This window comes from Mustela erminea, chromosome 6 (genome assembly GCF_009829155.1).
Source record: "Mustela erminea isolate mMusErm1 chromosome 6, mMusErm1.Pri, whole genome shotgun sequence".
Lineage (NCBI taxonomy): Eukaryota > Metazoa > Chordata > Mammalia > Carnivora > Mustelidae > Mustela > Mustela erminea.
In genome coordinates, this window is record NC_045619.1 from 73,002,404 (window position 1) to 73,074,492 (window position 72,089).

Genomic DNA, 72,089 nt, shown 5'->3' on the forward strand with positions numbered 1-72,089 from the left:
TCTCATAACATAATAAGCATCTGTGCTTATCTTGCCTCTTTGATGGTTTCCTATCAATAAAAGATTCAGTTAAAAAAGCAATGGTTGGGAAAACTGCCGGCACCATAGCACCAGTCAAGGCAATGTCTTCAAACTGTGGTAGTCATTATATTCATCATTGTATTTGTTAGTGCTGGAAATTCTCAGGATTTTTTTTTTTTGAAGTTTTAATGTCTGATAAAATTAAAGTTGTTAATATTAAGTCTCAACCCTTGAGTATACATCTTTTAAATATCCTAAGTGATGAAAATGCATTTCAGAAGAATTTGAAGCAGAGATGTACAAGCTATAATGGTACACTGGCCATTGAGGAAAAATGTAATTTAGGCTTGTAAATTGAACTGGTCTGGTGGGACATTATTTTTACTTGAAGAAATCATTGACATTTTTCTCAACTATGTCATCCTGACATTTCAAGGAAAATTAAAATATTTGCTGTCAATGATAAAACTTGAGCTTCCTAAAAAAAACGTGCTGAGACCAGGTTTGATAGCATCCTACTACTAGATCTCTGATGAGTTCCACGGAAATACTAATGAATGTAATTAAAAATACTTACGGAGCCTAAACTCAATCCCTGAAATCGAGAGTCATATGCTCTACCAACAGCCAGCCAGGTGCCCCTGAATGTAATTTTTTTTTTTTAAAGATTTTATTTATTTATTTATTTATTTGACAGAGAGAGAGATCACAAGTAGAGAGGCAGGCAGAGAGAGAAGGAAGCAGGCTCCCTGCTGAGCAGAGAGCCCGATGCGGGGCTCAATCCCAGGACCCTGAGCCGAAGGCAGCGGCTTAACCCACCGAGCCACCCAGGCGCCCCTGAATGTAATTATTTTTGATGTATGCTAACGTGTGTCAGTATTTGGATGATCTGCATAACTTGGTGAACCAGCATTTTCTAAAGACCAACGCAAGTTGATGAGAGATCTACTGGGAATGCCAGGTAAACCAATGGATTTTAATAGAATGCAAAAAGATCATCAAGCTTTCATGTTGCAACTAACCTTTTAGGAATCAACTGTCAGATTTTGGTGCAGTATTGAATATATGTTATCTGGAAAAGATAAGGAGCACTCTTCTCCACATAAAAAGCCATTTATATGTGTGAGATGGGATTTTCTTGATATACTCGAACTAAGGCATAGGTCAACAACAGGCTGAATGCAAAAGTAGATAAGAGATTCAACTGAGTTCGATGAAGTCAGACCTTAAAGAGATTTGCAAGAATGAAAAAAATGGTAGACTTCTCATGGATTTTTTGTTTTTGATACATATTATTTTTCATTAAAATGATATTTATGTAACTATGCAATGGGTTTACTTTTAAATGAAACACTTAAGATGTTTGAATTTAGTGGAACAAATACCGATTGAATATCTCAATTCCACAATTTTAAAAGAGTGTTTACAGTGGTGATTGAGGAACAAGCACAATTAGATGAATATATTCAGTCTTGCATCATTGCTGAAAAGTCAACATTAACTTTCAAGAGCTTTTCTTAAATAGTATAAAGCATTTAGAGTTACATATAAGTGGTTAACAGTGTTGAATTGGTTGCTGTCATTCTTTAATGTTTTCGTGTTAGGTGTGGCTTTTACAATTTCAGGCTAGAACCTTACAGGTACCAATTAATATTATTTTCTAATAATGAATTTCAAAGAGTAATTTTAGTACAAGATTGAGAGAAGCCTGCATAGACTATGAAAATTTTTAAAAAATTTAAAAATAGGGAAAACTGACAGGTTCAGTCTATAAAGTACCCAACTCTGATCTTAGCTCAGGTCTTGTCAGTGTTGCGATTTCAAGCCCCACTTTGGGCTTCATGCTGAGCATGGAGTCTTCTTAAAAAAATAGTAATAATAAAATTAGTAAAAAAAAAAATCAATCTTGGGGCGCCTGGGTGTCTCAGTGGGTTAAAAAAGCCTCTGCCTTCAGCTCAAGTCATGATCCCAGAGTCTGGGCTTTCTGCTTAACAGGGAGGCTGCTTCCTCCTCTCTTGTCTGCCTGCCTCTCTGCCTACTTGTGATCTCTGCCAAATAAATAAAATCTGTAAAAAAAATCAGTCTTTCAGGTGTTTGAGGTTCAGGGCACTATTATGTAAAATATTCCCTTATGCATGATACAACGAAAGACAACCTCAATGAAATAAAGACCAATGAATTTCCTTCAGGAAGAAGGGAATTGAAAATAGAAGTGAGATGCAAGAGTGAAAATCAAATCAGGGGAGCTTCATCTAAAAAATGACCAGGGAAAGAACACATCAATTAAACCAATTTTAAAGGAAAAAATGCAGTGGAAAATCCAACTAAATGGTAATGCTGACTAGCATGTTACATGTATCTTATTTCCTGGAGATGGAGATAAATTTGCAAATAGTAAGTACCCATACTGTATGAAGCTTTGTGGCAACTATGGTACTATTATAGAAGCTGCAAACACAAGTAAAACAAGTTATTTTATTAGGAATCTCCAATCTAGAAAAGATGCAAGTGTGCAAATACCAGTCAGTACTCATATGAGGCATAAATGTTTGGGGAGATGAAATGAGAGAGAAAAAACAATTACTATAGAAGTTTTCTTACTGACTTTGGGATGCCTTTTATTACCTTACCGTAATCCAGGTTAATGCCTTCTCTTGCCCATCTATTATCTAGATGAAAGTGGCCAAAACCAACTACTGGTCTTACCAACTAATTTTCATTTGAGTTTCTATTCAAGAGAAGGGTCCAGAGAAAGAAACATAAGTAATGTGTTATTATAATAGAACCATAAGTAATATTGATTTCCTGTTACTATTTCCATATTTAAAGGAACACAGTCAAGGTTCATTTTCTTCCAATTCTAGATATATAAAAATAGAACTTGGAAAAGTTTTGAAACTCTTACTATCTTAACTTAGACTGCAGAGCAGAGATTATGGAATATGAATCAGGATTGCAGTGATACTGTATACTTAAGTGAAGACTGTCACATCAAAACGACCATCAGGCCATCAGAACTCAAGCCTCTTAAATACTGAAGAAAGCTTGAGACTGATGATCAGATTATTATGCTCCGAGATCAGGAAAGTGCCTTGAGAAGGGTGTGAATACACCTTTAGGAAAGCATTGCAAGGGAAGGTTAAGAATGATGCAAGTTGATAGCATTTTGATAGTTTTAGAATCCTAGTAAACATGCCGTAAATATAGGTAACCAGAAAGTAAACAACAAGACTTGCTGTCCAATATGGTAGCTGTTAGCCTTATGTATATGTATTGAGCACTAGAATATAAAATGTACTAAACAGTTTGGATCTATATTTTAGAGGAAGAGCCAATGGAACTTGTTGCTGGATTGTATAAGGGAGAACAAGAGGGGGTAATCTTGTTTCTGGATTGTGCCACTGAGTGTGTAGAGAGGCCTGCCTTGCCTGTGTGAGTAGGGAGTTGGAAGTCTTTAGGCTGAGCAGGAATTGATTACTTTAAGCACATGGCCAGTTTCCATGGAGCTTTTACCTGAAGGCCAGCCTTCAAGGCAACAGTCTTAAAAAATTAATACACACCACGTAGCAGCTGAGTCAACTCAGCATAGCTTCTAGAGAGGAATGGAGTCATTCTCAGGGCACCATTTTCCCAAACATCATTACTTTCATATTTCTGATATGGAGATTTTTTATTATTGATTCAATTTATTTGCTGGTTATGGGTCTATTCAGACTTTCTAGTTCTTCCTGTTTCAGTTTTGATAGTTTATAGGTTTCTAGGAATGATCCATTTCTGCCAGTTTGCCTTATTTGTTGGCATACAATTGCTCATAATATTCTCTTATAATTGTTTGTTTTTCTGTGGAGTTGGTTGTGATCTTTCCTCTTTCATTCATGATTTTACTTATTTGGATCCTTTTTTCTTTTTGATAAGTCTGGCTAGGGTTTTATAGATTTTGTTAATTCTTTCAAAGAACCAGCTCCTAGTTTTGTTAATGTGTTCTGTTTTATTTAATTTCTATATCATTTCTGTATCATCTAATCTCCTGCTGGATTTAGGCTTTATTTGCTGTTCTTTTTCCAGCTCAGATGTAAGATTAGGTTGTTTGAGACTTTTCTTCCTTCTCAAGGAAAGCCTGTATTGCTATATACTTCCCTTTTAGGACCTCCTTTGCTGCATCCCAGAGTTTTGGACTATTGTGTTTTCATTTTCATTTGCTTCCATGTATATTTTATTTCTTCTTTAATTCCTGGTTAGCCTATTCATTCTTTAACCTCCATGTACTTGTGGTCTCCCCAAATTCATTCTTGTGGTTGAAGTTACATAGCACTGTGGTCTGAAACTATGTATAGTATGATTTCAATCTTTTTGTACTGTTGAGGCCTCTTTTGTGACCCAGTATATGATCTGTTCTGGAGAATGTCCCATGTGTACTTGAAAAGAAGGTGTATTCTGCTGCTTTAGGATAAAGTGTTACAAATATACCTGGTAGGTCCCTCTGGTGTAGTGTGTCATTCAAAGCCCTTGTTTCCTTGTTGATCTTCTGCTGAGATGATCTGTCCATTTCTGTGAGTGGAGTGTTAAAATCCCCTACTATTACTGTATTATTACTGTATTTTTATCAATAATAATTATTATTAAGTTTGTTATTAATTGGTTTATATATTTGGCTGCTCCCAAGTTAGGGGTATAAACGTATATATAGTTGTTAAATCTTCTTCTTGGATAGACTCCTTTATTATAATATAGTGTCTGTCTTCATCTCTTATTACAGTTTTTGTTGATAATCTGGTTTGATACAAGGATGGCTACTCCAGCTTTCTTTTAATGTCCATTAGCATGATAAATTGTTCTCCACCCTCTACTTTTAATCTGGAGATGTTTGGGGGTCTAAAATGAGTCTCTTGTAAGCAGCATATAGATAGGTCTTGTTTTTTATCCAAACATACCCTGTGTCTTTTGATTGGAGCATTTAGTCTATTTACTTTCAGAGTAAATATTGAAGGATGAATTTAGTTGTGGAGAGCCATGCAGCAGGAGCTAGGAGTCACGTAGACGGATATGCCTGAGGAGGAAGGGCTGTGAATGTTTAACCCAAAGAATATGGGTGCGCTCATGGGTGACGTACAATCAATGCCAGGAGTCATGAGAGAGGTACATGATTAACCAGGAGTCATGGGAAAGGCACAAGATCTGTAGAACAATAGAGTCACGTAGGCGCCCACGAGCATCTCACATGCTCACGGATAAGGTCATAGGTAGTATGTCTGATTGATGCTTAGGTGTATTGTGTGATGTGGTGATTGGGCATCTCTAACTATTGTTAACTATAATAAGGGGCTAAAATTGTGGTGCGGGGTTCCCGACTCAAGATTGTCAATAAAGAAGTTTGCCACTCAACCTCGTCTGCGGGTCGTTCTTGCGGGTCGAGAGCGACATCTGGTGCCGAAACCCGGGAACCGCGACTCTGGACGTGGACCGAGGATTGGGGTAAGAGCAACGATAAGGAAAGTGCATGCCTATTTCCTGTCTTTAGTCGGGGGAAAATTCTCTGGGGACGATCCTAAAGGACTAAAGTTTTAAGTTCCTCAGAGGGGAGAAAGTTTCCGGAATGGGAAACGAATTAGCCAGATATAGAATGGAAGGTCCATTGAGAGATATTTTGAAAGCCAATGGCACTCCTTTAAAGTCTAAGACTACTCGTGCCTTCTTAAAAGAGGCCGGCGAGATTGCCCCCTGGTTTATAGAAGAAGGACTCTTGAATGTGCCTCAATGGGAACATCTGGGGGAGGATTTAAGACAAAGCTCCACTGTCACTGCCGGAACCTTTGCCGTGTGGTCCCTTGTGAAGGTATGTTTACAGTCATCCCGGGAACGGCTAAAACAGGTAGTGCAGCAAGGAGGGGAGATTTTAGAACAGTTAAAGGAGGAATCGCACAAGGGATCCTCCCGGGGTTCCGATGTTGACAGTGAGAGTTCCGAAGGGTTTTCAGATGAGGAGACACTAGGCTTAGAAAAGGGGAAGGAGAAAAAGAACCAAAAGGTTTCAAGCTTACCTACAGGGGCGAAACCTTCAGCTGTACCGCAATCAGCAGCGAAGGTAGACCATGCACCGCTTCCTCATTCTAGCCCCACGGCGCCACCCCATGAGTGGCCCCCGCCTTATAAGCCCAGCTGCACCAAGACGTGCTATTGTTCGGGCTGCGCCGCGGAAAATTGGAGAGAGGTCCTTAGCCCGGGAAAAGGCTTTTTTCCAGTGTTAGAAGATCAGAATCAGCAGAGGTACCACCAGCCACTAGATTTTAAGTTTGTAAAGCAGCTGAAGGAGGCAGTTAGCGGCTATGGGCCCCAGGCAGCCTTTATGGTCTCCCTTGTGGAGTCGCTGGGAGCACTCTACCTCGCTCCCGAGGATTGGGCCAACTTGGCCAGGGCGGTATTAAGTGGAGGACAATATCTAGAATGGAAAATCCAAAATCAGGACAATTGTCTGGACACAGCACGGAGAAATGCAGCCGCAGGTAACCCGCAATGGAATTTGGAAATGCTGACAGGCACGGGGCCATATCTCGGGGCCCAAGTGCAGAGTACATACCCCCCTGCGGTGTATTAACAGATAGCCACGGCGGCCCTCAGGGCTTAAAAGACTCTGAAAGGGGCAAGAGACTTGCAAGGCCAATTATCCAAACCCAACCCGGTGCTTGGGTGGCACCGAGGTTCCCTTTGTGTTTTCCCACAGGATGCGCCTGCTCCACTCTGGGTGCCGGAACGCCTCACCAGGCTGGTGGCCGTGGAACCTGTGGAGGGTGCTGGTGATGGTGATGATAGCGACGATGACTGTCCTGCAGCCTGTTCCCATGAAGGCGGAGCCAGTTCAACTGTGGTTGAGACAAGAGACTGCCCAGCTTCAAGCCCTTCTTCAAATGGCTCAGCATAGAGTGCAATCTTCTCACCCTAACTCATGTTTGTTACTGACGCTTATTTTAATGCAACACGTGTTGGCAATCCAGGGCTCTTTATATTGGGCAAACTGTTGCTCAGCTTGCTAAAAACTTTGTAAGCTCTTTGTTTTCTCACTTTCCTTCCCTGACGCATGTATGGTATGTTGTGGGATCTATTATAGGTGTGCTAGTAGTCGTTATTTTTTTCATGTGCCTTTTGCCCTGTGCGGCTAAGATACTACTTGCAGAAGTTTATAAGGTGAGAGCCATCGTACGTAACCAGCAGATGGCCAATCGCGGCAAGCTCAAGGAACGGTCTTAGTCGCCACCAAGTTACTCCTTGACTCCAATATTGGCTGAACAGATTATGCAGGCTTCCTCCTCAAGCCAGACAGACATTAGAGCCTTGACGGTTCTGACTCAGACGCTCATTATGATGGCTCTGGAGGCCAGTACCTCCCCCCAAGTATGGTTTAGTATGCTGGATCGGTAGCCAAAGACGGGTAAGACTGATCCCTCACCATAGCAACCTAAGACAGGGGCTCCTCGATCTGGGGGGAGTACCTGATGACGGGTAAGCATGTGTGCTGAGGATTGGCAACCTAAGACAGGCACGATCCCTGCCATATAAATAATAAAAAAGGGGGAGCTGTGGAGAGCCATGCAGCAGGAGCTAGGAGTCACGTAGACGGATATGCCTGAGGAGGAAGGGCTGTGAATGTTTAACCCAAAGAATATGGGTGCGCTCATGGGTGACGTACAATCAATGCCAGGAGTCATGAGAGAGGTACATGATTAACCAGGAGTCATGGGAAAGGCACAAGATCTGTAGAACAATAGAGTCACGTAGGCGCCCACGAGCATCTCACATGCTCACGGATAAGGTCATAGGTAGTATGTCTGATTGATGCTTAGGTGTATTGTGTGATGTGGTGATTGGGCATCTCTAACTATTGTTAACTATAATAAGGGGCTAAAATTGTGGTGCGGGGTTCCCGACTCAAGATTGTCAATAAAGAAGTTTGCCACTCAACCTCGTCTGCGGGTCGTTCTTGCGGGTCGAGAGCGACATTTAGTGTTATAGTATGATCTGTAAAGTGACTGTTCCTGTAGATTGTCTCTTTCTTTCTAGTCTTTGTTAATTTTGGTCTCTCCTGCTCAATACATCCCCTTTAATATTCCTTGCAGAACTAGTTTAGAGTTCATGAATTCCTGTAGTTTTTGTTTCTTTAACTCTCTTTCTATTCTGAATGACAGCCTTGCTGGATGAAGTATTCTTGGCTGCATGTTTTTCCCATTTAGCACATTGAGTATTTCTTTCCACTCCTTTCTGGCCTGCCAAGTTTCAGTGGACAGGTCTGGTGCTAGCGTCATGTGTCTACCCTTGTAGATTAAGGACCTTTGTCTGTATTTGCTTTTAGAATCCTCTCTCTTTATATTTTGCATGTTTCTCCATGATATGTCATGGTATTGACCTATTTTTGTTGATTTCGACGGGAGTGCTCTGTGCCTCTTGGACTTGAATGTTTGTTTCCTTCCCCAGATTAGGGAAATTTTAAGCTATAATTTGTTCAAATAAACCATCTTTGCCTTTTTCCTGCTCTTCTTCTTCTGGGACTCCTGATACGGAGATTATTTGATTATTTTGCTTTATGGAATCACTGAGTTCCCTAAGTCTACCGTTGTGATCTAATAGTTTTCTTTCCCTCTTCTTTTCAGTTTCATTATTTTCCATAATTTTACCTATTCTCTCCTCTGCTTCTTCAGTCTTTGTGATTATATCCAGTTGGTTTTGCATCCCAGTTACAGCAGGTTTTTGTGGTTGGGGTTTTTTTTTTTTTTTTTTCCCCACCCTGACTAGTTTTTAGGTCCTTTATCTCTGCAAGGGTTTTTTTGGTGTCTTCTATACTTTCTTCAAGTCCAGCTCGTGGTCTTTTTTTTTTTTTAAGATTTTATTTATTTATTTATTTGACAGAGAGAGATCATAAGTAGGCAGAGAGACAGGCAGAGAGAGAGGAGGAAGCACGCTCCCCATTGAGCAGAGAGCCCGATGCGGGGCTCGATCCCAGGACCCTGAGATCATGACCTGAGCCGAAGGCAGAGGCTTAACCCCCTGAGCCACCCAGGCACCCCCCAGCTCGTGGTCTTATGATTACTAAATTATTGTTCTAAATTCTTGTTCAGATATATTGCTTATATTTGTTTCAAGCTTGTGCATGGCTGTGATTTCTTCCTGACCTTTCTATTCAGGAGAATTCCTCCATCTTGTCATTTTGGTTCAGTTCCTGTCTTTTGCTTGTTATGTTTCCTGCACCTGAGGGTAATGCTGTATTAAAATAGGGGTCATACACGGGCGCCTGGGTGGCTCAGTGGGTTAAGCCACTGCCTTCGGCTCAGGTCATGATCTCAGGGTCCTGGGATCGAGTCCCGCATCGGGCTCTCTGCTCAGCAGAGAGCCTGCTTCCTCCTCTCTCTCTCTCTGCCTGCCTCTCTGCCTACTTGTGATCTCTCTGTCAAATAAATAAATAAAATCTTTAAAAAAAAAAAAAAATAGGGGTCATACACTGTTCAGAGCCTGGCACTTTAGGAAGTGTTTCTGGTGTATGCTGTGTGCACTCTGTTATTGTGTTTTGGCTTCTCTTTCCCACACTGGTCAGGCCTCAGCAGAGTTCCTCCTTGCTTGCAGTGGGGAGTATTTGGACCTTTAACTTTGTGTGCCTTGATTTATTTATTAAAATCATCCCGGTTGGGGGGGCGCCTAGGTGGCTCAGTGGGTTAAGCCTCTGCCTTTGGTTCAGGTTGTGATCTCGGGGTCCTGGGATTGAGCACACACCAGGCTCTCTGCTCAGTGGGGAGCCTGCTTCCCCATCTCTCTCTGCCTGCCTCTCTGCCTGCTTGTGATCTCTCTCTCTCTCTCTGTCAAATAAATAAATAAATACTCTTTTTAAAAAAAATAAAAATAATCCTGGGGGAGAAGAAAGAAAAGGAAAAACTAATACTGATCAAAAAAAAAAGAGAGAGAGAGAGAGAGAGAAGGAAAAGGAACCAAAAAACCAAATAGACTAATCAAAAAACTATAAGCCTGATTCCAAAGAAAAAGAAAAGAAAAATAGAAGAAAAAAAGAATCTTAATCCAAAAAAAATAGACAAGGAAATGAAAAAAAAAACTAACAAAACAAAAACTATAAGCCAGATTCCAAGGGGAAAAAAGAAAAAGAAAAATACAGCCTGGTCGTATTTCCACCAGAACTGAAGGTAACACTTTGAAGCACTCTTTAGTCAGTAGACTTGGTGCATGCTGGGTGCTGCCAGTGCTGGTCTCCTGGGGGATAGGCCCACTGTGCTGGGTCAAAGTCAGCCCTGCCCTAGTAAACATGCACCTGCCAGGCACAGGGGGATGATGTTTGGTATAAGTGACTCTCACCTTCACTGGGGGATGCTCTTTTGTTCTCTGAAGTCTGATCATGTTGGTGGTGAGGGTAAAATGGTGCCCCCCCACTCCGTAACAACCCCAGCTGTTTAGGAAGCCCTCACAGAAAATTGAGGGCCCTCAGTGCTCCTGGCGCTGCAGCTCTCCTGCATTTTATCTTTAGCACACAGTTGGGGTTCAAAACGTCTTAAAGGACCTGGCACCACACAGATCTACTCTTTCCTCTGGAATAGAGCCTTCCCATCATGCTGTGTCTGGTGTCCTTTGTCCCAGAAAAACTGTCCACACCTGTGCAGTGCATGGAATCTATGTTGTAGCACTGTAAAAAGCAGTGACCAGGTTATCCATTGTATGCATATACCTCTGTCCCCTGCCAGTTGAAGACTTTTGCTGATGCCTGCAGAGTTTTGCCCTTGAAGAGGCAATATGCCTTCTTCCAAATGTAGTCCAGGAAGGGCGACATTCTTTCCCAGTCCAGTCCAGGACATCCCAACATCACTTTGTGCATTCTCTGGCCTGTGCCCTCCTTCTCCCCCAGAGTGCATGCCACAGACTCCATTCAGGCAAAAGTTGTGCATTTCCAAAACCTCAGAGTTTGAGCACCACACACTTTTTGCAAAACACTTGTGACCCTCAATTCCTATTCCACCAGTCCATGGTCCAGGGAGGTTTTCTTCTTGTGTGAACCCAACACTGTACTCTCTCAATCCCTCTTTCTTCCTCTTCCCACAGAAAGGGCTCCCTCCCCTCTATGGCATGACAGTTTTTCTCTTGCCCAATTCACTTCCACGTACCTTACTCCTGTCATGCTGTCTCCCTCCAACTGTGGAAATTCTTCTTACAATCCCCCAGTGAATTTCCTGGTGTTCCAAGTACTCTGAAGTCAATATAGCCATGTTTTAGGGGTGAGAAAGCCCAGATGATTAAGTTTTTTATATATTTTATATTTATATATTTTAGATATTAATCCTTTATCAGACATATCATTTGCAAGTATTATCTCCCATTCAATAGGTTGCCTTTTAGTTTTGTTGATGGTTTGCTTTGCTGTGCAAAAGTATTATATTTTGGTGTAGTTTCAGTCATTTATTTTTGCTTTTGTTTAAGTTGCCTGAAGAAACATATTGAGAAAAGTATTGCTAAGGCTGATGTCAAAGAAATTATTGCCTGTGTTTTCTTCTAGAAGTTTTATGGTTTCAGATCTCTGTTCCGATCTTTAATCCATTTTGAGTTTATTTTTGTGTATGGTACAAGAAAGTGGTCCTGTTTTGTTCTTCTGTAAGCAGCTGTCCAGTCTCCCTAGCAGCATTTATTGAAGGGACCATCTTTTCCCTGAGAATAACTCCTTTTTTTTTTTTTTCTTTAAGTAGGCTCCATGCCCACCATGGAACCCTATGTGAGGCTTGAAGTCATGATCCTGAGATTAAGACCTGAGCTGAGACCAAGAGTTGGATGCCTAACCAACTGAGCTCCCCAGTTACCCCCCAAAGAATAACTCTTATATATAGCCTTTGGGTTAGTATACTCCAACATCCTATAGACCATTCTTTTATGAAAAAATTCTTGGATATGATTAAATGTAAAGCAGAGAGAGAGCACTGGTTCATTCACCTGTGTAGATGTTGGCTAGTTAAAAAGAGCATCGGCTACTCCTACTTTGGAATAGAAGCACTTCGTGTAGCAGCATTGTCCCATAGTTCTGTATCTTTGTGATCTAACCATATAGCTGCTAGCTACCTATGTCTATTAAGAAACTGACTTTTTAATTTTATTTAATTTTAATTAATTTAAAGTTAAATAGCTACATGTGGCTATTTGACCACATGTCCCTTCTTGGATAGTACAGTATTAACAAGTGTATTTGTCTGTCACTAGGATCCCCATAGGTTTGTGCGAGTTATCAGTAGGACCCTGGTAGTGCCTGTCTAAGGCCTTATCTGAGATCCCTTGCGGGCTGACTCAGCACCTGGCTGTTCTCTGGCCTCCTGACCATAATTCTTTCAACCTCTATGACGTGAACATATAACAATGAATATACCTGCTCGTAGCTTAGACACCTGCCTTTGAGCATTTTCCTGTCTTTTATGGAGTGAAATTTGTCATCTTGGTATCCTGTAGAACACGGGTCCAATTCTTTGATGATATTATGCTGATTGGACCTGACAGAAAGAATAAGCATTCCAGGAGATTTAATAAAACATGCACTGCAAAGAAAGAGGCACAGTGTTTGGAGAACCTCTGCGGGGTTTGTGGGCAGCATACACCATATATGGATATGCTGCCCCAAGTAATTTATAAAGTAATTCACATAACTCCAGCTATATAGTGGCCTCAAGCAAGAGAAGGCTTTACAGCACACACAGGCTGTGGTGCAAGCTGCCTTGCCCCTCAGGCCAGAAGGCCCCAGGGGGCCCAATGGTACAGGGAATTTCTATGCTGTATGAAGCCTCTCAAAAAACTGTTTTTTTTTTAAGGAGAATCCTAGCATCATGCCCTGTTTTCCTGACAGGAATTCTCCATTTGAAAAAAATCTGCAATCACTACTGGGCCTTATTCTTAGGACACAATTTAACTATGCAGCTGAACTGTCCATCATGATGGGGTACTCTCTGATTCACAAAACTATATAATTGGGGGTGGGGAGTGCCCTGCGTAGCTCAGTTGGTTAAGCATCTGCCCTCAGCTCAGGTAGTGATCCCATAGTCCTGGGATAGAGCCCCACATCAGGTTCCTCACTCAGTGGGAAGTCTACTAGAGATTCTCTCTCTGCCCCCCACCCCTGTGCATGTGTGCACACACACTCTCTTTCAAATAAATATATCTTTAAAAACTATATACACATATATGTGTGTGTGTGTGTGTGTGTGTATAATTGGATTGGTGCAGCAGCATTTCATTGTTAAGTGAAAACATATTCATTTTAATCCAAGCAGATCTTAAGGCATAATTAAAACATAGTCAAGTTGCCCCAGTGTTCTGTCATACCTGCGGCTTTCTACTTCTCTGCTTTCCTCTGTGCACACACATATGGCTGCATGAGGAGTGAACGAAAGGAAAGTAAGGTCCTGGTTTATGAACTGGTTTGTGAGGTATGCTGAGTCCACCCAGAACTATTTGATAGCCTACTTAGAGATGATACTAAAAGATAGTGATAAAGCCAATTTCACTATGGCCACCAGGAACAGAGATTAATTCCTTTAGGTAGCTCTTGAGTTACTTATACTGAGACAGCCCACAGCCTTTATAAGAGCCAATTCTTGGATGTGATTAAATCTGGAGTTGAGACAAAGCACTAGTTCACTCACCTTTATAGCATCTATAAACTGACTAAATATGCATTAAATAATTATCAGAACACATGTACACAATGCCCTATCTGGTTTGATAAACCTATTAAGCAAGAACCAAAGTGACTAAGGAGCCTGTGCATCTAGTTATCAACTTTGGACTTAGGTGTATGGATACTCTGATGTATGAGTCAATATTGATTCATGGACAGTGGTGCTCGCTTCGGCAGCACATATACTAAAATTGATTCATGGACAGTGGCTAGTGGATTGACCTGCTGGTCAGAAACTTACAACAAGATTGACACATTGTTGTTAAGGAAGTCTGGGAGAAAAATCATGTGGAAGACCTCTCAGAATGTGCATAATGTGACAAATCTGCAGCCCGTATCATCCGAGGGCCTCCACTGTAGAGTAGGCTCTCATTATCAGATGGGCAGTATATCCAGTCCTGTGGGTCAGTCAACCTCTTTCACCAGCCACCCTGCTGTTTGGTTAATTGGCCCATTTATAAAGTGAGATGGCAGCAGGGATGGAGGCTCTCTGCATGGATTTCTCCTCACTTCTGCCCTTGCTAGGTACCCATTGCTGTGAGTCAAAGCCATGCTGAGTCCCTGACAGAGCACACCATTCTCCAAGGAACTGATGAGCTACTTGGAGGTAAATCAATACATTGGACACTTTCCATCATGGAGAGAGGAAGGACTTGTTCTCTTGGGCATAGAAACATATTTCAGATATGGCTTTACCTTTCCTACCCCAAATGCTTCTACCAGCACTAAACAGAAGGCCTCATTCATTCATGTTCCATACAAATCACCTCAGACCAAGGAACATATTTACAGTGGACGATGAAATGCAGTGGAATTACACTCACAGAATTTACCCACATTACCATAAGCCCCAACAACATCTGGCTTAACAGATAGAAGGGCCTGCTAAAAACTCAATTACTATATGAGCTAAAAGAAAATTACCTTACAGGATTAGGGTGCTGTTGTACGGGATGAATAACTAACTTAAATCAGCAGACAGTATATGGTGACATCTCCCTCATTGCCAAATACGTGAGCCCACAAACCAAGGAGTGGAGGTCCAGAGTGGTTCCATTCAGTTTTTTCCTTGTTTTTAAAAAGTTGAGCTATACATCATATATACATCTAAAGTGTACAATGCAGTGAATTTTTAAAGTATATTCATAAAGTGGTATAACCATCACCACTCTTCTGATTCCAGAACATTGTCATTATCTCAAAAAAAAAAAAAAAAAAAAAAAAAGCTGGTAGTCTTACTGGTGTACCTCAGTTTCCTCTCACTCATGCACTTTCTGCCTCTGTGGATTTATCTGTTCTGGATATTTCCTATGAATGAAATGATATAATATGTGGCCTTTATATTTGGCTCCTTTCACTTAGTAAGATGTTTTCATAGTTCATTCATGTTGTAGAATGTATTAATACTTCATTCCTTTTTATGGCTGGATAATATTCATTTCATCATATGGTCTTTTACTTTTATTTTATTATCATAATTATTATTTTTAAGTAATCTTTATATCCAAGATGGGGCTTTAACTCACAACCCTGATATCAAGAGTTTCATTTTCTGCCAAGTGAGCCAGCCAAGCACCCCATGTCCTTTTACCTTTATTTATTTTTAACTTTAATTTTTTCAAATTTTTATTTAAATTCTAGCTAATTAACACATAGTGTAATATTATTTTCAGGAGTAGAATTTAGTGATGAATCACTTACACATAATACCTAGTACTCATTATAACAAGTGCCTTCCTTAATAACCATCACTCACTTAGCCCATCCCCCACCTACCTCTCCTCAGCAACCCTCAGTTTGTTCTCTGTTGTATAGAGTCTCCTATGGTTTGTTTCCTTCTCTCTCTTTTTCCCCCCCTTCCCATACATTTATGGATTTTCTTAAAGTCCACATATGAGTGAAATCATATGGTATTTGTCCTTCTCTGACTTATTTTGCTCAGCATAATACCCTCTAGCTCCATCTACATCATTGCAAATGGAAATATTTCATTCCTTTTGATGACTGATTAATATTACTATATATATATATATATATATATATATATATATATATATATATATACCCCCACACCTTTATCCATTCATTTGTCAGTGGACATTTGGGCTCTTTCCATAGTTTGGCTCTTGTTGACAGGCCTTTTATTTTTAAACATAATAATCCAATTAAGGAAGATTTTCTTCCCAATCTATAATCACTGGACTCAGTGAGTTTGGAGGTTCCAATGTCCAGTGAAAGAATGGTCCACTAGTGAACACTGACATAGTTCTGCTATACTGGTAGCTGTAAGGTTTTGCAGGCAAGGTAAACACAACACCAGGCAAGGTAGGTGCAAGGCAAGATTTATTAAAGGCAGTCTCCGGCAAAGTTTCAGGGCTCAGGAGAAGGGAAGCCAGGAAAGTCGCAAAGGGAGGAGGTGGGCACCCCCGGTTAGGTTCCTTGACTCTGGAAAGGGGAGTGGGGGAAGTTGCACTGGGAGGGAGTTGGCGGGGCTCTTTTATCAGGCCAAGGTAGGGCATGGGCTCACATCCATACTTGGTGATCAGAAGGTGTGGGGTGAGGGCAGTCTGTGATGGGCAGTTCCCAATTTGGAAGCTCCTGGGTGGAGAGTTTCAGTCTCCTGAGGGTGACATGGAGGCCCCAATGAGTGTGGCGGGAAAGTCTGCCATCTTGGAGAGGGTTGGTGGGAAGATCCGCCATTTTGGAGCCCCAGTTTCCCAGCCGGCCCATCAGTAGCTGGTACTTCCTCCTACCATTTTGGGTTCCTCATGCCACTTAAATACCATGCAGTGAAAAAGGGGTCACTGGCTGGGTGACTGATCTCGGTTATTAAGGGGAAATTGGATTGTTGCTGACTAATGAAGGAAGGAAGTCAATCCAAGTCTGCAACCCATGGAAATGGGGAAGAGGGAGCAGATTTAAGAAATGCAGAGGAAGTTATGTTGTCAAGACTTTGTGATTGATGAGGTGGAGTGATGGAGGACCAGGAAGGACTGCTGACTTAGTGGCTCTAAATTTCTGTATCTTTTTTTAAATTTTTCTATTAGTTACTAGGAGAAAAGTGACAAAATAACCAACAATAATTACAAACACTCAAATTCTCCCAGTTTTGTCACTTTTGTTTTCATATAAGAGACTCTGTTATTAGGACATATATGTTTGTATTGTTATATCTTCTTAATGAATTGGTTCTCTTTTTGTTGTGAAATACCTCTATCTCCACTAATATTCCTCATCCTTAAGTCTACTTATCTGATATACACAGCCACTCCAACTTTCTTATGACTAGCATTTGCCTGGTATAACTTCTTATACTTTTTTAACTTCTTTGAGTCTTCATTATTTAAAGAATTTCTAGCATATAAACAACATACAGCAGCATATAAATTTAATATTACTTTTGTTCTTCATATGTTCAGATGGTAACTTTCGCCATACTTGCTGCAACTATTTTTTTGAACTATATTTCATTGATCTCTTGTATTAGTTAATTTTTTAAAAAGTTTTATTTAAGTAATCTCTACATACCCTATGTGGGGTTCAAATTCATGACCCCAAGATCAAGAGTCTCATGCTCTTCCTACTGAGCCAATGAAGTACCCCTTAGTGGATTTTAAAAGGAGAATTCTTTAAAGGGAAAGTGGAAATTGAGATTACCTGCCTGATTCTTTCTACCAGTATAATCTTGCCCAGGAATATAAAACTGTGAAGAATATATAACTTCACTGTTTACCTTAGGATATGCTTGCCAGTCAGTATATCTGGGAAGATGATCTATAGGAACAACTCTCCTTTTAAGATAATAGCATGCTTACCTGGAAAAGAGCTTGCTTCTCTGACAACAGTTTGATTATCAAAAATTACTTTAAAATCCTCACTTTCCTGACATAGACTTTTCCCAGTTCCAACCAGGTCTCCACCTAGGACCTTCCTTACACCACTAGGAGTCTAGACCTTCAAAGCCTTAATCCATAACTCTTCCTTAATCCACACACCTCCTCTCCCTCTGACTCACAATTGAGTCGAGATGGCACTGACCTCTGCTGCAGTAAATTTGATAAAACCAACTTTAGTAATTTGTCTGGTGGGATGTTGACAAAATTTTGAAAACAAAATGGGCATTTTTGTACAATTTGTAGAAAAATAAAATTCTCTGTCAAATACTGAATTTATGATCTAATCCTACTTCATTTTTTTCTATTGCTCCTTATCTAAACTCTATAAAAATGGCAATACTTGTTTTGAGCCAACCAAAATAATAAAAATCTGTGAACATTGTTAAGATCGGATTTTATTAGTAGGCTGGCAATATAAAGGGAAAATATTTGTAACCAAAAAGAAGCTGCACAGAGGTAAAAACCTCTGCTTTTGTATCTACAGTATTTCTAGTTCCTTTAGCTGAATGTGATCATTTATGGGAAATAGACTATGGTTAGGTTTGTTACACTTTGACTCTCAGAGCACCATCTTTGGAGTACAAAGCTTGTCAGCCCTCTGCATAAGATCTTCACTGATCTGGCACTGCTCCGAAGGTAATTTCAACATCCATACAGATAAAAGATACTGGGTCCTCTGGCTCTTGCCTGCCTGTCAATTTTCAGGTCTCAACATTTCCATCTCTCTCACTGTTTCCCAACATCCAAGCTTCCCTCCTTTCTTTGAATGCCCCAGACTCCTCTGACACTGAAGACCTTCCCATTTATAGTTCTGTTTCCTGGAACATTCCCCTTCTCTTCACTATTTCTTTCTCCTCCTCTAAGCCTAATTCTTTAGTTTCCAGCTTAGATAACCCTTCCTGGGACTCATCCCCAGGCATTCCAGTCCAGATTAAGTCTTCCTTTCATGGTTTTCTTTGCATTCTGCCTTTTCCTTCCTGGCGCAAACCTCAATTGTAAATACATAATTATCTGCATACTTGTTCCACGTTCTCTCTAAGTTCTCTGAGGCACTTTTCTTGATTGCACAGCACACTGCTTTCTCTTAGGAGGCTCTCCATAGGTATTCGTGGAACACATGAATCAATTTTTAAAACTCACTTTTCTTCATAATTGTCCTCTCAATATAGGAATGTATGCCAAGTAAAATAACATTTTTCTTTTTTTACTAACTTTTAGACAAATTAGTTACAGTTACATCTTAGTTATGATGATACCTAGGTAGATATAGTTATATCTGTAGATATCTATAGAGATACAGATATCTATATAGTTCCTTTTCTGGACCTTTCATATAAAATCAAATTCCAGAAGCCCCTTTGAATGAGGAGATTCTTGGGTGGCTTCTTGCTTTCTTAGCTTATCACTTTGAACTTCTTCCCTAACCAATATCCTCTAGTCCCTGCAAGCATGATAAGAGAATCCTCATACTTCATCAGTTAGCAACTTCATGAAATAAGGGAGGCTTTTCAGTCTCAGCAAGCTGGTGCCAGGACTCCAAGAGGTAGGAAAAAACCAACCAAGATTTAAGTTTCTGCAACATCTGGAAATATAAGTTCTCTCCCTTCAATTCTTCAACTATTAAAAAAAAAAAAAAGTAATTTTTTTTTAATCCCCTAATTCTAAAGAGATTGAGTCTGTAGGAAAAGATTGGGAAAATTCAAAAGAAATTTAAAATGACCCCAAATTCCACCATCTATAGAGGATAATGATTAATTTGTAGGTTATTTCAAATAGCTTGTGTTTAGGGCCATTTTCAGATCCCTAAGGTGCTGTTCTAGGTTCAGGGAACATCTACATAAGTTTACTTCACTCCAGTCTCAGTGGGGTTTTTTTGTAGCTCTTTGAATGAATGAAATACTGTACCCCAGGACCTTTGTACTTAACTGTTCTTTCTGCCTGGAACAATATCTGCTCAGATAGCTATAGTGCCCTTCCCCCAACCCCCTTTATACAGGCATTCAAATGTCACTCTGATAGTTAAAATTTATGTGTCAGTTTCACTCGATCAGGAATGCCTGGATATCTGTTTAAACATTGGTTGTGGTCATGTCTGTGAGGGTGTTTCCAGGAGAGATTAGCATTCGAATTGGTAAAATGGTTTGCCCTCCTCATTGTCTAGTTATTATCTAATCTGTTGAGGGCCTTATTAGAACAAAACGTAGAAGAAAGATTGAATGAGCTTTCTGCCTAGCTTCATGAGCTGGGATATTGATGTGCCTTTGGTGCTCTTGGTTCTCAGGCTGGCAGAGTTGGACTGGACTTTACCATTGGCTGTTGGCTCTCAGGCTTTTGAACTACACCTCCCAAGTTTTGTGCATTTGCAGATTAAAGACGTCAGATCTTGGGATTTCTCAACCTCCATAATCACAAGAGCTGATATCTTATAATAAATCTCCCTCATTCTCTCTTTTCCTATCTCCCTATTTAGCTGGCTAGCTGTATTGCTTCTGTTTCTCTGGAGAACCCGTTAATACTGTCACTTTTCAGAGTCACCTTCCCAGGCCACACTATCCAAACTACACCCTCATCCTTGGGGCTGATTTATTTTTCCTTATAGTATCTATCACAATATTTTATTACATAATATATGTATTAGTTTATTATTTCTTTCCCTGCTAGAATTTAAATCTCTGAGAACTCAGTTAGTCACAACCTGACCATGGGCTATTTGGAAGGTCAGCATGAAATCACTGTTCTCTGATCCAAAATCCAGTGTATTCGACTCCTGCTAAAGTCTGGAATCACAGATTCATTGGTGGCAACTTTCTAATGTATAAATCAGATCAAAAGATTTGGGAAAAAAAGAGTTTAAATTTTTTTTCCTGAAGGTAAATAAGTGTAAAATGAAAACAAGCAGGAGTGAATGTTGGCACAAAATGTAAATCGACACACACAAAAATTTAAGATAAAACCGGAGCATCTAGAACAACGTTTTGCTTGGGATACACCTCCTTAGCAATATTCCCACCAGTTAAGAGAAGCCCATTCACTCTCCTAGAAGTAAGACCCTAAGGAGAATCCACTTCACTGGGAATGCTGGAGGGTGGAGGACCCACAGAGGATGGGCAGGAAGAAAGCAAGAAAGAGTAAATGACCTTAGCCTCAAAAACCATGAGTCTGGGCTGTTACAGGTTACAGTGTGAGTCTTGGCTTGTTCCTGTTTCCATAATCATGGCAATGGAGAGGAAAATGTAAACACTCGACCAAATGGTTGCCGCATTGTGGATGATTTCACACTTCTAGAAAATGAAAAATACATGACTTTTTACATTCCCTGTCTTTCCCTATTTCCTTCTTTAATTTTCTGCCAGATCAGTGGGAATCTTTTGCTAGAGAGCTGTGCTTACTTTATAGCTTGATTTTGTTTAACCTGGGGCCAAGGACAATTCCATCTATGTTTAAAGAGGCAGAAGATAGAAAAGAAATTGTGAGTCTTTGTCCTTGAGCCTGGCATGAAGTCTAGGCAGTAGAGCAAAATTCAGGGTTAAGGGCCTTCAGGAGGGTGGCATTAATAATTAGTTTATTCAAATTACTAAATGCTAAAGCCAACATTTTGAAATTTTAGTTAGATAACTACCTGTTCTCCCACAGAGAGAGACATTTCTTGTGAAATGTCTTAGAGCGGTGTTAAAGAAGAACCCCACTGGCACAAACCAAGACTCTTCTTAATTTAATTGCGTAAAGTTGAAGAAATTTGGAAGGTATTTCTTACAATGTGATTTCTTGCTTTTCCTGCCATATGTGTACCCCTATTGTGTGAACCATTCCATTGTACAGTAAGATTCTCATAGCAAGCTAGTATTATAATCCTAACTTGCAGATGAGGACTCTTGAGATAAAGAGGGTTTGTCCAAAAAACACATGGATGGCAAATGCCCAAAGCCAAACATAAACACGGGCATCAGGGTGAACACTGCCCTACACTGCTACTTTATGTCTTTCTGAGTTGTGAGTAAAAATGGGTGCCTCCTCCCTTGATTAACTTTTTACTCATTCTTCAGCAATCTTATACTGAAGCAGGAATCAAAAAAAAGAGGCAAAAAGGTTCTAACATCATAGGCTCCATCATTATGTCTCCTGGGGAAAACAGTTCCTTCTCATTTGAATATGGATTTTGATTGTCCCCCCCCCTTTGTGAGTCAGTTTGCTCTTGGTGTTAAAAATATTTTATTCATATAATTCTGCAGAAGAAAATAAAAAAATTTGTATTGTTCGAAATATTTCTGCAAAGTCCTATCAACTAATCTTAGAAACGAAACAAAAATCCTTTAATTTTATTATGGGTATTTAAAATATGTGTGGTGAGTCCTTCCCCCTCCTTTTTTAACCCAGTTTGGGCACCCAGTGTCCAGCACCCAGTGTCCCCCAATAGGGACTGCTATTGCTATTTGCCATGACTTTCTCAGTGGGACACTCCATTAGAGTCAGCCACCCTGAATACAGTCCAGTCCTTTTTCAGGTCAGTGGAATGCCCTGAATGAAATCACAACCATGAGTCAGAGCTCCATTTTTTGGTGGGATGCCCCTTTGGAAATTAGCAGCCAGTCTTTCCCACTATGGGACAAACTCCCTGTATTCCTTGGGACTTGCCCTTGGGCTGTTTTCTTAAAAACTGGAACAAATTTGACCCCCGGGGCCTGAGATGTCTCATCTTTTTATGTAATGTTTCCTGGCCTCAGTACAAACTCTCAGATCCAGAGGTATGGCCCCTTCATGGAACTTTTCTTATAATATTACCTTCTAGCTTGACCTCTGTTGTCCGAACTCTACCAAATGGTCAGAGTTCCCATATATGCAGGCCTTTATGGCATTGTCCCCCAATTCCCAACCTCCACAAAAACTGTATAATGTGTCTTTCTCAGTTTCATGGCCCATCTGACTCTGCAGCCATTCAAGATGACCTCTCTTTTATACCACCCCATCATCTTTCTCCTCCCCCTGAAGCCCCAGAGGCTCCCCTGGACTTAAACTGCCCACATTAGATTCCCCCACAGGTGCCCCAGATAAAAACTCTTGTAGCAACATGGACAGGACTGGAAGAGATTATGCTGAGTGAAATAGGTCAAGCAGAGAAAGTCAATTATCATATGGTTTCACTTATTTGTGGAGCATAACAAATAGCATGGAGGACATGGGGAGATGGAGAGGAGAAGGGAGTTGGGGGAAATTGGAAGGGGAGGTGAACCATGAGAGACTATGAATTCTGAAAAACAACCTGAGGGGTTGAAGGGGCAGGGGTTGGGAGGTTGGGGGAACCAGGTGGTCGGTGTTGGAGAGGGCATGGATTGCATGGAGCACTGGGTATGGTGCAAAAATAATGAATACTGTTATGCTGAAAAAATTAAAAATTTTTTTAAAAACTTGGGAATAGGGAACAAACTGATTAACTTTTAGTGGACATAGATGCAACAGTTGGTATTAAAGCTAACTTAAGTTTGTTGGTTTAACTAAATATGTCTTTAGAGTTACCAATATTAAATTCTACCAAGGTTTACTGAAGGTCAAATAAGCTCATGTAGGGGAGTCTGGGTGGCTCAGTGGGTTAAAGCCTCTGCCTTCAGCTCAGGTCATGATCTCAGTGTCCTGGGATCGAGCCCCGAATCAGGCTCTCTACTCAGTGGTGAGCCAGCTTCCTCCTCTCTCCCTCTGCTTGCTTCTCTGCCTACTTGTGATCTCTGTCTGTCAAATAAATAAATAACCCCCCCCCAAAAAAAGATGGTTAATTTTGTCTATCTCCCATGAAGTTCTCAGAAGTGATTGTTAAAATAGCTTTCAAAATCTTTGGTGACCTGAAAGTTTGAAGAAGGTTAAATGATAAATTGGGTTGCATTCATTGGATATCTTAAGTCTTTTCCAAATAAGATAAAATACCAAAACATTAATTACTAAACATAAGTTTTATCTGCTTTTGAGTTTGTATTTTAGAGGAACCAAAGATACTTGGGTCTGTTGGGAAACATATTTTGTGCCTTACTGAAAGATTGTACTCTGAAAAATGCATGTTCCTAAAAATTATAAAATGTATTTAAAAATTTGCCAGTCTGTAGAATCCTGTTGTAATACACAGGTCACAATTGGTTACTACATAGTTTTTCACTGGAAACTAAGGTTTCTATGAGTTAAAATTCTGCTAAATGTGATTAAGACTGATAGAAATAATAAGGAAAGCAGCTCTGTATGTAGGAAAGCAGGAGATATGTAAGAAATATGTCTCTTAAATATAAGGAATATATCTCTTAAGTATAAGGAATGAGAGTACATTTTTGTTGAGGGAAAAGAAGGTAATTTTGTCCTAAAATGAGACTAGTTATCTAGAGAAAAAAAGGCTTAGGACAAAATCTGAATGTTAAAGAAAGTTGTAGAAGTCTTGTGAAGGGAAATCTTTAGAAAATAATTTTATATGAGGTCAGGATGGAGTAAGATTAAAATTAATGGATTTTAAAAGTACATTGGTATAAGATTGAAACTCTGTTTTACTCTCTGTTAAAAAGACAAAGTTTTCTTGGATTGTTGGTCTGCTCTTGATAAGAAAATGTAAACGAATGGGTTTTTCTCTTTATCTGCCCAGAAAACCAAATCTTCTATGTTTTGTCTTTATCAAGTCTTTGATTACTTCAGAAAAGTAAAACTTCTTAATATTAAAGGAGCTAAGTTTTGGTAACAACTGTATAGCTTCCCACAGAACCCCTTATTGCCACTTTGGTTAAGTGTAAATAATCTTATTTAGGCATGTGCTTTAAGATTTCCTAAGGTTTTTAATAACTTCCCTGAGATCTGAATTGTAAATGAAGTCTTTTTTTGGGGGGGGGGGGCAGGGAGGAGACCGGTTGGGCTTGTTTATTTGTTATGTTATGATCTGGTATAAGGTTATCACTTGTTATTCTGGTGTGAGTCACAGAAAAAAAAACCAACAACAGATTTCCTTGTAATGAACTCTCATATTAGATCCTTAACCATGTTCATTTCTGAGGGGTTTTTTTTTTGTCATTTATAGTTATTCAAATGAGTTTGGTCTTCAAGGAGATGCATGAAAATGATTTATTTTTATTTTTATTTTTATTTTTTTTACAAATACAGGTATTTCGTGTCTTTAAGATCATAAAATTGAACTAGATAAGAATTTCTAGAACTAACAAACAAGCTGCATCCAAACTAGAGTTCGTAATGTGGGACTGAATGAATTGAGAAAGAGATTAAGAGTCACAGTTAAGAAAGAGTCACAGTTTTTGTGACTCTTGTTTGAAACATTCCTGGTTCTCTACTGTTTGCTCTTCCAGATTGAGAGTTTTCTCTTAAAATTTTTATGACTTACAGAAATGTAATAAAGTGGGGCACCTGGCTGGCTCAGTGGGTTAAAGCCTCTACCTTGGGCTCAGGTCATGATCCCAGGGTCCTGGGATCCAGCCCTGCATCGGGCTCTCTCCTCAGCAGGGAGCCTGCTTCCTCCTCTCTCTCTCTCTCTCTGCCTGCCTCTCCACCTACTTGTGATCTCTGTCTGTCAAATAAATAAATAAAATCTTTAAAAAAAAAGAAATGTGATAAAGTATTTCTTTGTGAACAAATTGAAACATTTAACCTTTCTCCCTACCTGAACCCTCTGAAATTCAGAAGCTATCATTGAGTATTCTTTCTTCCATGACAAGTGTAGTTATTTGGAAAAGTTCAGTGAGAATCTGTTCTCCTTAAAACAAGATACCATTGGAAACATTGGTTGTAGTAACAAGGCCTTGGCTGAAATGTCATATTTGAGGGAGACAGGCATAGATTCAGATATGACCAGACAGCTCTAAGGAATTAAGGTTGACTTTATGGAGCTTCTTGGAAATGTTGGCCAAATACCTTGCCTACAGAGTTCCCAGCAGCCTTACCAGCTGAGTAAAATAATGTCACTTCTGGGCAGTGCAGGAACCTTGGGATATCTTGTGAACTTCAAGAAGAGGAATTCACCCAAATCTCCAAATATTGCAGGCATATCTGATGGCAAATATTTGACTTGCTTCTGGCCTTGAGAGTCAGGAAGTTCAATCTAGAATTCCTTTTGAAAAGTTCCTGCAAAGCAAGTTTTAAAGAATCTATATATATGGTCAATCACTATTCTTGCTGAGCCTATGTAAATAATTAGGCTAAGTTTGTTCCTGCTCAGCAGGAAGTCTGCTTCTCCCTAGCCCATTCCCTGTGCTTCTGTTCCCTCTCTCGCTATGTCTGTCAACTAAACAAATAAAATCTTAAAAAAAAAAAAAAAAAAAAAAAGGAGCAGAGTGTTCTGGTGTATTTCAAACTGGTTTCTTTTCATATCTCTCTACCAGAAGCACAGAATGATTTTTCTCTGATATTTACTGTGGAAAACCTGTTAGAACTCCTGGAGGTCCATTGTGTGTCTGAATTCTCCTGGAGTTTTTAACTCTCATATTTGTCCACACTGAGCCTCCAGCAATTTGTCTATTACAGCTCAGATTTCTTTTTTTTTTTTTTTAAGATTTTATTTATTTATTTGACAGGCAGAGATCACAAGTAGGCAGCGAGGCAGGCAGGTGGAGAGAGGTGGACACAGGCTCCCCACTGAGCAGAGACCCTGATGCGGGGCTCCATCCCAGGACCCTGGGATCATGACCTGTACAGCTCATATTTCTTATCCTGGCAGTTTCCCATGGTGGTTTCCATTTGTGAATATCTGCTCTGGTAAGCCCACTCCTGATATTCACCAGTATTCACAAGATTCTCCAATCTTGGGAACAGTGGTTTGCTGTCCAGAAGAGTCGGATCCAAGAAGAGTTCTTGATTTTTCAGTCTGTTAAGCATTTTACTTGTAAGGACAGAATGGAGATTATTAGGCTTCTTAAATGTAGAACCAGAAACTGGAAATCTTCCTTATTTTTTAACTTAAAGGGTTATCAAGCATTTGATTAAATTTAATCAAGGAGGACAAAGGTCTTTTTATCAGTGATCATTGACATAAGGAGTTAAGGGGGATGGGTGTCTCAGTGGGTTAAGCATCTGCTTTTGGCTCATAATCCCAGGGTCCTAGGATAGAGCCCAGCATCAGGCTCCCTGCTCAAAGGAGAGTCTGCTTCTTCTTCTCTTAACTGCCCCTCACCCCCACCCAGTTCCTGCTGTCTATCCCTCTCTCCCTTGCTTGCTCTCTCTCTCTCAAATAAATAACACCTTTAAAAAATGGTTACACAAATAATTATACAACTTAAATTAATATACTTCTCTTTTTAAGATTTTGTTTTTAAACAATCTCTATACCCAATGTGGGGCTCAGAACTATAGCCCTGAAATCAAGAGTCACATGGTCTACCAACTGAGCCAGCCTGGTGCCCCTTAATATACTATTTAACTTTCTTGCTTTTCTAAGCTGGAAATAAGCAGTCTGTAATTCTACTCAGAAAATAAGTCAAAGAAAAGTATACTCCAAAGAAAAAGCAGTAAGAGTGGAAGAAAAGAAGCATTGAAGAAGGACAATGACAGACCAAAGAAGAATGAGAAATGAAGAACCAAATAGAAAAGAACCAGACAGAGGCAAAGGTAAATCCCACATACATATACCTAAACACAGACTGTGGAGACAAAAAACCCAAATACAAGGAAATCTGTAAGTGTAGATTGTAGCGTCATATACCTAAGTCCTGTTTATCTTTCATGGTTTTTTTTTTTTTAAGGTTTTATTTATTTACTTATTTATTTATTTGACAGACAGAGATCACAAGTAGGCAGAGAGGCAGGCAGAGAGAGAGGAGGAAGCAGGCCCCATGCTGAGCAGGGAGCCCAATGCCAGGACCCGGGAATCATGACCTGAGGTGAAGGCAGAGGCTTTAACCCACTGAGCCACCCAGACGACCCCTGTTTACCTTTCAATAGCTGATATTCTGATATTTAACTTTTCCTTTATTCAAATAAGTAATTATCAGACATCTTCTATGTACCTATCACTGTATTGGGAGCACTGTATTAGGGTATAATAGCAAATAAAACTACAATCCCAATCTTTTTTTAAAGACTTTATTTGTTTATTTGACAGAGAGAGATCACAAGTATGCAGAGATGCAGGCAGAGAGAGAGGGAAGCAGGCTCCCTGCTGAGCAGAAAGCCTGACGTGGGACTCAATCCCAGGACCCTGAGATCATGACCTGAGGCAAAGGCAGAGCCTTAACTCACTGAGCCACCCAAGCACCCAATGATCCCAATCTTAAAGAAGCTGAAATTTGGCAGGAGACACAGACAGCGTTTTTTGTTTTGTTTTGTTTTGTTTTGTTTTAATTTAAATCACATCATTCTCACTACCCCCTCCAACCCACCACACACACACAAGATGGCAATGTGAGGTGATGGGTATGTTAATTAGCTTGATCATTATATTTATTTAATAATGCATATATATCAAAGCATGATATTGTACACTTTATACAATTTGTATTTGTTAGGTATACCTCAATAAAGCTAGAAAAAATAAATCACATTGTAGTTTATGGGAAAATAAAAAATCCTCTGTGAATTCCATTTTCAATTTTAGACTCTTCTGGGGGCACCTGGCTAGCTCAGTTGGAAGAGCATGCAACTTTTGATTTTGGGGTTGTGAGTTTGAGCCCCATGTTGGGTATATAGATTTTAGTTAAAAAAATAAACTCTTCTTCTGAAGCCTCTTTTTTTTTTTTTTAATATTTAATACAAAGTTCTCAATACAGTTTTCTAGACATTTAAATACAAAAACCCTTTTCATGGGGAAAAATAGCTTATTTGCTAAACATAATGAAGTTTGCTTATAGGTAAAAGCAGTAGAGGAAAGCAGACAACATTTTTGAGAAATTGTCCATGAACAGTATCTCTTTCTTCCTAATTTAAAAAAAATAGAGAAAGCACAAAGAATAGTATAACAAATACCTGTTGGGGAAATATAATTAAAAACAAAATCTCCCAACCCAATAAACCTCTCCACTGAGGTAGAAGAGAAAGAGAATCATTTTATTTGCTAAGCATTAAACTAGAATGTGATATTCATCACAGGCAATCTGCTAACAGATTACAGAGCAATAAATCTCACTGTTTTATTTTTTTTTTTTTTTTTTTTAAAGATTTTATTTATTTATTTGACAGAGAACACAAGTAGGCAGAGAGGCAGGCAGAGAGAGAGGAGGAAGCAGGCTCCCTGCTGAGCAGAGAGCCCGATGCGGGACTCGATCCCAGGACCCTGAGATCATGACCTGAGCCGAAGGCAGCGGCTTAACCCACTGAGCCACCCAGGCGCCCTAAATCTCACTGTTTTAAATAGCCAGGTAGATACAACCTATTACATACATATCTTCAAAGTAAACAATAAAACTAGTCCTCAAGAAGGAGGCCTTGAGAACATTTGTCACTTACAGTTCATCCTAAATTCGCCTGGAAATTTGTGTAGCCATGAGTGCTGGTTGACTGTATAATGAAAGAAAAACCAACTTCTCATATCTTTACAAGAGCATGTAGTTTTGCAATTTGGAGCAAGGTACCCACCAAAATTAGGCACCTCCTCTTCTGCAGGACCTGGGAAATAGAAGTGCTATCTCTCTTCACATTTACATTTCAAGGAGATGTGCTCCAGCTCCTTGAGCTAAACATTCCTGGGCTATAAAACTGGCAAAAAGCCTTTAAAAATATTTGCATACATCTCAAACATACAAGTTTTCTAAAGATAATACCCTAAGGGAGGAGAAATTCTCTTCCTTCATTTTTTTTAAGAGATTTTATTTATTTGAGAGAGACAGCCACAGGAGTGAGGGGGAGGAATAGAGGGAGAGGGAGAGGCAGGCTCCCCACTGAGCTGGGAGCCCGACATGGGGTTTGATCCCAGGACCCTGGGATCAAGACCTGGCCAAATGACTGAGCCACCCAGGTGCCCTCTTCCTTCATTTTTTTTTTTTAAGATTTTATTTATTTATTGACAGAGCAAGACACAGCGAGAGAGGGAATATAAGCAGGGGGAGTGGGAGAGGGAGAAGCAGGCTTCCCACGGAGCAGGGAGCCCCATATGGGGCTCGATCCCAGGATGCCAGGATCATGACCTAAGCCAAAGGCAGACAGTTAACAACTGAGCCACCCAGGTCCCCTCTTCCTTCATTTTTAACAGGGAGAATTAAGCCTCTTATTTTTTATTTTTATTTGCCCTTACACACCCAAATACTGCCACATACAATTAAGAAGTATTAACATTTAGTTATGTTTGCTTCAAAAAAAATTTTTTTTGCATCTTTAATATTTTTTCAATTCCGAGGAGTTCTCAAACCATTTAGCAAAAGGAGAGACTATCTAGTCTATGTGTCCCTTTTCTCCCAAATCCTTCCTTTCAGTGTTCATTCAACAGCAGAGCATTAAAAAACAAGTTAATGGTAACTGATACTTGTGTGAGGGCCCAGGGCATCCTGCCCCAAAATATGACACTTTGGCATATTGATTATGCTATGTTAAAGTTACTTAAGGAAGAGTCAGTGCAAGAACAACACTCTGACCCCTCTTTCTCTCTAGAAAGCAAGAAATAAATCTCCCATGTGAAAGATATCCTTCCTGCACCAGGAAATAAAGAGACATTCTTAGCACCAGAGTTAGGGAATTGAGAGCTGAGAATATTTTATAAATAAGCATTGTTACTTTTACTAAATACTCCAGCCCAAATCCTATTTCAAATTCTTATTAATTGGAGCTCCCAAATATGTTTTTTTTCATCTCGTCAAGTGTTCCGTATTTATGTTTCTTTGTCTAAAAAGCATAAAACTGCCTACTTTGGTCATTTCTTTTCAGTTTTAATTCAAATTCTAGTTAGTTAACATACAGTGTAATGTTAGTTTCAGTTGTACAATATTGTGATTCAACATTTCCATACAACCTTCAGTGCCCATCACAAGTGCACTTCTTAATCCCCATACCTATTTTTAAAATTATTTTTATTAATGTATAATGTATTATTTGCCCCAGGGGTACACGTGCTTCAAAATTTTTTAACAAAAAGAAAGATATGGAAGTTAAAATTCATTTGTACATTTCCCACCCTCAGTCTCTCTTGAAGCTATCCCTATTCTATATTTGGTGTGCTTCCTTCCAGTTGTGGTAGCAGTGTGATTTTACAATTTACTCTCTGCTCTGTTCCAGTTTTTTTTTAGCTTCTCCATATATGTGAGATCACGAAGTGTTTTTCCTTCTGTGTCTAGCGTCTTTCACTTAGCACACTGCTTCCAGGTTCATCACAGTGTTACAAATGGCAGTATTCCTCATTATTAAGGCTGAATAATATTCCACTGTACATACACACCACACATTCTTTACTCATTCATCCATTGACAGATACTTGGGTTTTTTACATGTCTTGGCTATTGTGACTAATGCTGCAATGAACATGGGTGTATTGGTATATCTTTAAGGTACTGATTTTATTTCCTTTGGATATCTATCCAGAAGTTGGATTGCTGGATCATATGGTAGGTAGTTCTATTTCAGTTTTGTGGGGGGAAATGGGGAGATGTTAATCAAAGGGTACAAAGTTGCTATGTAGAATGATTAAGTCTAGAGATCTAATACAATGACTATATTTAATATTTATTGAATACTAGAAAGCTGCTAAGAGAGGAGATTTCAGGTGCTCTCATGACATGCAAAAATGATAACTATAGGATATGGTATTTTAATTAGCTTGACTGTAATGGTGCTTTTATTACATATATGAATGTCCAGTCATCTTGTATACCTTAAATATATACAATGTTTATTTTTAAAAGAAAAAAGTGTCTGTCTTTTGTAACAAAAAATATGGAATATAAACAGTATCACTTCCCTATTGCCCAGCCTGGATTCAAAAGAACAATAGATGAAGTGCCTGACAAAGAGGAGCTCTCCCTGGATCTAGTATGACTGTGCTTTGCATATACGCTCTGCCCAAATTTTTGTTCTGAGCTGGTAAAGAAGGATGACTCTCCTTCAGTGACCTAAACAAAGAAATGTGGTCAACTGTCTGATTAAGGTGCAACTAAGTGCTAAGTCACGTGAGAATTGGTTATGCTCTGAAAACTGGGCCTATGTCAGGTCCGTGCTGATTGCTAGCCTACCTCCCCTGCTCCCTTCCCCCAAGCCTCTGGGCTTCAGAATCTGGAAAGTCCCTATCCTTGGGCACAGAGTGCGTGTACAGCAGCAATAAACAGCAATAGGAAGAATATGAGCAACAGGTGCTGGAGACTTGTCAATTAGCAACAGGGTGTTACTTCCATATAAGGATATCATGACATGGCTCCCCAGGTTAGAAGGATGCCAAAGGAAAAAGCCAAAATGACCAGGTGCCTCAACTTCTACCTATGGTGTAATCATGTTCAGTGGAATGCATACTCTCCGCTTCCTGATTCGGATATCTTTTAATGCAACAATTGTTCCAGTGTAGTCCAGACACCCTGGAGATGCCCAAAATCCTTTCAGGGATTCTACAAGGTCAAAACTTCTCAAAATAATACTAAGCCATCATTTGAGTAGTTTTCACTTTCATTCTCTCATAAATGTAAAATGGAGTTTTCCAGAGACTACATGGCATGTGGTGTCCTAACAGATTGAATCTATAGCAGATATGAGAATCCAGCTGTCTTCTAATTGGCTAGATATCAAAGGGATTTGCAAAAATGTAAAACAATGCCTCTCTTCTTGGAGAAAATTGTTTTGAGGGGGTTTTTTTTAACATATTATTCATGATTATTACTGATATTTTAAAAATGGATTAATTTTTAAGTGCTTAGTTTTATTTTGCAATGCAGTAAATATTGATATATTAAACTATAGATGATCCTTGAACAACATGGGTTTGAACTGCATGGGTACACTTATAGTCTGACTTTCTCTAGTATAGTACTGTAAATGGATTTTTTTTTACTTGCTTTTCTCTAGCTTACTTTATTATGAGAATACAGTGTGTAATACATATAACATACAACATGTATATTAATCAACTGTACATGTCAACAGTAGGCTTTTAAGCAGATGAATGGCTAAAGATGTGGTGTGTGTGTGTGTGTGTGTATATATATATATATATATATATATATATATATATATATATATATAATGCAGCCATCAAAAGAAACAAAATCTTGCCATTTGTGATGACATGGATGGAACTAGAGGGTATTATGCTTAGTGAAATAAGTCATCCAGAGAAAGACAACTATCATATGATCTCCCTGATATGAGGAAGTGGAGATGCAACATGGGGGGCTTGGAGGTAGGAAAAGAATAAATGAAACAAGATGGGATCAGGGGATCGGGAGGGAGACAAAGCATAAGAGACTCTTAATATCACAAAACAAACTGAGGGTTGCTGTGGGGAGTCGGGGAGGGAGAGGGTGGTGGGGTTATGGACATTGGGGAGGGTATATGCTATGGTGCGTGCTGTGAAATGTGTAAACCTGGCGATTCACAGACTTGTACCCCTGGGGATAAAAATACCTTATATGTTTATAAAAAAAAATTTAAAAATTAATTTTAAAAATGTAACAAGAAAAAAAAACAGTAGGCTTTTAGAAGTTGAGTTTTTGGGGAGTCAAAAGTTATAAGCGTGCCTTTTGCAATGATGTGGATGGAGCCAGAGTGTATTATGCTAAGCAAAATAAGTCAGAGAAAGACAAATACCATATAATTTCACTCATATGTGGAATTTAAGAAACAAAACAGATGAACATGTGGGAAGGGGGAAAAAAGAGAGAGAGAGGGAAGCAAACTATAAGAGACTCATAATGACAGAGAACAAACTGTGGGTCGATGGAGGGAGGTGGGTGGGGGATGGGTGAAATGGGTGATGGGTATTAAGGAGGGCACTTGCTATGATGAGCACTGGGTGTTATATGGAAGTGATGAATCACTAAATTCTACTCCGGAAACCAGTATTACACTCTATGTTAACTAACTGGAATTTAAATAAAATTTTGAAAAAGAAAAGTTAGATGCAAATTTTTGACTAGGGCAAGGGTTGGCATCCCTAACCCCACTGCTGTGAGCAATTGTAGCTTAATCCTGCTAGGAAACTCTGGGGTCAGTGTGGAAAACGTGCCTGCCATCATTCCACCGGAGAGGTGAAGGCACTGGGGTATTTATACCAGCTGCCTTCAGTCATTGGCTATGGCCTGATTGGGGGAATGTTTAAATTCAAGCCACTGGAGAAAACCCTCAGAGTTAGAAGTCAGCCAAGCATACTGCAGCGTCAGGAGCCTTGTTGGGCCCCAAGAGGCTAAGATGGCGCCGGGTGGCCTTCTCTTCCAGATCGGGAACCCACATGGCCGACCACAAAGGCGCCAAAGTGGCGGTTTCGGTTTCCCATCAGTTTCGTTTCCCGCGAGTCTCCACCCCTGCAGGGCGTGTCTCTCCCAACTCCCGCCGACACGGCATATCCCCAGTGGCCCCCACTTTGCTGACCTCACTTCCCTTCCCTCACCCCATATAAGCCGCTGCCCTGCTCAATAAAGCGAGATCCTGCTTCGACAGACCTCCCGAGCCCGGTGTCTTCTGTGGGTGCGTTCCGGGTTCGCAACACTCACCATCCCGCTCAGCCCCAAGGAGAGGCCTCCGGCTGGCCCGGGCGCCTCCTCCCCTCGGCGGGGAGCCCAACAACTGGTGCCCCATGTGAGGAACCTCGCTCTTCTCGCTGACGGGCCAATCGGTCTACGGGTGAGTGTACCCCCATAAGCTATGGGGCAGTCCTTTTCTAAAAATGACCCTTCCTTAGAATCCCTAAGCTTCCTTCTGAAGAGCCACGGTCTTTCCCTCACCGACTCCCAGGCTCTCAAAACATGGGAAACCCTTATTAAAGCCGCCCCTTGGCTGCCTGAAAGTAATCTCTTTGACTGGGACACCTGGGACCGTATCGAACAATTAGTTCGCAAAGCCCATGTCAACCCTCCTGAAGCAGCTGCCCCAAATGAATCCCACCAGCCCTCAAAGGAGCCCGCCTCCACCGTCTCAAACACCACTGGAGACCCCCCCTGTTAATCCCTCGCTAGATCCCTTTGATGCAGCTCCTTGGCCCCCGGATCTCCAACCCAAATCTCGGGCTGAAGGCCCTCCTACGCGCCCCCCTTCTACTAACCCCTTCCTCCAACCATCAGCGCCCACTCCTCCGCCTCCTTATTGCCCCCCCCCTCCGGAGCATAGGACAATGTTTTAGCCGAGGCATAGTCACGTAGGCAGGGGTCCGCATAGTCACGTAGGCAGGATGCTTCTCTGCTGAGTAATAAGGTCCAACTCCCCCTCCTCACTCCCCCTTCCCGCCTTTTTCTTCGCGCGCGGCGCGGGTCCTCCAAAGCCAATCCACTAACACCAAGTAAATTGTCAGCCAATCAGCTCCGCCCCACCCAAAACTTGTTTGTACCTGTCTATAAAAATCCTGCACCACCCCAGCCTGGGGTGCTCAGCTAGCAGGAGCTGCTGACCACCCGCAGGCGCCTGCGATACAATAAAGATCATCGGACTCCTGCCCAAGGACCCAACCGACTCCCACCGGGAGGTAAGCTGGCCAGCACTTGTGTTTCGACCTGTCTATAAAAATCCTGCACCACCCCAGCCTGGGGTGCTCAGCTAGCAGGAGCTGCTGACCACCCGCAGGCGCCTACGATACAATAAAGATCATCGGACCCAACCGACTCCCACCGGGAGGTAAGCTGGCCAGCACTTGTGTTTCGATATCGATGTTCCTGTTCCCCTGTTCATCTGTCTCGTCTGTCAGTTATCAGTGCTCTGTTTTCTGTTTCGTACAACAACGTTGTTGCTTCGTATTTTGGGCAGCTTGAGAAGGAGTTGACGAACTCGGACTTCTCCCCTGCCACCCTGGGGGACGCCCCAGGGATTAGAGGGGCCCGCTTTTTCGGGGCCCCATTCGTTTGTGGGCCACAGGGGAAACTCGCGGTTCCCCTTGGCCGTTTGAATTTGTATTTTCGGTTCTGTACCGAAATCGCGCAGCGTCTTTCTTTGCCGGCTCGTTAATTGTTTTGTGTGTCTTTCTCATTGCCCTTTGTGTTTCCCTTGATTATGCAAATAAGCCTTCTTCTAGTGCTTTCTTCTAGTAAACCCAGGTTGCTGGGCCATCCCTAACAAAGGGGACTCTTGCTGTATTTCTCTCTGTTTCTCCTAATAGATGTGGGGGCTTCTCCCTCACTCACTTCCCGTGTTAATGGCTATAACTGGAGCCAACTGGGGTTGGTCTAACTCGGGACAGAGACTATAGGGAATATTCCCAAGCAGCTGCCGAAACTCTCTTTGTTTCGGGGAAGTTTCCCTGTGTTCTCTGGCCTGACTTGGACTGCCTAACCCCTCCCCCCTGGCTGATGGAGCATGGTGTCTGCTCCTCTGTTGGGCCTTATGAGCTCTAAAACCGGGAATCTTTTCTCTGCCTCCTGGCAGCACTTTGTTTACGTTAACCCAGGAGGCAACCGTCCAGCTCCTTGGTACCCATGGGAACCTGGGGACCTTAAGGAGCTCAAAAAGGCAGTATTAGAGGACAGGCCCAATGCCCCATGGACAGAAACCATCCTCCGAGGTCTGGCCCATGCCCCATGTACAGCAGCTGACTGGCGGTCGCTAGCTAGGGCCGTTCTTCCAGGGGCCTTATATATAAAGTGGACAGCCCTATACAAGGAGGAATGCCAACAAATTGCAGAGAGAAATGCTCGAGCCAATCCCGCCATCCCTCTCTTATTGGGGCTCGGCATCACTGCCGGGGTAGCCACTGGGTCGGCCGGTTTGGGCACCTCTCTCCATTTTTATAGGACCTAGAGAAGCGCCGCCACGCCCTGATGACCTCCCCCTTCTGGACAAGCTTTAATGGCTTACTTCCCTTTCTCCTCCCCCTCCTGGGGCCCATCCTAACCCTACTTTTCCTGCTGACCTTTGGCCCCTGTATTATCAATAAGATTGCCCAATTCGTCCAAAAAAGAGTGGAGGCCATTCAACTCATGAACGTCCATGTTCAATACCAGAGACTGGCCACCCGTGACGATGAGTCCTACGAGGGGCCCCATCAATAGTCTCACGACCTATGGCGGATGGGATTCCTTGCAGGAACAACCCACGCCAGGTCAGGGACCAAACCCCTATACAGGCATGATATTCAATGACGGGTAAGACCGGCGGGGGACGCAGAGCAACCTAAGACAGGGGGTACACCAAAGCAGTGTGATTCCCCAATGACGGGTAAGCCTGAAGGCCCGCCGCCGGCGACCTAAGACAGAAGTCATGCATACAAAAACAAAAGGGGAAGATGTTGGGCCCCAAGAGGCTAAGATGGCGCCGGGTGGCCTTCTCTTCCGGATCGGGAACCCACATGGCTGACCACAAAGGCGCCAAAGTGGCGGTTTCAGTTTCCCATCAGTTTCGTTTCCCGCGAGTCTCCACCCCCTGCAGGGCGTGTCTCTCCCAACTCCCGCCGACACGGCACATCCCCAGTGGCCCCCACTTTGCTGACCTCACTTCCCTTCCCTCACCCCATATAAGCCGCTGCCCTGCTCAATAAAGCGAGATCCTGCTTCGACAGACCTCCCGAGCCCGGTGTCTTCTGCGGGTGCGTTCCGGGTTCGCGACACTCACCATCCCGCTCAGCCCCAAGGAGAGGCCTCCGGCTGGCCCGGGCGCCTCCTCCCCTCGGCGGGGAGCCCAACAGAGCCTGGGTGGGGGCACTAACAGCAGCAGCTACAAACCCAGCGCAAAACTTTTCATCATAAACACTTTATTATTTCGTGTATTTTGAAAGATTTTGGTAATCAGTGTTGAGTCTTATTATTGGAGAAGGTCTGGGTAGAAGAAAACTTGAGGTGATCCAGATGGCAGCTTAGACCTACCTGATTGGGTGATATTAAAGAAGGACCACCTGAATGAGAACAAGCGAAGGCTATTTATTCAGAGCTTGCTATAGCAAGGGAGTCCGCCACTATCACTTACATTTTAACAGAGACTTAGAGCAGGCAGAAGAGTAGGAAGGCTTGATAGTAGAAATCAAGAAAATCAGAAATCAAGAAATCAGAAAAATGGAAGTCTTCAGGTATGTTCAACTGAAGGTTGTGAAAGACCCCTCTCCCCTTGCTGAAGTCTTGATTAAGTAACCTATTGTCCCCACAGCCGGCCTCTCCCCTTGCTGAAGGCTTGATTAAGTAACCTATTGTCCCCATAGCTGGATGGCAACACATACCAGGATGTCTATGGTCAACCGGCCTGTCAAAAGGGAAGACAAATGAGGAACAGAGTGTACCTGGGACTTTCCAGAGTGCTGAGGCAAGGCCCGCCAGAACAAACGGCTGTGTCCTTGCCTTGAACCCAACGCCTGACTATGCTTGATTTAAATTAACCAATCAGATCCCTGTAACCATGCATCTGCTTCTGTAAGCTTGCTTCCCGCCACCCCAACCCTGCCCTATATAATCTGCTGGCCAACTTAGCCCGGCACACTCAGTCCACAGGAGGCTGATGGGTCCGCAGGCGCCTGTGTAAACAATAAATCACCTCTTGCGACTTGCATCCAGTGGAGACGTGGTGTCTGGTTCTTGGGTGCGGAGTGAGGGTCTTTCATTTGGAGGTTCCACCGAGATCTATTGGACTCCCACCCAAGAAAGACTCCAACCGATCCCCACCAGGAGGTAAGCTGGCCAGCATCTGTGTCCCTGTCTCTCTGTTTGTCTGTTTTTATGTTTTAAACAACGTTGTTGCTCTGTATTTTGGGCAGCTTGAGAAGGAGTTGACGAACTCAGACTTCTCCCCTGCCACCCCGGGAGACGCCTCGGGGGATCTAAAAAGGTCCATTATCTTGGGCCATCTGTAAGTCACGGAGGAACCTCTATGTTCCTCCTGACTGTCCGAATCCGTACTTTCGGTTTTGAACCGAAGCCGCGCAGCGATATCTGTTTTTGTCTCCTATGTCTAAATTGTCCTATTAATGTCTTAAGTGTCTATGATTAATTTTTCTTTCTTTTCAAGGCTACAAAATGGGGCAGACCATTACCACCCTCTTGAGTCTCACATTAGGTCACTGGAGAGACGTTCAGATCTGAGCTAACAATCTGTCAGTGGAGATCAAAAGAAGAAAATGGCAGACCCTATGTACCTCTGAATGGCCCATCTTTAATGTTGGATGGCCCAGAGATGGGACCTTTAACATCACTGTTATCTTACAGGTCAAGGAGCGAATCTTCAGTCAAGGACCCCAGGGCCATCCGGACCAAGTCCCTTACATAGCAGTCTGGGAAAGTCTAATTGATGACCCCCCTCCCTGGGTCTCTCCTTTCGCTCATCCAAAGCCTAAGCCCCTTCCAGACTCTATCCCTTCCCCAATACCTTCCGCTCCCCCTGTTCCCCTATGTCCTGCCAATCCTCCCAAACCCCCTATTTCTTCCAACTTATATCCTGTAATAGGTGATTCTGCCTCTTCCCGGCGTCCTAAGCCAAAGAGGATTCTTCCTCCTCATGACTCCCCCTTAATAGACCTCTTAACCGAGGACCCCCCCCCCCACCAGTCTCCCCCTCCACCAGCGCAAACACCGAATTCCTCAGAATCTGAGGAAGAACCGGATAACCTGCCTGAGGAACGCCGCCCCTCACCATCCCCAATGGCGGAAAGACTTAGGAGTCGCAAGGAACCAGCACAGGAGGGGTCGTCCAAGCTTCTTCCCCTGCGCCAAGGTGGGGGGCCAGGCAATCAACTTCAATACTGGCCCTTCTCAGCCTCAGACTTATATAACTGGAAGTCCCATAACCCTTCCTTCTCACAGGACCCCATAGCTTTGACCGCTTTAATCGAGTCCATTCTAATCACGCATCAACCCACTTGGGATGATTGCCAGCAGCTCTTGCAGACTCTTCTCACTACAGAGGAGAGACAAAAAGTTTTTCTGGAAGCCGGAAAAAATGTTCTGGGAGACGATGGAAGACCTACCCAACTCCCGAACGTGATTGATGCCGCCTTTCCCTTGACCCGTCCTGACTGGGATTTCAACGCAGCTGAAGGTAGGACCCACCGAAATCTTTATCGCCAGTTACTCATAGCAGGCCTCCATAATGCGGGGCGCCACCCTACCAATTTGGCTCAGGTAAGACAGGTCACTCAGGGCTCAGAAGAATCTCCAACCGCTTTCCTAGAAAGACTTAAGGAGGCTTATCGTAGATATACTCCCTTCGATCCTCACAGTCATGAACAGAGAGAAAATGTGTCCATGGCATTCATTTGGCAGTCAGCGCCAGACATTAGAAATAAGTTACAGCGACTGGAGAATTTACAAGATTTCTCGTTGCAAGATTTGTTAAAGGAGGCAGAAAAAATTTATAATAAGAGAGAAACTCAGGAAGAAAGGCTAAGAAAGGAGGCTGAAGAAAAGGAAGACAAACGGGAGCGTAAGTGAAATAAGGAACTTAGCAAAATCTTGGCCGCTGTAGTGCAAGGCAATCAAGGGTCAGAAACAGGAAAGCCAGGCAGGGAAGGAGACAAGGGAAAGCCTCGGGTGGATCGAGACCAGTGTGCCTATTGCAAAGAAAGAGGACACTGGGTCAAAGACTGCCCAAAAAGACCCCGTAACCCCAAGGAAAATATCAGACAGGTCACAAGATTAATGGCCCTGGATACGGACTAGGGATGTCAAGGCCAGGAGCCCCCCCCCCCCGAGCCCAGGATAACCCTAACTGTCGGGGGGCAACCAGTCACCTTTTTGGTAGATACCGGGGCACAACATTCTGTCTTAACCAAAACCCCAGGACCATTGAGTGACCGGACGGCATGGGCTCAAGGGGCCACCGGAGGGAAACAATACCGTTGGACCACGGAAAGGAAAGTACATTTGGCCTCAGGTAAAGTTTCTCATTCGTTCCTCCATGTGCCTGACTGCCCCTACCCACTCCTGGGGAGAGATCTATTGACTAAACTAAAAGCCCAGATCCATTTTGCACCAAGGGGACCCACAGTGACCGGCCCCAACGGGACTCCTTTGCATATACTTACTTTACAATTAGAAGAAGAATATAGACTGCATGAAAAAGCCCCCCAACCTAAGGGGGACATAAAATCCTGGCTCTCATCCTACCCAAATGCCTGGGCGGAAACAGGAGGAATGGGATTAGCTATCCAGCAGCCCCCCATTCACATACAATTGAAGGCAACAGCCATCCCTGTCAATGTTAAACAATATCCTATGTCTAACGAGGCTTATCAAGGCATTAGACCGCACATACAGCGGCTATTAGACCAGGGCATTTTGGCCCCATGTCGGTCTCCCTGGAATACTCCTCTACTATCTGTCAAGAAACCTGGTACAAATGACTACCGGCTGGTCCAGGACCTAAGAGAGGTCAATAAATGAGTAGAAGACATCCACCCTACCGTGCCTAACCCTTATAACCTACTTAGCACCTTGCCTCCGACCCACTCCTGGTATACCGTCCTAGATCTAAAAGACGCTTTCTTCTGTTTGAGATTAAGTCCCCAGAGTCAACCCATTTTTGCATTCGAGTGGAAGGACCCAGAATTGGGAATCTCAGGTCAGTTAACCTGGACAAGGCTGCCACAAGGATTTAAGAACAGCCCCACGTTATTCGATGAGGCCCTTCACCAGGACCTGGCCGATTTCCGGGTAAGGCATCCCTCCCTGATCTTACTCTAATATGTCGATGACATCTTACTGGCAGCAACAAATGAGGAGGACTGTCAAACAGGTACTGGGGACCTCCTACGAACCCTTGGCCAAATGGGATATAGGGCATCCTCAAAGAAGGCCCAGATTTGCCAGACTAAGGTCACCTACCTGGGTTATGAATTGCATAATGGCCAGCGATGGTTAACGGCCGCAAGGAAAGAGACTATATCCAGCATTCCAACGCCCCAAACCCACAGGCAATTGCGGGAATTCCTAGGGACGGCGGGCTTCTGTAGACTATGGATCCCTGGGTTTGCAGAAATAGCGGCTCCCCTGTACCCCTTGACCAAGCAGGATGCCCCTTTCGTCTGGACCAAACAACAACAGCAGGCATTCGATCATATTAAACAAGCGCTCCTCAAGTCCCCAGCGTTAGGCCTGCCGGACATAACTAAACCCTTTGACCTGTTTGTCGATGAAAAGCAAGGGTTTGCTAAAGGGGTTCTAACTCAAAGACTAGGGCCTTGGAGACGCCCTATCGCCTACCTCTCTAAGAAGTTAGACCCCGTGGCAGCAGGATGGCCACCATGCCTAAAAATGATAGCAGCCATAGCAGTCCTAATCAAGGATGCAACCAAATTGACTTTGGGACAGCCTTTAACAATCCTGGCTCCACACACAGTGGAATCTTTAATTCGCCAACCCCCAGACCGCTGGCTATCTAATGCTCGCCTTACTCACTATCAGTCCCCCCTCCTGGACACAGACAGAATCCAGTTCGGACCTGTGGTGACTCTCAACCCCGCAACTCTCCTACCCACCCCTGGGGAGGCCCCCTTGCATGATTGCCACCAGATCCTTGCGGAAACGCATGGGACACGACCTGACCTAACTGACCAGCCCATGAAGGATGCGGACCTGACCTGGTACACGGATGGCAGTAACTACCTGCAGGATGGAGAATGACGGGCAGGAGCCGCCATCACGACCGACTCTCAAATTGTGTGGGCAAGTGCACTACCAGGAGGCACTTCAGCACAACGGGCCGAGCTAATCGCCTTAACCCAGGCCCTCCAACTGGCAGAAGGTAAGAGACTTAATGTTTACACAGATAGCAGATACGCCATTGCCACCGCCCATATTCATGGGGAAATTTATCGGAGGAGGGGGCTACTGACCTCCGACGGAAAAGAAGTTAAAAATAAAACTGAAATATTGGCCCTACTAAAGGCCTTATTTCTTCCCAAAAAGCTGAGCATAATGCACTGCCCAGGCCATCAAAAAGGAAATAGCCCAGAGGCCAAAGGAAATCACTTGGCTGACGAAGCAGCCCAAGGGGCAGCTTTAGGGCCTCAACTATTGACTGTTGTTACCATCCTCACTGGGACAGAGGAAACCAATGACGCCCCCGTTTGGAATTATGAAGAAACCGATTTAGACATCATGCAGAGGTTGGGGGCCAATTACAACCCGGCCCTAAACCGATGGGAATATCAAGGGAAAGCCATAATGCCCATTAAAATGGCAAAGGAACTAATAAATCACCTCCATCGGCTGACTCATCTAAGTGCAAACAAAACAAAATGAAATCTTTAATGGATAGGGCCAATTTAGAAAACTATTTCCCCAAATGAAACTTCCTCCTTCGACAAGTGGCCGCAAATTTCACAGCGTGTGCCCAAGTCAATGCTGGAAAAACTAGTATCGGACCAGGAGTCCGAGTACACAGTCACCGCCCTGGCACACATTGGGAAATTGACTTTACCAAGATCAAACCTGGCATGTATGGATATAAATATCTCTTAGTTTTTCTAGACACATTTTCAGGATGGGCAGAGGCCTTCCCCACCAAGAAGGAGACTGCCAACATAGTTGCTAAGAAGTTACTGGAGGAGATTTTCCCAAGGTATGGAATGCCTGAGGTACTGGGGTCAGACAATGGGCCTGCCTTTGTCTCCCAGGTAAGTCAGTCGGTGGCCAAGCTTTTGGGGATCGATTGGAAATTACATTGTGCTTACAGACCCCAAAGTTCAGGACAAGTAGAGAGAATGAATAGAATCATCAAGGAGGCTCTATCTAAATTACTGCTTGAAACTGGCTCTAAAGATTGGGTCCAGCTCCTACCTTTAGCACACTATAGGGCCAGAAACACTCCTGGCCCTCACGGTCTGACACCCTTCGAAATATACTTCTACTAATTCTTTCAATCGGCCCTTGTATCTTAAATAAACTCGTACAGTTCATAAAAGATCGCTTGTCAGTAATCCAGACAATGGTGCTGACACAGCAATATCAACTGATTAAACAGACCGGCTCTCAAATTGACTTACTTCATGAACAAAGCGAATGGATATAAGATTCTATCCATGATAAAGAAAAAGGGGGGAATGAAAGACCCCTCTCCCCTTGCTGAAGGCTTGATTAAGTAACCTATTGTTCCCATAGCCGGATGGCAACACATACCAGGATGTCTATGGTCAACTGGCCTGTCAAAAGGGAAGACAAATGAGGAACAGAGTGTACCTGGGACTTTCCAGAGTGCTGAGGCAAGGCCCGCCAGAACAAACGGCTGTGTCCTTGCCTTGAACCCAACGCCTGACTATGCTTGATTTAAATTAACCAATCAGATCCCTGTAACCATGCATCTGCTTCTGTAAGCTTGCTTCCCGCCACCCCAACCCTGCCCTATATAATCTGCTGGCCAACTTAGCCCGGCACACTCAGTCCACAGGAGGCTGATGGGTCCGCAGGCGCCTGTGTAAACAATAAATCACCTCTTGCGACTTGCATCCAGTGGAGACATGGTGTCTGGTTCTTGGGTGCGGAGTGAGGGTCTTTCAGTTGTTGGCAGGGGAAGCTGATAGGCTAACTGGAAATGGAACATCCTATGTGTTGGTTAGGGGAGCATATTTGGCTGACTCTGGTTGGTCCCTCGTTGGTGTAATGCCCAAGTTTTCGTGTCCGAGAGACCACCAAGGAGCCAACACCAATCCAATCACATGAGGGTTTATTCGACAAGCTTAAACTTGGGCCCAAGTATACTTGACACAGTGGAATAGGGACTTGGACCCCGACCTTAGTTAAGGCAGGGGTATTTATGTGTCATTACAAGAGGCTTGGGGATGGGGGGAAGAGGGGAAATTTCAGACTTTCTGCAGTAAGCTGATTAGCTATTGCCGGGGTGTTGCAGGGTTGGGTATAGCAGTTTTTCCTGGAACTGAAGTAGGGTAAAGTTCAGCCCCTGGTCACAGGGGCCTGAGATGGCTGCTGAAGCTAAGATGGCTGTACTTGTGCTAGCACTAAACTTGAGGTGGGATGGCCTTAATTTTCTCAGCCTCCACAGTTGGAAGCCAGGGCAAACATTAGGGAAGCTGGCAGTTTTAACCAAAGCCTGGACATTGGGGCATATGGTTGGTCTTTTGATTTATCTTTATTTCCACAGACCAAATTATTTTTACTTGTACCCCATGCTCCCATCTTATCTTTTCTCTGTGCCAGGCACAGTAAACTTCTCACTTTCCCCAAATAAACACACCAGCCTTTGCCATGAGGGAGCTGCCTGCCTTTGCTCATATTATTTGTCTCCTTGTTAGAAGGTGGAAGAGGGATAGTAAAGTATCCTCCAGACTGAGAAAGCATTTTAAGATGGAAAAATGAAGCAAGGAAGTCCACTCTGTCTACAGAGTTTTATTCAAGGTATCTTACTGACAGGAGTTGGGGAGTGTGGGGTGAGGTGAGGGGTTTGGGATTGGGTGGGCAACAATCCAGGTGCTACATAGCTATTCTCTGCCAAGTCTGGACCTTAATTGACAGCATTTATATAGCAAGAAGATCACTGTGGTGCGGTCAAAAGGTAGTTATCTCAAGTGGCACCATCTGGGTACCAGTCATCTCTACTAGTTATCTAAAGTGGTGTCTTCTGTGCACCACTTTAGGAAGAATCAGAACAAGTCTTCCTGCATTCCAGTCAGGGCACACGTTAACCTCCCTGGGACCTGGAACACATAGCTCCAAGAGAGGTCCTTGTGAGGGCATGAACAAGATGGAGAGCCAAAGATGGAATCAGTGTTGTCGGCACTTCTATGCTCCTCTATCTAGAAAATCCTTTCACTGCTTCTCCAGTTAATGGAACAGATCCTACTCATTCTACTCCTAATCCCAGCTCAAATATCACCCCATCTGTGAAGCATTTCCTAACACTTACAGTGAAAATCATTTGATCCCCGCTTCTGAGATTTTTACTATACTTTACTCATGCTGTTAGCATAACCTTCCAACCCTTATTATAGCCATAGATTTTCAGGCAGTGGCTGCATCGTCTGAGAAAGTGGGAACTCCTTTAGGGTAGAGTGCATCAGTTTATCTCTTTATGTGATTTGTCGCATTTAGAAAATGTTCATTAAATGTTTGTGAAATGGGGACGCCTGGGTGGCTCAGTTGGTTAAGCACCCACCTTCGGCTCAGGTCATGATCCCAGCATCCTGGGATCAAGTCCCACGTGGGGCTCCTTGCTCAGCAGGGAGCCTGCTTCTCTCTCTGTCTCTGCCTGCCACTCTGTCTGCCTGCATTCACTCTCTCTCTCTCTCTGACAAATAAATAAATAAAATCTAAAAAAAAAAAAAAATGTTTGTGAAATGAAGTAGAATTAAATTCCTACTCCAAATCTCATTTTGGCTATATTCCTTAAAACCAAGGTAAAGGGAAGGGGGTGATTGTTTGTTCTCTAATTTTACTAGCTGAAGTTACTCTGAGCCTTGAAATATGTGTTTTATTTAATTTTTAATCTATCTCACTGAAAATATAAAACTCAACAAATCTGTTACTGCCTTCTCACTCTTTCAAGGTCCTTTTTATGTGAAAAAGAATTCATTTGGTTGTGTGGAGGCCAAGAAAAACAAGGCTGTATGTACAGCCCAAGCCTTGACATAAGTACAGCCATCTTGGCCCCAGCAGCCATCTTAGGTCTCCAGGACCGGTAAATGACCCCTGGTTCCAGGAAGACTGACCAGAGCAAAAACAATGATAAATCAGGAATAGGATAGCTCCAGGATGACTGACTGGAGCAAAAACAATGATCAATCAGGAATAAGATGGCTTATCATTGTAATAACTCACATCAGGAATAACATGGCTTGACGTTATAATAGATCATGTCAGAAAGAAAAAGGAAAAAACAGGAACAACATGGTTTGACATTGTAATAGATCATGTCAGAAAGAAAAAGGAAAAAACAGAAACATAGGGCTAGTAGTCGTGGCCCAATCACCTATTGACACCCCTGCTCTGCCTTTAAAAACTCTGACTATAATCTGGTTTGGGGTCCAAGTCCCTACTCTGTTGTGTCAGGTATTCTTGGGCCCAAGCTTAAGCTTGCTGAATAAACCCTCGTGTGTTTACATTGGTGTTGGCTCCTTGGTGGTCTCTCGGACATGAAAACTTGGGCATAACAGTTGGTGTATGTTTTCTCCCCTTCTGTAGGTTACCTTTTCATTTTGTTGATTATGTCCTTTGCTGGGCAAAACCTTTTGATGTAGTTTGATGTAGTCTCACTTGTTTATTTTTGCTTTTGTTGCCTGTGCTTTTGGTGTCAAATCCAAAAAATCATTGCAAGGAGCTCTTCCTCTACATTTTTTTCTAGGAGCTTTATAGTTTTGGGTCTTATGTTTAAGTTTTTAACATATTTTGAGTAGATTTTCATGTATGGTAGATGTGGATACAAGTTTTCTCAACATCATTTATCAAAGAGGCTACCCTTTCCCCATTGGGTATTATTTGTGCCTTTGTTGAAAGTTAGTTCACTGTGTATTTGTGAATAGGTTTATTTCTGAGCTCTCTGGTCTGTTCCATTAGTCTGTATGTCTGTTTTTATGCCAGTACATGCCGGTTTTGGTTATTATAGCTTTGTAATATAGTTTAAAGTCAGGAAGTGTAATGTCACAAAAAACTTTGTTTTTCTTGCACAAGATTGCTTTGGCCATTCTGGGTCTTTTGTGGCTTCATATGAATTTTAGGATTATTTTTTCTATTTTGGTGATAATGGCATTGGAATTTTGGTAGGGATTGCATTGAATCTATAAATCACCTTGGGTAAAATGAGTATCTGACAAGAAGTTAACTTCCAAAATGTATAGGGAACTCATGTAAATCAATAGCAAGAAACCAAATACCTAAATTTTAAAATGAGCAAAAAACCTAAATGGACATTTTTCTAAAGAACACCTACAAATGACCAACAGGCACATGAAAAAATGCTCAACATCACTAATCATCAAGGAATGTAAATCAAAACCACACTGTGTTATAATCTCACACTTGTTAAGAGGGCTATTATCAAAATGTCAGCAGGGGAGTCTGGCTGGCTCAATCAGTAGAGCCTCTGACTCTTAATCTCAGGGTCATGAATTTGAGCCCCACGCTGGGTGTAGAGATTACTTCAGAAATATATGTATATATTATGTTGTACACCTTAAATATATACAATTTTATTTGTCAAGCATATCTCAAAAAAGAGGTAAGCAAAGAGTAAAATATAATTAAAACCATCATTGAGGAGCGCCTGGGTGGCTCAGTGGGTTAAAGCCTCTGCCTTCAGCTGAGGTCATGATTCCAGGGTCCTGGGATTGAGCCCCACATCGGGCTCTCTGCTCAGAGCCTGCTTCCTCCCACCCCCACCCCCTACCTGCCTCTCTGCCTACTTGTTATCTCTATATCAAATAAATAAATAAAATTTTAAAAAAAAAACCATTGTTGAGACAACCCAATATAGTAAACATAAATTCCCACCTCCCAACACACACAAAGAATACTGAAAATCAGCTACCTTCCTTTTCATGACTAAGTTATTATAAGAAGAAATTATTAGATATGCCAAAGGGAGAGGTAAATATTTTGAGAATCACCTAGTGATAATACAAAGGATGGAGGTAGAAACACAACACTCTGGTTATTTGGTCCATCATCAAACCAGTATTGTTTAAATATGTGTTCAACATGTGTTTGAAGGAATTGTATTACTTGAAGAGCCCAAACCCTCAGTCAAACAGATGGCTCAATAAAGCCACGGCAAATTTTTTGCTCCTTAGAGACTAGTTGGGGTCATTTGAGTATGAAACTTGGGGGACCTTATCACCCTGCCACCTCAAGCAGTTCAGAGAAGATGACATCTAACCCAACAGGATATCCTTTTTTTTTTTTAATTTTATTTATTTATTTGACAGACAGAGATCACAACTAGGCAGAAAGGCAGGCAGAGAGAGAGGAGGAAGCAGGCTCCCTGCTGAGCAGAGAGCCCGATGCAGGGCTCGATCCCAGGACCCTGAGATCATGACCTGAGCCGAAGGCAGGGGTTTAACCCACTGAGCCACCCAGGCACCCCCCAACAGGATATCCTTAAGAGATGTGATAAATTAATTGTCCTCCATGTTCTCTTCCATAGGTCCCTAGAAGTTTGCATTGGAAAGGTACAGTTCACCCTTCCCCCATTCTAAAAAACATATTTAGGAATGCCTGAGTGGCTCAGTCAGTTGGGCATCTGCTTCAGCTCAGGTCATGACCCCAGGGTCCTAGGATCGAGCCCCACTTCCGGCTCCTAACTCAGCAGGGAACCTGCTTCTCCCTCACCCTCTGCCTCCCACTCCCCCTGCTTGTACTCTCTGTCCCCCAGCCCCAACTAATAAGTAAATAAATCTTTAAAAAGAACCCACATATTTAAGCAAAGTTGTTATGAATGGGTTTATCCAAAAAAGCTGGGGATGTGTTTGGTTGACTTGCACTTTGCACTTCCATCTTCTGCTGTATTCTCAATTAGCAGTGTATGAGGGACATGTGCTGCAGGTGCGGCTCTCATTTTCAGTGGGAGGGACAATCTCTCTTGCTGTTTCCAGAACTCACCAGACATTCCCTTTCTTACCTCTCTCTTCAAGGACTGTAGGCAGAGGCAGAGTGCTTACTGTTAAATGAAGTGTGCTCCCACCGAGGTGACAATGAACTCAGGTCCAGTGATGGTGGGAGAAGGATTGGATGCTGCTGCTGCTCTATCTGCTGGTTGTGCTAGGGTCCATGCTTCCATCGAAGATGCACATGGAGCCTCCAGGACACTTAATTATAGTATTAATTATACTATACTATAATATACTATATATTATACTATACTTCACATAAGTTGTATGTGAAATAAGTGGAGAAAATAGACCAAGCAGTCCTGCCACACTGTGGGCAGAGAATAGTCTGGTTACACTTGCCTTAGGGGTTTTATTGTATATTATATAAATATATATTGGTAACTATATATGTACTATAAATACATATATAGTGTGAATCTATAACTATTTATATTCTGCACATTAATTTCCCCCATTATCTCTTTCAGTTAGAATAAGCCTTTGAAATTTCTTATAGAATGAAAGATTAAGTCCAAATTTTGGTTCCTCAATAAAGTTAATGATGAATGTGTAAATTGCACGGGATATTTATGAACACTTACCATGGCCAGTGTAGGCTATAGTGACATCACTGACTAAGTGAAAAGTAGAAGACCCAAATTTGCTGAAGAAAAAAATTAGCATCTACTTCATATATTAGGACTTTTTTTTTTAAAGAATACTATGCCTAGAGGCACCTGGGTGGCTCAGTCAGTTAAGTGTCTGCCTTCGGCTCAGGCCATAATCCCAGGGTCTTGGGATGGAGACTTCTGTTAGGCTCCCAGCTCAGTGGGGAGCCTGCTTCTCCCTCTGCCACCTGCTCATGCTCACTCGCTCGCTCGCTCTCTCAGATAAATAAATAAAATCTAAAAAAAAAAAAACAAAAAACCACTGTGCCTGAAGATGGCTATGTAATGCATGCAGATGCAGAGGCTGTGAAGCATACTTCTCATTTAGAGCAAATGATGGCTTTTCTAGAGTACTTCTGCATACTCTCAAGTCTAAGTTTTATTTTCAATTATTTTTTTTAATTAACATATAATGTATTATTTGCTTCAGGGGTACAGGTCTGTGATTTAGTCTTACGTAACACCCTGTGGTCACCACAACACATACCCTCCCCGGTGTCTATAACCCATCCCCCTACCCCTCTCCCTTCCAGCAACCCTCCGTTTGTTTCCTAAGATTAGGGGTCTCTTGTGGTTCATTTCCCGCTCTGGTTTTATCTTATTTCATTTTTTCCTCTCTTCCTCTATGATCCTCTGCCTTGTTTCTTAAATTCCACACATCAGTGAGATCATATGATAATTGTCTTTCTCTGATTGACTTATTTTGTTCATAATACCCTCTAGTTCCATCCACGTCATTGCAAATGATAAAAAATTCATTTTTATGGCTGCATAATATTCTGATATGTAGATAGATAGATCATATATCTAGATATATGATCTATATAGATATCTAGATATCAAGATATCTAGATAGATGTGAGATATATAGAGCTATATAGAGATATAGAGATATATATCTCACATCCTCTTTAGCCATTCATCTGTTGATGGACATCTGGACTCTTTCCATAGTTTGGCTATTGTGGACTCAAGTCTAAGTTTTCTTGTGCACACGTGAAGAGTAAAATACCTGTTAATGTATTGGCTTTCTAACTGTGCCTCCAGCTTGATAATGTTTGTTTTATATTGGTGTCATCAAATAAGTTAATTACAATAATAGTTTGATTTTTTTCATCCAATTCAAGTTAAGTTTTTAGAAGCTCATTCTGTCAAAAAGTTTAACTTCATTGTGAAGACCATTGTAGTTTTAGTTAAAAAGTTCAATACTGACATAAAAGATTTGGTTTTCAACTGATAACAGGCCGGCTCAGTAAGAGAAACATATGACTTTTGATCTTGGGGTCATGGGTTCGAGCCCCATGTTGGATGTAGGGTTTACTTAAATATAAAATAAACTTAAAAGAAATGTAAATTTTGAAGGAGTACAGCTTTATGGAAAAACAATGTTCTTATTAAATTAAGAAACCCATGGATCCAGGAATATTCTTGAAATTGAGATGCATGCATAAGTCAAAATTGTTTTAAAAAGTGCAATAATTGGGGCACCTGGATAGCTTAGTCGGTTAAGCATCTGCCTTTGGCTCAGGTCATGATCCCAGGGTCCTGAGATTGAGCCCTGCATCGGACTGCTTGCTCAGTGGGGAGCCTGCTTCTCCCTCTCCCTCTGTCTCCTGCTTTCTCTGCTTATGCTCTCTCACTCTGTGTCAAATAAATAAATAAATTTTTAAAATAAATAAATAATAACAAATTAAAAGTGCAATAATCTACCAATGTAAATTAAAACTGTAATTATAAAAATTTATAATTTTTTATATGCACAGATGAAAGTACCAAATTTTGGTGAAGCTAATTTGAATTTAAATAAGAATTATTATTAACTAAATTCTTAAAATATCTGAGCCTTGGGGTACCAGGGTGTCTCAGTCTGCTAAGCATCTGACTCAATTTTGGCTCAGGTCATGATATTGGGGTCATGAGATCTAGTCCTGCATAGGGCTTCAGCAGGGAGTCTGCTTCTCTCCGGCTCTCTCTCCTTCTCCCTCTACCCCTCTCCCCACTCGCACTCTCTCTCTCTAAAATAAGTAAATAAATCTTTATGTAATATCTAAGCCTCAGTGGGTGGCTCAGTTGGTTAAGCGACTGCCTTCATCTCAGGTCATGATGCTGGAGTCCAGGATCAAGTCCCATATCAGGCTCCCTGCTCAGCAGGGAGTCTGCTTCTTCCTCTGGCCCTCCCCACTTCATGCTCTCTCTCTTTCTCACTCCCTCTCAAATAAATAGATAAAAATCTTTAAAAAAGAAAAAGAAGAACTACTTTCTAAGTAAACCTGTGTCCTACAGTGGCATTGAACCTTTTGGTTAGGGAGTCCTGTTTGAATGCATTGCATATAAAATGAAATAGAAAACTTTAATCAAGGAATTTAAGAGTGCTCCCAAATATTCAGCTACCAAAGGTTTTAACAACTTGTAATTATTAAATACAAAATTTACAAGTGCTTATTCCCTCTCACTTTCTCTCTCTCTCAAAACAAACAAACAAACAAAAAGTTTACTCAAGTCCTCTCCTCATTTTTTAATCAGATTGTTTGTTTCTTTGGTGTTGAGTTGTATGAGCTCTTTATATATATTGGGTATTAACCCAGGTATGTCATTTGTAAATATCTTCCTTCATTCAGTAGATTGACTGTTTTGTTGATGGCTTCCTTCACTGTGTAAAACCTTTTTTTTTTTTTTTTTCCCGTGTAGTCCCAATTGTATATTTTTGCTTTTGTTGCCCTGCCTGGGGAGATACACCCAAAAACATGTTGCTAATAAGACTGATATCTAGGACCAAAGTCTAAAAGATTACTACCTATATTTTCTTTCAAAAATTTTATGGTTTCATGTCTTACATTTTAGGTCTTTAACCCATGTTGAGTTTATTTTTATATGTGGTGTGAGAGAGTAGTCGAGTTTCATTCCTTTGCAGGTAGCTACCCAGTTTTCCCCGTACCATTTATTACTGTCTTTTCACCATAGTATATTCTTGCTTTCTATATGATAGAATAATTGACCACATAAGCATGGGTTTATTTCTCTATTCTATTCAATTGATCTATATAAATATTTTTGTGCCAAAACCATACTGTTTTAATTCCTGTAGCTTTGTAGTACAGTTTGAAATCTGGAGTATAATACCTCCAGCTTTATTCCTTTTTCTCAACATCACTTCGACTATTTGGGGTCTTTTGTGGTTCCATATAGATTCTAATAGTATTTTAGTTTTGTGAAAGATGCTGTTGGTATTTTAATAGGGATTGCATAAATCTGTAGATGGCTTTGGGTAGCATGGACATCTTAACATTGATTCTTCTAATCCATGAGCATGAAATATCTTTCCATTTATTTGTGTCTTTAATTTCTTTTGTCACTGTTTTACAGTTTTCAGAATACAGGTCTTTCACCTCTTTGGTTAAGTTTATTTGTGGGTATATTATTCCTTTTGATGCAATTGTAAATGAAATTGCTTATTTTTTCCTTCTGCTGGTTCATTGTTAGTATATAGATACACAACAGGTTTCTATAAATTTACAAAATTTCTAATTTTGTATCTGCAACTTACTGAATTTATTTATTCTAATAGTTTTTTGGTGGAGTCTTTAGGGTTCCCTATGTATAGTATCATGTCCTCTGCAAAGAGTGATAGTCTTACTTCTTTCTTACTAAAGTTGGGTGTTTTTAATTTCTTTTTATTTTCTGATTGCTGTAGTTCATACATCTAGTATTATGTTGAATAAAAGTGAACATCCTTGTTTTGTTCCTGATCTTAGAGAAAGGCTTTCAGTTTTTCAGTTGAGTATGATGTTAGCTATGGGTTTGTCATATGTGGCCTTTATTATGTTGATGTATGTTCCTTCAATACCCATTTTGTTGTGCTCGCTTCGGCAGCACATATACAATACCCATTTTGTTGAGAGTCATGAATGATGTTGTGTTTGTCAAATACCTTTTCTCTATCTATTGAGAAAATCATTTAATTTTTATCTTTTATTCTGTTAATGTGGTATATCACTGTTTAATTTGAACCATCCTTGCTTTTCTGGAATAAATCTTACTTGATCATAGCAAATGATCCTTTTAAAATATATAGAATTCAACTTGCTAATATTTTGTTCAGGACTTTGCATTTATGTTCCTCAGGGATATTGGCCTGAAATTTTCTTTTTTGTAGTACCTTTGCCTGGTTTTGGTATCAAGTAACGAGTTACCTCATAGAACAAATTTGGAAGGCTTCCTTCCTCTTCAGTCTTGGATAGTTTGAGAAGGATAGGTATTAATCCTTCTTTAAGTGTTTTTGTAAGATTCATTTATGAAGCCATCTGGTCCTGTACTTTTGGTTTTTTTAGAGTTTTTTTTTTTTAATTACTGATTAAATTTCATTACCAGTAATCTGTCCAGCTTTTCTATTTCTTCCTGAATTGGTCTTGGAAGACCAATTAATTGGTCTTGTTTCTAGGAATTTATTAATTTCTTCTATGTTGTCCAATTTGTGGGCATAACATTTTTCATGATACTCTCTTATAATCCTTTGTATTTCTGTGGTGTTGGTTGTAACTTCTCCTTTTTCATTTCTTTTTTTTTTTTTAAGATTTTATTTATTTATTGACAGAGAGAAACACAGTAAGAGAGGGAACAGAAGCAGGAGGAGTGGGAGAGGGAGAAGCAGGCTTCCTGCAAAGCAGGGAGCCCAATGAGGCCTCGATCCTAGTCATGACCTGAGCCCAAGGAGATGCTTAATGACTGAGCCACCCAAGTGCCCCTCCTTTTTCATTTCTGATTTTATTTATTTGATTCCTCTTTTTCTTTCTTGGTAAATCTAGCTGAAGCCTTATCAATTTTGTTAATCTTTTCAGAGAACAGCCTCCTAAGTGTATTGATTTCAGTTGTTTTTTTCCACTCTCTATTTCACTTATTTCCACTGTGATCCTTATTATTTCTTTCCTTCTACTAATTTTGAGATTTACTTGTTCTTTAAGGTTAGATTTTTTTTATTTGAGATTTTTCTTGTTTTGTTTTGTTGAGGTAGGCCTGTATTACTACAAATTTCCTTTTTAGAACTATTTTTGCTATGTCCCCAAAATTTGGGGACATTGTGTTTCCATTTTCATTTGTCTCAGGTATTTTTTTATTTCATCTTTGATTTCTTCATTGACCTATTTATTATTTAGTAGCATGATGTTTAGTTTCTATACATTTTTGTTTTTTTCTTTTATTGATTTTTAGTTTCATATTGTTGTGATCAGAAAAGATGTTTGAAGCTATTTCATTCTTCCTAAATTTATTGAGATGTGTTTTATGGCCTGATCTATTCTGAAGAATGTCCCATGTGCATTTGAAATTAGTGTATTCCACTATTTTTAGATTATTCTGCATGAATCTGTTAAGTCCATCTGATCTAATAATATGTTTTCCAAAGCCAGTGTTTTTTATTAATTTTCTGTATGATCTATCCATTGATGTAAGTGGGGTGTTAAGTTCTTTATTTTTATTGTACTGTTGTCAATTTCTCCCTTTATGTCTAGTCACATTTGCTATATATACTTAGGTCTCCTTTGTTGGTTGTATGAATATTTATAATTGTTATATTCTCTAGCTGGATTGATCCTTTTATCATTGTGTAATATCCTTTTTTGTCTCCTATTATAGTCTTTTTTTAAAAGCATTTTATATGATATAATGATATAAGTGTTGTTAATCACCTTTCTTTTTGTTTCTGTTTACCTGGATTATCTTTTTCTATCCTTTCACTTATAGTCTGCCTGTGTCCTTAGATCTGAAATCAGTGTCTTGTAGGCAGCATATAGATGTGTCTTGTTTTATTATCCATTCAGTTACCCTACATCTTTTGAGTTAAGCCTTGAGTCCATTGAAAGGAGCTATTGACTTATTGCCATTTTGTTCATTATTTTTTATTATTTTTGTAGTTCTCCCTTGCTGTCTTCTCTCACTGTCTTCCCTTGTGAATTGATGACTTTCTTTAGTGTTATGCTTATGTTCCTCTCTCTTTATTTTTTGGGTTTTGGTTACCATGAGGTTCATATGTAACATCCTATGCCTATAGCAGTCTATTTTAGTTGATGGTTGCTTAAGTTTGAACATATTCTAAAAGCACTACATTTTTATTCTGTCCACCCCCCATTCCCACCCCAAAGTTTATATATTTGACATCACATAGTAAGCATGTGAGGTAATGGAAGCAGTAAATAACCTGATTGTATTAATCTTTTTACAAAGAATATGTATGTCAAATCAGCACATTGTACACTTTAAATTTTATTTATCAACTATACCTCAATAAAGGTAAAAAAGAAAACTAGTTAAAGTATATGAATATGTACTTAAAATAATTATTTTTCTATATTTTTTTCAATATTCATAAAATCAACATAAAGCTTTTAAATTTTGCTTTAACATATGCACATATATCTTGTTTTTATTTTCTTAGACTATTATTTTAAAAATGGTTTTGCAAAGATATTATTTTTAGATCCACCAAAATAATAAAACCAATTTGTTAGTCAATAAATAAATATATCAAAAATTCTAGAATTATGATTACTTTTGTCACCTTCTTTTGATCCATTTGGAAGATAATTATATGGCAATCCTCCCTACTCACAACTTTGTGCTCTGGGATTTTGCCTAACTGGCTCTCCACTCTATCTGGCTAAGGATAAAGCAGCAGAAATAGCACAGACAAATACACCACAAGTTATTAAAAGAAGATGTCTTACAAGGGAGGTGCAGGGAGGATGAGAACAGAGGGAAGAAGAGCAGGAGCAGGAACTCACTGCGGTATAAACTTGAAGAATTTCAAGAGATGCTATGCCCCAGGTCATTCTTAAGCCACAATAGCATGCCAGGTTAAATCAGAGTATATTCCACTTCCTAGTAAATCTGTCAATGTTATGTCATTCCTCAGTTTTATTAAAAATCATTTTTCACTTTTGAAACTTTACTGTATCTTGTGACTTTTATAAGCTAATGGCCATTAAAAAATATTAGCATAAACAGTGTGCTGTCAAATAGGTATCCTGCAGGATAGTCCAAGGATATACCTTGGGGGCTAATTCATTAGAAAGATTAGAGTATAGAAGTAGCCACCACAAAGCTTGAGTTATCTTTTTTTAAAATATATATTTATCTATTGATTTTAGAGGAAGAGAGCATGCAGGGGAGGGGCAGAGAGAGAGGGAGAGAGAATCTTTAAGCAGAACCTGCACTGAGCATGGAGCCTGACTCGGGGCTGGACCCCATGACCCTGAGATCATGACCTGAGCCAAAACTAAGAGTCCAGTGTTCAACCAACTGCCCCACTAATGTGCCCCAGCTTGAGTTATCTCTACTTGTGAAACCCCAGAAGCTTTACAAATTAACAAAATGAATATTAGAAATGGGTGTTTATGATGAAATTAATGATATTCAAGAAGTGTGGATTGGCTGAAAGAGTTTAGAAATGCTTCCATTCTTGCATGACCAGTATCAAAGAATTCAGAGTTTTGGATGCCTATATAGCCCTAAGGATGGCATCCATATCTTGACCCCTAAACAACTTGCATCCTGTCATGGGTTTGGACTCTCATCCTGATTAACTTCCAAGAGCCTGAAGGGACAGATAGCAGTCTTTGTTGAACCTCCAGAACAGGGTTTCTGAATTGTTTTGTATCTATTAGCAAATGAATGTCTGTGTGCTGCAGACCTGCTTTCACTATAACCCAGTAAGGACGGTGCCCAGGAGTGGCTAACCCTTACCCACCTCTAACTTGGAGAGATGACTACCTCTGCCAAACAGAAACAGAACTGTATAGGGGTGCCTGGGTGGCTCAGTCATTAAACATCTGCCTTCAGCCCAGGTCATGATCCCAGAGTCCTGGGGTTGACCCCTGCCTCGGTCTCCCTGTGAAAGACCGCCCACCCCCCCACCCCCCCACCCCCCGTCGTTAACTAATTAACTGCTCTTTTGTTGTGTCAGAGTACCCCTCCTCCCCTTACAATGAAAAGACCCTTCCCCCAGGGTTGAATTCAATTTAACTGCTCTTTTGCCTTTCTGTAACCACTTGGCTTTTAGGGCATGACACTTGTCTCCTGTTTGAACAAGATACCTTCTCCTAATAGCCGAGGCATGGTCACGTAAGCAAGAGGGCTGCATGGTCATGTAGGTCACGTAGACAGGGGGCTGCATAGTCACGTAGACAGGATGCCTTTCTGCTGAGTAATAAGGTCAAACTTCCCCTCTTTGTTTCCCCTTCCCGCCTTTCTCTTCACACGCGGGGGTCTTCCAAAGCCAATCCGCTAACACCAAGTATGCCTTTTTTCAAATATTCAAATAGTCAGCCAATCGGCCCCGTCCCATCCGGGACTTGTATGTACCTGTCTATAAAAATCCTGCACCACCCCAGCCTGGTGTGCTCAGCTAGCAGGAGCTGCTGACCACCCGCAGGCGCCCGCGCTACAATAAAGAACCTCTTGCTGTTTGCATCCTGTGGCAGTGTTGAATTCTTGGGTAAGGGGATCTGCGGGTCTTTCACCTGCTCTGCAAGGAGCCTGCTTCTCCCTCTCCCACTCCCCCTGCTTGTGTTCCCTCTCTCACTCTTTTTCTTTGTCAAATAAATAAATAAAATGTTTTTTAAAAACTTAAAACGAAAAGAACTGTATACTTGGGCATGACCTGTCCCTCAGTCTGGTCCTGAAGCAGTTTTTTTTTTAATGTTGGTAAGGTTGGTGGGGTCTGGAGCTGGTGACCAAGAAAGAATTCTTGAGGCTCTTTGGTGCAAAAAGGTAGTTTTATTAAAGCACGGGGACAGTGGGTGGAAAGAGCTATGGCAGCTACTCCTGGCAGCCACCCAGGATTCCCTGGGGCCTGATTATAAAGATAAGGGAAGTTCCAAAAGGACTTTCATATGCTAAAGAAGACTCAGAGGATACCAAGGCCTTGCTATTGTTAAACCAAGGTTGTTTTCCCTCTAGCTAGGTATTAACAGTAAGACTCTTGGTAGCTTGGGTGGCTCAGTGGGTTAAAGCCTCTGCCTTCAGCTCAGGTCATGATTTCAGGGTCCTTCGATCTAGCCCCAGCATCCAGCTTTCTGCAGTGGGGAACCTGCTTCCTCCTCTCTCTCTCTGCCTGTCTCTCTGCATACTTGTGACCTCTGTCAAATAAATAAATAAATAAATAAATAAATAGATAAATAAGACTCTTGGGAGCTTCCTGGGAGAAGGTTATACTCTGCCTCCCTCCAGTATTTGTCAGTGGGTTGCGGGTTATAAGAACATTTATTTTTATCTGTATTTCCTTCTGCCTTTGTTTCCCACTTCAGTCCCATTTCCTTTTTCCTGGTTTCCAGGATCCAGACCTGGGGTTCTCAAAGCGCAATCTCTAAGATGGCAGCTCCAGCATCATCTAGGAGCTTTTTGAAATGCAAATTATTGAGACCCACCTTGAAACTGCCAAATTAGAAGCCCTGGAGTTTTGTTTTTTTTTTTTAAAGATTTTATTTATTTATTTGACAGCGAGAGATCACAAGTAGGCAGAGAGGCAGGCAGAGAGAGAGGAAGAAGCAGGCTCCCTGCTGAGCAGAGAGCCCGATGCGGGACTCGATCCCAGGACCCTGAGATCATGACCCGAGCCGAAGGCAGAGGCTTAACCCACTGAGCCACCCAGGCGCCCCCCTGGAGTTGTTTTTAACAAGCTTTTCATGTGGTCCTTCTGTAGGAATGTTTGAGAAGCACTGGACCAGACCACCTTTTGCCATCTGTCTTTTCTTGATTGCCCTGTTTTGCTACTTCATTTACTCGGTCAATTGTGCCTTATCTGAAACTCTTTACATTGTTTATTTCTTAGTATTGTGTTTTGTAAAAGATTTTCCATAAATCAAGACCCAGGTATAACTTTTAATCAGAATTCCCCACGAATCAAGTGTTTAGAAAAACTCTTTGTATTAAGTTGATTTTATAACCAACTTGGTTTCAGAAATTCATATTCATCTGTGTTGCAGAAGCAATAGTTCAATGATTATCAAACTCTGTTCTTTGGAACCCCAAGCATTTCCTTGAGTGCCCTTCTGGGACACATGAAAAGTTGAGAAAAGAGGAATAAAGCTTTCTATTCCTGCCTTTAAAGCAAGCCAACATTTGGAGTACCTGAGTGACAGTTGGTTAGGCATTAGACTCTTGGTTTAGGCTCAGTTCATGATCTCATGGGTCATGAGATGCTCCACGCTCAGTCTGCTTGAGAATATCTCCCTCTGCCCCTCCCCCCACTTGTATGCACATGTGCTCTTTCTGTCTCAAAGAAATTAATAATCTTTAAAAAAAAATTCATTTAAGAAAAAAAAAAAGCCATCATTTTTAAGCGTTTACTATGAGCCAAGGATAGTTCTGAGTACCTCATGTGCTAAGGCATTCATGTTGGGGTGTTCCCTTCCCCTTTTTGATCAGAGAAGTTGTGCCCTCATCTGTTTTATTTACCAGGCTGCCATATGCTTTTCTTTGAGGAAAGAGGATTGAAGCTCAAGAGAAAGCAACCTGCACCCTTTACTCACTAAGCTCCCAGTATCCAGGCCTTTCTCCCGTCCTGGAGTACACAGGTTCTTTCCTATCCCAAGATTTTACATTCTTTTCCTATTCCTGAAGCTTCTCCTTTAAGCACCTATAACAGACTTTCTCATTTAGTTTTCTCCGTGAATGTCATCTCTTCTAAGAAACCCTTCCTAACCATCCAGACTGTTTAAAACAGTCCTTTAATGCTCTCTCAAAGTAGCCTGTTGGTTTTTTTCTTTACAGCAGTTTTTGGAATTTGTTAGGACCTATTTTACTTGTTCAGTTTTTGTGGGTTTTTTCCCCACTGGACTGTAAGTTAGCAAGGGTTGGGATGTTCTCTTGTTCCCTTTGTCCTCCCAGAACCTGGCACAAAGCTGGTGCTCAAGAAATAATTTGGTGACCAATGACTGAGATGTAATAACACAATGTTAAGTTCTTTTTTTTTTTTTAAGGATTTTATTGTAATGCCGGATGCGTTGTACGCCCACCTTAAAAGACCACCAGAGACACAATCAAAGCCAAACAGCAAGGGTCGTTTATTGCGAGTTCAAACCTGGACCTCCATGCACTCATTGCCGGTGACGCTGAGAGGTCCCGAGCAGAGTAAGTGCAGGGGTTTTTTTGTTTTTTTTAAAGATTTTTTATTTATTTATATGACAGAGAGAGAGATCACAAGTAGGCAGAGAGGCGGGCAGAGAGAGAGAGGAGAAAGCATGCTCCCCGCTGAGCAGAGAGCCTGATGCGGGGCTCAATCCCAGGACCCTGAGATCATGATCTGAGCCAAAGGCAGAGGCTTAACCCACTGAGCCACCCAGGCGCCCCAAGTGCAGGGTTTTTATAAGCAGGTACAAACAAGTTTTGGGGTGGGGTACAAACAAGTTAAAAAATCATACCTGGTGTTGGTTGATTGGTGTTGGGAGCCCGCGCGTGCATTAAGCAAGCATTCGAACAGAAGTTAAAGTAGCTAGTTAGCCCAAGCCTTGAGCAAGCACTTTTACAGAAGCAGAAGTAGCTGGTTGATAACACTTTCGGGTGTAAACAAGTTTCGGGTGGGGTGAGGTTTGTCCAGGCCTTTCATTATTTATTTATTTGACAGAGATCACAAGTAGGCAGAGAAGCAGGCAGAGAGAGAGGAGGAAGCAGACTCCCCTCAGAACAGAGAGCCCAATGCCGGGGCTTGATCCCAGGACCCCGGGATAATGACCTGAGCCAAAGGCAGAGGCTTTAACCCACTGAGCCCCCCAGGCGCCCCAACAATGTGAGTTCTTACTGAAACTCTTTCATGAACTGAAAGAAATTCATTGTTAAGTGAAGGCTGGATGGATGCTCTGGGAGCTGACTTCTTCAGCATCATCTGGCTCAAAATTAACTTTTTAATTTTAAGACCTGTTTATGCTTCTGGTGGGCAGGTGCTTTGTATCTTGATTTCTCATTGTGTATGGGGGGAAAACTTACGTTAATATCTCAAGTGGACATCTTTTTAGATGGGTTAAAATAAATACAAAGTGAGGACCAGGCTTGAAAATCCCCTGAACAGACAGAACAAGTTAAACCACATAAGCAAAACCTAATATAATTTATTTTGCATCATAAACAAAACAACTTGGATTGTTTCTTGTAAATGCCTCTGAAAATCATAAATAAAACCTAAATTGTTTTTGCAAAATGGCATAAGAAGATCACTTTTAACCAATTCCCTGTCTTTCAGAAAACCCCAATGCTGTCACCAATCGTAAAGATGAAATAGCTTCTGTGTTTTTACTATATTAGCTGCCTGTAACATGCCTCTAGGCTTCTAGTCACTGTTGGTTTGAAGATGCCCAGTTTGTAAAGTGTTCTTCTGTGCATAATAAACCCTTCTTAAATACAATTTGTTGACATGTATTTTATTTTTAACAGTTTCTGGATTTTGACAGAAGCCACCTTCCAACTTTACTTTGGATTAGCCATAAATATTAGAATCTGAATTCTGCAGTCATGCTGCACAAAACATTCATTGTAAAGAGAAATTTAGAAAATCCTTGACTTTGACCAAAGGGGAAAAAAAGCATTGGAAATGATATGTACAGCTTCTTTAAAATGAATTTTCATTTACTTGTTATCTTATAGTATTATGTATTTATTAATCCAGTCAAAAATGGACAGAGGATCTGAATAGATATTATTCTAGAGAAGTCACAGAAATGGCCAACAGGTATACAAAAAGTTTCTCAACATCACTAATCATCAAGGAAATGCAAATCAAAACCACAATATCACCACACGCTTGTTATGATGGCTATTGAAAAGATGACAAGAGATGACATGTGTTGGCAAGGATGTAGAGAAAAGGGAACACTTGTGTACTATTAATGGGAATGTAAAATTGGTAGGCACACTATGGGAAACAGTATAGAGGTTCTTCAAAAAAATTAGAAATAGAACTACCATATGATTCAACAATCCCATTTCTCTCTCTTTTTTTTTTAAGATTTTATTTATTTATTTGACAGAGAGAGAGAGATCACAAGTAAGCAAGAGGCAGGCAGAGAGAAGGTGAGAAACTGGCTCCCTGCTGAGCAGAGAGCGCAGATTTGGGACTTGATTCCAGGGCCCTGAGATCATGACCTGAGCTGAAGGCAGAGGCTTAACCCACTGAGCCACCCAGGTGACCCAACATTCCCCTTTCTAAGTATATATTCAAAGGAAATGAAGACAGAATACCAAAGAGATATCTACACTCCCAGCTTCATTACAGCACTGTTCACAACAGCCAAAATATGAAACAACCTAAGTGTGTACCAAGAGACAATTGGATAAAGAAAAAGGTATATATATATACAATGGAATATTATTCAGTCACAAGAAAGAAGGCAATCTTGACATCTGTGACAACATGGATGGAACTTGAGGGTATTATGCTAAGTGAAATAAACCAGATAGAGAAAGACAAATACTGTATGTTATCACTTATATATGGAATCTTTTTTATTTTTTTTTAACCTCGTCTCCATGCCCAGCATGGAGCCCATGCAGGGCTTCAACTCATGACCCTGAGATCAAGAAATGAGCTGAGATCAAGAGTTGGATACTTGACCAACTGAGCCACGCAGGTACCCCACTTGTGTATGGAATCTTTTTTAAAAAGTCAGACTCAGGGCGCCTGGGTGACTCAGTGGGTTAAGCCGCTGCCTTCGGCTCAGGTCATGATCTCGGGGTCCTGGGATCGAGTCCCACATCGGGCTCTCTGCTCAGCAGGGAGCCTGCTTCTCTCTCTCTCTCTCTCTCTCTCTCTCTCTCTCTCTCTTTCTCTCTGCCTGCCTCTCTGTCTACTTGTGATCTCTCTGTCAAATAAATAAATAAATAAATCTTTAAAAAAAAGAAAAAAAATGTCAGACTCAGAAGAAGAGAATAGAAAAGTTGTTGCTATGGGCTGGGGAGTGGGAGAAATAAAGAAAGGCTGGTAAAAGGTACAAACTTTCAGCTAAAAGATGAAGTCTGAGGATCTAATGTAAAATATTGTGACTATGGTTGATAACACTGTATTATATAATTGTAATTTGCCAAGGGAGTAGAACTTACATGTTCTCACTAAAAATGTAAATGTGAGGATGGATGTGTTAGTTAGATGGTGGAATCCTTTCACAATTAAATAATAATAATAACGTAATAATTAAATTCATATCTACTGAACAATGAAAATGGCAGAAACATTCCAGACTTTCACTAGGTCTTTCACCTTGTAGAATTTTGTCTTGAAATTCAGGGTAAGAAAATTCTTCTTTGTTTTAATTCTGTTTTATTGAGGCATAACTAGAAATTTTTATTTATTTAGAAAAATTTTAAATTCCAAACTGCTTATACTTTTGTTTTGTTTTCTCTTTGGGTGTTTTAATAAGCTGTAAATAAATTTTCCATCAGTCATGGGGCACTTGGGTGGCTCAGTTGGTTTAATGTGTGATTCTTGGTTTAGGTTCAGGTCATGATCTCATGGGTCATGGAGTAAAGCCCCCCGCATCGGGTTCCATTCTTAGCAGGGAGTCAGGGAGTCTGCTTGAAGAGTATCCCCCTTCTGTCCCTCTCCCTGCTTGTGCACACTCTCTTTCTCTTTCTTGAATAAATAAATAAATCTTTAAGCAAAAAATTTCAATCACTCATTAATAAGCTACAGATATAGAAACTCACTATTCAGAAGACTCCTGGTAGTTCACTTAAATAACTGCTGTATGATTAGCGGCATCAAACCCAAATTAGTGGACTTGGGTTTCTCTCTCAAGACACTTTGATTCCAGGTAAACTGAAAAAGAATGGAGAAGAATGCCAGCTACATTCACCACTGCTTAGGCTGTCTCCCCAACCATCCAGAATGCAGACTCTTCAGTAAAGTGTAATGAAAACATAACCACACCTGGGTACTATGCCCACACCTCTCCATCAGCAGGCATGGGGTTACCAGGGAGAGCCCAAGTTGGGAAATTTGAAGACCAAGTTTCTTGCTCTAAATCTATCACTAAGTTGTTATGTGAGTTCCAGTAAATCCCCTCAGGTCAATGGCATTAATTTTTTCTTACTTGTAAAAATGATGGAGCCTGATTTAAAATGTTCTCTGTAGGGGCGCTCAGTGGTTTGGGGCTCTGCCTTCGGCTCGGGTCGTGATCTCAGGGTCCTGGGATCGAGCCCCACATTGGGCTCTCTGTTCAGCGGGGAGCCTGCTTCCCCCTCTCTCTCTGCCTGCCTCTCTGCCTACTTATGATCTCTCTCTATCAAATAAATAAATAAAAATCTTTAAAATGTTCTCTGTAATCCCTTGAGATTATTTTTCTTTGTCCTTATCTATTTACAAAAGTTACATGTTTTGTTTTGTTTTTTTTAACTGCTCATTTTGTTTCTTACTGGCCTCCTGGAAGCAAGTGGAAAAGGCTGCTTGCCAGGAGGTGAGAGAAACCAGAGGATGGTGGTAATGCAATGAGTTTTGGGTTTCAAATGCCAGACTTGGGACAGTTGAAAATTCCTCAAGTGATTTGGACCACCAGTAATATCTGTTGGCAGGTGAGTTTGAAGAGTGGGACCAGATCTCAAATCCTAGCTTACTGGTGTCTAAGACATTTAGTAATAATTGACTCCTTTTCCCTTTCTTCCAAGTAACTACAGGGGACTTCCTAGAACAAGTCTCAAAGGAATGCACCTTACATTATGACCTAGGACACATACACACACATACATACCTCCATATATACATACCTACTTAACTGAACTAACACTTAGCCTTAAATCACCTAATGCATTGTTTATTTTCTAGTCTATTATGTATGCTTTTGTTTTTTAATTCCTGGCCTCCAACTGCAATTTAAAAGCATTGTCTGGGATAGAGAGAATATGGCTAGCAGCTGTCTCCTCCTTGGATCTGTGTTGTAGATTTTAGAACAGATGTTTGTTATTCACTCCCAAACTTTCTAGGCAGTGTGCCAGTGGGACTGTCCTGCTGTTGATCTTTGAGTTGATGGCCCATCTGTCCTGGATCTTGATGAGAGTGGGGCTAGAAGTGGGGGATGCCGACACAAAGCTCATTAAACATGGCCTTGTTCTAGGATTTAGAATGTATTGGATCTGCCCTGAATCACTCTGTCAGATAGGTGATTCTTTAAAAGCAATTTGGTCCTATGATTCAAAAGTGTCTCAAAAATTAAATAATTTAGAAATGTAGTCATCTCCTGCTGTCCATCAGTAGTCTGTTACTGAAAACCCGTTGTTCTGCATGCAAATGTTAATCTGCTATTTCTCATTTATTTGAAGTAGGAAAACTTTCATTATGTCAACCTTAAGCCCTCAACAATTTCTTAAATAGGCAACATACCTATATATAATGTTTAAAAAACCAAACTATCTTGTTAGGTGTGAAATGCTTAAAATATTGTTTCTCCATTACCAAGTAATTAATATAATCAGTAACACACAGCAGATTTTGTACAGTGAAAGGCCACTGACCAAGATGGTTTAATGTTCTCTTCAGCTTGACTTCAGTTAAACAGGCTTCTTCCTGACTCTAGGCTCCTGAACTCCCTTTTCTTAGAATATTTACTTTCAAACTTTAAAATTCTTTCTTTGCCCCTTTGAGATGTAAATCTATGAAAAAGCCGCTGGTCAGCTTTACAACCTAGGGAAGTCTCAGTAACCTGGGGACCATCTCTTTGAAATTTAATCAGCAAAGGAGCTAGCATCCCTCTGTCAGCTTCCACAGGAGGGTAGGAGCCAACTCCAAGATTCCTTGCTCCAAGTTATGAAACTGTTTTTTGTAAACATAAGAGAAATTTGTTTTTTCTTTGGGTAAAATCAGTTAGCAAACACAGATGGCCTGTGACCTCCTGCTGACATCCTCTGGTACTTTTCCCTGGCTCACCCCAGCCCTGGTCCCTGTGCTGCAGTGTAGTTGAGTTCAGAATGCATGCTGGCCTCTCTCCTATTACAGTAGCCTCAGATGAAATCTCCTTCACCAGTTGAACATGGTCCAGTGCAATTTTTGTTTTAATACCACCAACGGACCTGTACTGCATCCCTTTTCTGGACTATCAATTCCACAATTTCCAAAAACTTGAATGAGTACTCTATTCATTTTCTAGGGCTGCTTTAACAGAGCACCATAAATTGGAAGGCTTAGAAAACTCCAGAAGTTTATTCTTCCACAAATCTGAAGGCAAGAAGCCCCAAATCAAGAGGTGTTAACAGAGCCATGCTCTTTCTGAAGGCTCTAAGAAAGAATCTGTTCCATGCATTTCTCTTAGCTTCTGGACTTGCCAATAGTCTTTGCATTCCTTGACTTGCAGAGGCCTCATGCATCACTGCTTACATTGTCACATAGCATTCTCCCTGTGCATGTCTCTGTGTTTTTTCTTATAATGATACCAGTCATATTGATGCTGTACTAGACTGTAAGTGAGGACCAGAGCTGATGGCCAAGAAAGAATTCTTAAGATGTCTCTGGTGCAAAACGGTGATTTATTAAAGCATGGGGACAGGACCCATGGGCCGGAAGAGATGCTGCCCAGGGGTTGTGAGGGGTGGCAGGTTATGTACCATGGAGTTGGGGGGAGGTAAGGAAAAGGGAGGTTTCAATAGAACTTTCATATGCTAAAGAGGATCTACAAGATACCAGAGGCCTTGAGGTCTTGCCATTGTCAAGGCTGTTTTAACCTTTTAGCAAGGTATTAAGATAGTTGGGAGATTCCTGAGGAATGTCAAGTATGTCCCACTCAGGAATGGGGGTGGGGGAAAATTGCAAGGTGTCAGCCTTTTGCTTTGTCCTCAGCCTGCCTTAGGTTCCCTTATCAATATTGGATCAAGGGTCCATACTACTTTTGTATGACCTCATCTTAATGGGCATTTTAATTACATCTGCAAAGACCCTATTTCCAAATAAGGTCATATTCACAAGTACAAGGGATTAGAATTTCAATATACCTCATAAGAAATAATATCCTCTAAAACCTTAGGCCAAAGCTGGGCTTCAACTTCTTATTGATAAGTTTCTAAGACATGGTATACTAAAGCCTTGTCAATCTGCTTATAACACCCCAATTTTACCACTAAAAAAGCCAAATGGGGGATATCAGATGGTGCAAGATTTAAGAGCTATAAATGAGGCAGTAATGCTGATTCATCTCATAGTGCCAAATCCATACACTATTCTCATGCATATCCCTGGTGACACCAAAAGTGGTTTACAGTGCTTGACCTAAAAGATGCCCTTTTTTGCATCCCACTAAGTGAGGAAATGCAGCCCCTATTTGCTTTCAAATGAACCTCACCTTCAAGCCCGCAGGCTGCTCAATTAACCTCAACAGTCTTACCACAAGGTAAGACTATTTGGAGCTGTACTTAGCAAACACCTCCATGATACAGCCTTGTCTGAAGGAACAATAATTCAGCATGTAGATGACATTCTTTTTTTTTTTTTAAGATTTTATTTATTTATTTGAGAGAGAGACAGGGAGAGAGAGCATGAGTGAGGAGAAGGGCAGAGAGAGAAGCAGACTCCCCGTGGAGCTGGGACCCCGATGCAGGACTTGATCCCAGGACTCCAAGATCATGACCTGAGCCGAAGGCAGTTGTCCAACCAACTGAGCCACCCAGGCGTCCCTGTAGATGACATTCTGATTTGTAGTCCCACAAAGGAGACATCTGATAAAAATTCTTTAATTTTACTTAATTTCTTGGCAGATAGAGTGTATCATGTGTCCCCTAAAAAGGCACAAATATCTCAACAAAAGGTACACTATCTAGGATATGAACTAACACCAGGTCACCATATTCTATCTACTGATAGCAAAAGGGCCATACTAGATCTCAAGCCTCCAACTACAAAAAAACAACTTCGCACTTTTCTAGGTATGGCAGGTTTTTACTGCCTGTCGATTCCTGGATTTGGACTCTCAGCCAAACCACTGTATGACTCAATTAAAGGTCCGGGTGAGGAACACTTGCTCCAGACTAAGTGCAGCAGACAGCCTTTTAAACATTAAAAACTAAACTTCTGGGGCGCCTGGGTGGCTCAGTTGGGTAAAGCCTCTGCCTTCAGCTCAGGTCAAGATCCCAGGGTCCTGGGATCAAGCCCTGCATCGGGCTCTCTGCTCCACAGGGAGCCTGCTTCTTCTTCCTCTCTTTCTGCCTGCCTCTCTGCCTACTTGTGATTTCTGTCAAATAAACAAAATATATATATACATATATGTATATGTATATATATATATTTATATATGTATATATATATTTGATAGAGTAAATTTGACAGCCACAATAAAACAGGTTTGCCGATCCTGTATTATCTGTGCCCAAGTAAATCCGGAAGGTACAGCTCACCCACCCCTTCTTTTAAAACCATTCCAAAGGCGTGGATCCTATCCAGGAGAGGACTGGCAACTTGATTTCACACAAATGCCACCTTGCAAAAGCTCTAAGCATCTATTAGTGTTTGTTGATACCTTCACCGGATGGGTTGAGGCCTTTCCATGTAAAACTGAAAGAGCCACAGAAGTAACTAAGATTTTTGTTATGAGAAACTATCCCTAGATTTGGCTTTCTTCGATCTCTTCAAAGTGACAATGGTCCTTCTTTTACTGCTCAAATAACTCAACAAATGGCCCAAGCCTTAAAAATTAAATATTTCTTGCATTCGGCCTGGCATCCACAATCCTCTGGAAAGGTAGAAAAAATAATCATACTTTAAACCATCATCTTACTAAGCTTAGTCTAGAAACCCATGAAAATTGGGTTACTTTCTTGCCAATAGGACTTCTCAGGATAAGAACTGCTCCAAAACAACCTCTAGGACTCAGCCCTTTCTTTTTGGTAATTTTTTTAAATAATTTTTTATTTTTTTATAAACATAATGTATTATAATAGTATTCCAGGCTACTGACTGGTTTGCTACTGACTGGGTAAGGCGACCTGGCATCAGATGGCCAGCTCCAAATGGATCCTACTGGATCTGTGGAACTAACCTGTGGCGGCCCTGCCTTCCTCCAAGGTGGACAGGTCGTTGCACCTCAGGTTTTGCTTGGTTGGATTCATGGACGCATTACTAAAGCCATCGCTACTCCAGCTAATCTCCCCAATTTATTTTTTTATTTTTTAGATTTTATTTACTTATTTGACAGAGATCACAAGTAGGCTGAGAGGCAGGCAGAGAGAGAGAGAGGTGGAAGCAGTCTCCCTACTGAGCAGAGAGCCCGATGCGGGGCTTGATCCAAGGACCCTGGGATCATGACCTGAGCTGAAGGCAGAGGCTTTAGCCCACTGAGCTACCCAGGTGCCCCGGACTTCTTATTCTTATAGCTTTATTAATCTTAATATGTTGCCTTGTTCAGGTTTTCTCTACTTGGTGCTGAGACTCCATTGCTGCAATGACCACGATGATAGATGATCCTTACCACTCAGAGAGACTCTTCTTCACTGTCGGCATTGGATTCAGCTGTCTCCATCTTTAACTCCCCTACACATTCCTCAACTTATCAATGTTGATCTGAGTAGGCAGGGACAACTCTATGTCCCTATTTAGCAGGAAGAAGTTACAGAAGATGAGACCTTCCACCTTCAACAACCTTAAAGATTTAAGGGTCAAAATTGTTCAGGGGGGAATGATGAGGGAACAGAAGCCTGGGTGAGGACAAAGCAAAAGGCTGACACCTTGCAATTTTCCCCCACCCCCATTCCTGGGTGGGACATACTTGACATTCCTCAGGAATCTCCCAGCTATTTTAATGTTAATACCTTGCTAAAAAGGAAAAACAGCCTTGACAATGGCAAGACCTCAAGGCCTCTGGTATCTTGTAGATCCTCTTTAGCATATGAAAGTTCTATTGAAACCTCCCTTTTCCTTACCTCCCCCCAACTCAATGGTACATAACCTGCCACCCCTCACAACCCCTGGGCAGCATCTCTTCCCGCCCATGGGTCCTGTCCCCATGCTTTAATAAATCACCGTTTTGCACCAGAGACATCTTAATTCTTTCTTGACCATGGGATCCACACCTCGCCCCACCAAACCTCACTTACATTCTAGAACTTCATCAGTTATATTCACAAGTACAAGGGATTAGAATTTCAATATATTGGGGCAGGGGGTGCACACAGTGCAACTAACAACTAACTGAAGAAATATCAACAGTATTTAGAATGAAAGACTTATTCTATTGCATTTTCTTAAAAACATTGTATTGTGTTTAAGAGGCAATTGAAGATTTTCTATATAAATGTTGGCTGGAAATATTATACTGAGAGATACATATATTCTGTGAAGCCTGGGTATTGACATAAGCAGGCCAGGTCTGAGGACCCAGAGGGGGTCCCACAGAACGAGCAAAGAGGGTCATTGGCTTTGTGTGGGGCAGAAATCAAATGCGAGCCAAGAGGAAGTGAGAGCAGGGTTTATTGAATAGTGTAAGTGACAGAATATAGTGAATGGAGGGTCTGGGAGACTTAAGAGAAGTGAGTATCCCTGTCACTTGGGATGAGAGGTTTATATAGGAAAGAAGTCCAGGGGATGTGTTCCTTCAGGAATCCAGGATGGGATACAATCAAAGGTGAGTGTCCGGTGACACTTATTTATGTTTTCACATAAATCACCAAAGGTATGATGACGTTCTAGAACATAGGTGAGGTTCAGTGGGGTAAGGTCAGGAGCCAATGACTGAGAAAGAATTCTTGAGACATCTATGGTGCAAACTGGTGGTTTATTAAAGCATAGGAACAGGACCCGACCCATGGGCATGAAGAGCTGCTGCCCTGGGGATGTGAGGAGTGGTCTAGTCTATTATATACCTGTAAATTAGGGAGGGGATTAGGGATGGCTTAAGTCTCTAAGGAATTTTGGAAGCAAGGTTTCTAGGACCTTGAGGGGCTAGCTATTATGTGGGGGGAAAAGGTTATTCATTACCAGTAATAAAACCTTCTTGTGAGACACTTTAGATGTATATCAGTGGGCCATATGCTTGGGAATGATTCTTGACACTATCTTGGAGGTTTAGAGATAAAGTTTCCAAAGGAATTGTTAAAGTAGACTTACAGGATCCCGGTTGAGGATAGGGGTTTGGTCAGACTAGGATTGTCCTTTGCCCTTAGCAAAGCCTTAAGGTGGAGGTCACTCTGCCTGTTTTAAGGGCTTGTCTGTAGGTAAGGGTATTTAATAAATATTCTTCTGCCTCTGTGTCCCACATCAGGTAGAGGGTATTGATGCCAGTGTCCATAAGGTTTGTTCTAAGCAAATGTCCTGAAGCACGTTTGGAATCCAGTTCTTTTTAGATGTTATCAGG

At 41.4% G+C, this 72,089-nt stretch overlaps 1 protein-coding gene and 1 long non-coding RNA gene across 2 annotated transcripts; both read left to right on the top strand.

The window, feature by feature from the left end:
• The first annotated feature begins 7,508 nt into the window (after positions 1 to 7,508).
• On the top strand, positions 7,509 to 52,059 carry LOC116593527. Its single transcript, XM_032347828.1, has 4 exons — positions 7,509 to 7,515; positions 38,188 to 38,264; positions 38,799 to 39,963; positions 52,031 to 52,059. The coding sequence occupies exons 1-4, from the start codon at positions 7,509 to 7,511 to the stop codon at positions 52,057 to 52,059; spliced, it is 1,278 nt and encodes a 425-aa protein (XP_032203719.1).
• A 5,642-nt stretch (positions 52,060 to 57,701) lies between these two features.
• Positions 57,702 to 58,087, top strand: LOC116594489. The gene is made up of 2 exons (XR_004287248.1): positions 57,702 to 57,898; positions 57,933 to 58,087. It is a non-coding gene; the product is annotated as an uncharacterized LOC116594489 (long non-coding RNA).
• Positions 58,088 to 72,089: the final 14,002 nt, after the last annotated feature.

Bases quoted from the DNA above. Each gene is read 5' to 3' on its own strand.
- LOC116593527 (XM_032347828.1), top strand. The intron at 38,265-38,798 runs GTAAGCTGGCCA...GTTATCTTACAG, and splicing joins CAACCGATCCCCACCAGGAG to GTCAAGGAGCGAATCTTCAG. The intron at 39,964-52,030 runs AAGAAAGGCTAA...AAATCTTTAAAA, and splicing joins TAATAAGAGAGAAACTCAGG to AAGAAAAAGAAGAACTACTT.